The sequence below is a fragment of the Humulus lupulus genome, chromosome 8, assembly GCF_963169125.1.
Source record: "Humulus lupulus chromosome 8, drHumLupu1.1, whole genome shotgun sequence".
Classification (NCBI taxonomy): domain Eukaryota; kingdom Viridiplantae; phylum Streptophyta; class Magnoliopsida; order Rosales; family Cannabaceae; genus Humulus; species Humulus lupulus.
The window spans coordinates 12582278-12654366 of NC_084800.1; the positions used below are offsets into that span (position 1 = coordinate 12582278).

Here is a 72089-nt window from a genome sequence, read left to right on the forward strand (position 1 = left end):
CCTCAATATTGTCCAAGGTGAGGTTCCCTCAATATCGTCCAAGGTGAGGTTCCCTCAATGTTGTTCAAGGTGAGGTGCCAAGGAAGTTGCCTCGGACCACCTTGGTCCGAGGAGAAGCTAAGGAGATTGGTTCAAGGAGGGACATGGCATGCTGGAGGAGAGTACATGTTCGAGGAGAACCATGCACGTTCAGCCCACCCAAAGCATGTCCTACCACCATGCATATCCTACCACCATGCATGTTTAACCAGCACTTGCATGGGTAGTGAGTAGGAGGTGGACCAACTAGCTAGAGGAGACTAAGTCAGATACAACTTCAACAACATGCGCGGGAATCTCTCATTCTTCCCACAAATAGGGAGTTTGTTACATTTTGAATGTTGAATGTTTATTTGTAATATAAATATAATAAATATAGTAAAATATCCCTATTATAAGGGGATATCAGTTGAGGATCCCATCTCTATAAATAGAGAGCTGATGGGATGAGAAGAGGGTCCCTTCTGCTTATTCTTTCTAGAGAGATAAAATTGGGTCTGTCTATTCTAGAGAGAGAAAGTGCTGAAATTAGAGAGAATTCTTGTATTTTCACAATTTATACTGAAGAAACTCAGTTGGCATAGTCCATCTGATCTTGAGTATAGATTTATAAATCACAACTCTAAGTGGATTAGGCTATTACCGACAATCGGGGCTGAACCACTATAAAAATTCTGTGTTATTTACTTTTCTTGTTTATACCGTCTGTTGTCGTTTACATTCTCTTGAAGGTTCGTCGTATTTGACGTTCTCACGTCGTTGGCTAAAAACGCAGTCAACAGTTTGAAATATACAAAATTATTTACAAGTCTAAATTTACAATTAATTTTATCATGGATATTTTGTATGTATAAGATAGCATATATATACATATATTTAATATTAATACAATTATTACTGCGTGGATGCATATTTTCTAAATGTGGGAACCAGAAATATTATAACTTATTATAATGTGTGGAGTTTATGCCTATTTATAATTAGTCACAAGTTGTCACTAAAACTTTTGATAACTATATGCAAGTTATTATAATATAAAGTAACACTTTATGGTGGTTTTGCTGTATTTATATATTAATATTTTGAAGAAATAGAATACCACTAATCTAAACCTATATCTATTTGAGTTATTTTTTCCCAAAATGTTATATCTATATAGTTCAGTGACTTCTTTTTTTTTCTTCTAAATATTCAAAAAATCCAAATTGTATTAGAAAATTATAAAGATTTGATTTCAAAAGAGAATTTAAGATGATTAATAGAATTAAAAAACAAAATTAATTTGACATAAGTGAAATTCCCTTATTTGGATTAAATTAATTGGTTAATTCAAATAATTAATCCAAGGATGTATGTAAAAACACGTTTTAACAGATTGCGGAAATGCTTAAACAGATGTATGATATGTGTAAACAGAATTACTTAATCAGAAACGTAAAAATAAAGGACACACGAATTTTTACGTGGTATCAACAACCTTTGCAGGTTGTTACTAATCCACGGGGCCACGCCCAGAGAATGAAGTTTATTAGATAAGAATTATTCAAATTACAATCACCAATTGACCTATACAATCTTAAAGACTCCCTCTTTAAATTGTCGCAATCCCAGCAATTTGACACTTTCTAATAACACTTCCAAATGACTCAGAAACTTGAACTCCCTTCAACTTCTGGTCCGTGCACTAATCATCCCGAAGAGTGACTCACACTACAAGCTTCTCCCGAAGCTCTTAAACAAGGTGTCCTTGAGAGTTTTACCTGCAAAACAGTTAACAAAACATATGCAAGAAAAACAGAAAACAAAACACAAAGAGCTCTAGAACAAAAGCTCTTTGCTCATGAAAAACGGCACTTCAACAAAATATGAAATCAATCTCTGAAGTGATAACCTAATCGTCTAGGTCAGAAGCTTTTATAGAGAAACAAAAGCATAAATAAAGAATATTCACCATTGATTACTTGATGCACAAGATAATTCTAAATAAGGTAAATATCCACCTGTTTTGACAGAACCGGATTCTGCTGGAACAAAAGATACCCAGACTTTCCTAACCGAGACAAAAAGAATAAATGACAAGAATATTTCCAAGATAATTCCAGATTTATTCTATATACGGAAAGAGACATTTACAGCAGAGAATATTACACAATAAACAGGATTTAATCAATAAATACAATAATAATTTTGACTAAAACCAAAAATGCCAATAAACTAAAAATAGAAACAAATCCCTCAAAACCGGGATTTTACAATCTCCCCCTTTGGCACTTTGGAAGGCAAAATTAATATAACACTCCTGCAAGAAAAACAAGTTAGTGATTACCAAATAAAACTCCCCCTGCGAAAAAGCACAATTAAGCACAAGTAATCAAAAACAAGTAATCATAAAAAACTCCCCCTCAAAAAGTAGAGGGTCCAGAGTTTGATGTTCACAAAAAAACTTAATAAAAAACAAACCAGGAGTGCTTCTCCCCCTATTTTTCTGTCAAAGTACCAAAGAAAAATATAAAAGACCCCAAAAGACCAAAGTTGTATGGCAAAATAAAATAAAAACAGTGGTCAAGAATTTGAAGCACGGGTGGCAAGCATCAGTAGGTCTTGAATGAACTGTTGGATGATAGCAAACTTTTTGTGAAGATCAGCCATACTAGAATGAAGGAACGCCAATTCTGTAGCCACAGCAGGTGAAACTGTTGGGACAGAATCAGGGGGCAGGTCCTCAGATACGAAATTGAGGGACTGAGGCTTCACTTTCTTGGCGCTTGGTGCTTCGCCAGTCTCATTTGAAGGGCCACCTGATCGGAATGAAACGGCAATAGTGGCTAGGACCAAGTCTTCGGTCTCCAGTTTGATGTCATTATTCTGCATGCTAAGAATTTTATAAATGAGATGGGGAAAGGGCAAATTAAGAGACTTACGATTACCCCTGCGGAAACCAACAATTTGATCAAAAATGTGTTTCGCCAGATCAACTTCTATGCATGTGCCAACTTTATAGAGGAATGCGGCCAGGTCAAAAGAAATGGTGTTAGTGTGAGATGTAGGCTTCCAGTTTGAAGTGGCAAACTTGTGGAGCACAGCATACATATTTGTCAGGTTGATGACCAGCAGAACAGTGTTGGGAGACCACTGCATTCTTTGTCCCACGAGCTCGGACAATACTTCATCGCGATCAAGAGTTTCAGCAGCTTGGTCTTCAACAGTTGCAATCGGAATTTGGAGTGCGATTGCAATATCTTTAGGAGCGAAGGAGTACCATTGTCCGCGGACATAAACCTTTTCGAAGTGAGGGGACTTTGGATCAAGCACATCATTGGTAAGATTGGCATAAAACTCCTTCACAACACGCTCCACATAGCCAGAAAGCTTCACCAAGGACCCAACCCACTCACGGGTTTGAAGCAAGATGAGAACTCCGAAGGACCTATGGTCACTAAGAACAAAATTCCTCTCGGGAAGGAACTTACGATGGTCATACAACATCATATCTCGTTCATTATCATTATAACAGAAGGAATAAGAGTGAGGTTGAAATTTTACCACTGACTTAGTAAGAGGAGTACCAGACCGAGAGATGGGTTTCTTGCCTTTTCCCTTGGATGAGGGTTTTGTTACCACAGGATTGGGAACAGCGGCGACAGGGCTTGAGACTGTGTCCACATCTGGATCAGATGACGCAACATCTTCCTCTTCCCTTGGCTCAGAGTCGGTGGCTGATTCTTCAGGTTCCTGAGACAGCTCTTTGTCAGAGGCCACTTTCTCTGGGATATCTTCTGTGGATTCTTCAGCCACTGTTTCCTCTTCTTCATCTGCCTCAGAAGTGGACGGTGATGGTGGGTTGTCCTTGAGACGTTTCTTGACCGAGGATAAAGGAGAGACAGTCGAATCGGAGGGCGTTTTCCTCTTCAAAAAACCTTTGGCATTCGTCTTCGGTGGGAGAGACAACTTCTTTGGTGGAGAGGGTTCGACAGACCCTTTTTCGGATGCCCTAGTCTTTTTGGTTGGAGCGCTCTGAGAAGAAGGAATAACAGATGCCTTTTCGATCACCACCCCTTTAGGAGGTGGTGACGACACAGGGACAGCAGCATCAACATCGGGGAACACCAGAGGGGTCGCCGTGAGAACCGGAGTTGTCTGCTTACGCGGCTTCATATTGGGTTTTGTCCCCGCAGATGAACTAGGCGTCGAGACGGACTTGGGAAGAGCAGAGGCAGACGGCACGGCTGAGCTGACAGGTGTTTTAGACAGAGGATTTGAGAGATTGGTTGGAGTTTTCTTTGAGTGTGCTCCTCTGGTCCTCACCATGGTATCTGTAACTCAAAAAAAAAAAAACAACAAATAACAGCCAAGAAGATGAAGAAGAGTTAGAGAAATCGTGTGAGAGAGACAAGAGGAAGAAACCCTTATATAAAGGACCAAACCGAATGTGATCTTTCCATTACTCAAAATGGACGGTTAATTGCCCAAAAATCTGTCACATCTCTCTGAAATAACTGCTCAAATCTGACAAGGAAGAGATGTTTCCTTTTTCAAAAAAATTTCTTATTAAGACCAAATATCCTCATCATGGCACACGATCTCCTTGCTCCCTTCCTTTACAATTTTCTTTCCCTTTTTATTTCAAAATTACAACAATAGAGGAACACAAAAGGAAACCGAATTTAATGGTGAAGATCATGACACAATAAGAGAGATCAAACCCTAGCCATACGATTTCAAAAAAAAGGAAACCACATCAAAGACTTTAAGCAACACAATATTCTCAATTAATTCACGTGAGATGCCAAGAATAAAAAAAACTTGAATAACTTGGTATATTGAAAAGAAACTCATCAAAGCAATATTCACAAAACCAAGATTCGGTCAAGACAATTCCCCCATATTTCCTTTTCCCTTTTTTTTTTTTAATTTTTTTTTTTTTTTAAATTTAATAGAATAAATACTAAACAACAAATACAACTTGAATTATGGGCATGTGACAAACAATCTGAACAATCAATGAGAGAATCATGTGTGTATGAGAACCTTAAAATAAAAAACCTTGTGAAGATGAAGTCTTGAGCAATATCTGAACACAAATCAAGCACAATCCAGTTACTAAGCATATTTCAAAATGAATCAAACACTATGTGAACATTTATTATAAATTTTTCTTTTTCCCTTTTTTTTTAAAATTCGGTGAATCACAACTTCAAGCATATGTGTGTGAGAGTGTAGCAAGGGAACATTGCCCAATTTGACAGAAAGTCTCTTTCTAAATTTTGTACCCTATGAAGACGCTCTCACACTTACCCTAGTGGTAACCCTTTTCTATGGTAGAGTATCCTCTTTATAACTCCGAATTACAAAGTTCCAACTTACTCAAAGATGGCTTTCACACACTAGGAAGGTAGCTCTATTCATTCATAGGAGCCTGAAATTGTGAAACACTAAACACCACTGTCACATAAAACAATGCTTGATTCACAGAAATATACTACGAAGGGATTGCTATTTGATTTTACTCTAGGCATGCAAATCAGGAATTCATACAACACAGGATAATTTATTCTAAGTCATACACACAGATTCTCAAAATGTTTGAACATATTCTAAGCTCGTGCCAACAACCAAGAACCAATACTTTAAACAAGACAAACTCCCAAGGATTTTCTGAGGGAGTCAAACCTAACCGAATTCAAAGCCTTGGTGAAAATATCTGCAAGTTGTTTTTCAGTTTCAATATACTCAAGCACAAGAGTTTTATTCTCAACTAATTCTCTTATGAAATGGTGTCGAATATCAATGTGCTTAGTCCTAGAGTGTTGTACCGGATTTTTTGAAATGTTGATGGCACTTGTGTTATCACAAAAAACAGTTAAGGTGTCAAGATCAAACCCATAGTCTTTCAGCATTTGTTTCATCCATAAGAGTTGAGCACAACAACTTCCAGCAGCAATGTATTCTGCCTCAGCAGTGGAGAGGGAGATCGAGTTTTGTTTTTTGCTGTGCCATGACACCAAATTGTTCCCTAGATAGAAACATCCCCCACTAGTACTCTTTCGATCATCGGTGTTGCCAGCCCAATCTGCATCACTAAAACACACAAGAGTGGGATTAGTTTCTTTGGTGTACCAAAGCCCATAATCAGTTGTTCCATGAACATATCTAATTATTCTTTTCACAGCCTTCACATGAGATTCCATTGGATTTCCTTGGTACCTGGCACACACACCAACACTATAACACAAGTCAGGTCTACTAGCAGTGAGATAAAGCAAACTACCAATCATACTCCTATAGAGTGTAGGATCAACTTTGACACCATTCTCATCTTTTGTGAGTTTAGTTGTGGTGCTCATTGGTGTTTTTGCAAATTTTGAGCTTTCAAGACCAAATTTCTTGACCAAATTCTTTGCATATTTGCTTTGACTCACAAAAGTGCCTTCCTCCATTTGCTTTACCTGCAGACCTAGAAAAAACGTTAGTTCACCCACCATACTCATTTCAAACTCGTCTTTCATTTGTTCCACAAACTTTTTCACTTCTGACTCAGAGGTAGAGCCAAAAACAATGTCATCCACATAGATTTGAGCAATTATGATATGTGAATCAACAGTCTTGATGAACAATGTTTTGTCAACTCCTCCCCTTTTGTACCCATGTGACACCAAGAAATTTGTAAGTTTCTCATACCATGCCCTTGGTGCCTGCTTGAGCCCATAAAGAGCTTTGTCTAGCTTGTAGACATGGTCTGGTGCATGAGGGTCTTCAAACCCTTTAGGTTGTTCAACATAGACCTCCTCATTTAAAACACCATTCAAGAATGCGGATTTCACATCCATTTGAAACAACCTGAAACCAATCAAACAAGCAATAGAGAGTAACAAACGTATAGATTCCAGTCTTGCAACTGGGGCAAATGTTTCATCAAAATCCATCCCTTCCACTTGTGAGTATCCTTGTGCCACCAACCTTGCCTTATTTCTTATGATAGTACCAAATTCATCAGATTTATTTTTAAAGATCCATTTAGTACCAATAATATTTGTGTCAAGTGGACGGGGCACAAGATTCCACACTTTATTTTTGAAAAATTGCTCCAATTCTTCCTGCATAGCCTCAATCCAATTAGCATTAGTTAATGCCTCTTTCACATTTTTAGGCTCAAAATTGGATAAAAAACAAGCAAAACGAGAAACATTACTAAACCTCTTTCGTGTCACCATGCTGTCTTTAGGATCCCCCATAATTAAATCTGATGGATGGTTCAGTTTGACTCTGCTAGAAGGTTCTTTTCGAATCTCATCAGATATAATACCTGGAAACCTTTTTTCTGTCTGTTCAGTATCTGTGTCATCAGACTCAGGATCTGTGGATACAGATGTTCCGGAGGTTCCCACAGCATGGTCATGAACAGGTTCACGGTCAACTTGCTCATCGGATTCGTCCACAAACCTGTCAGTTTCTTCTTCTGTAGAAAATTCAGAGAAATCTCGAACATCATCAATAACAACATTAATTGACTCCATAACAGTTTGGGTTCTCATGTTATACACACGATAAGCCTTACTATTAGTGGAGTACCCAAGAAATACACCCTCATCACTTTTGTTATCAAATTTTCCCAGATGTTCTCTATCCCTCAAAATGTAACAAGCACATCCAAACACATGAAAATAAGCAACACTTGGTTTTTTACCTTTCCAAAATTCATATGAGGTTTTAGAGGTACCTGGACGAAGAAAGACACGATTTATGATATAGCAAGCAGTACTAATGGCTTCAGCCCATAGCCTCTTAGTTAGTTTCTTGCTATTCAACATTACCCTAGCCATTTCTTGCAGGGTACGATTCTTCCTTTCCACTACGCCATTCTGTTGAGGCGTTTTAGGAGCTGAGAACTCATGAGTTATACCTGCAGCCTTACAAAATTCATCATAGACCGAGTTCTCAAACTCCTTCCCATGATCGCTACGTATGCGCAAAATTTTTCCAATTGTGCAATATTTTTCAACCTGCAACTTAGTACACAAGGTTTTAAACTCATCAAACGTATCTGATTTTTCCCTTAAGAATTCAACCCATGTGTATCTAGAAAAATCATCCACACACACAAATATATACCTATTACCATTCAAGCTTTCAACTTGAATTGGACCCATTAGATCCATGTGAAGCAACTCTAGCACTTTCGAAGTATTAATGTCAGAGACACTTTTATGAGTGCTTTTTAGTTGCTTACCAAGTTGGCATTCTTTGCACTTGCCTTCAGTTTCCTTACCCAAACTAGGTAAGCCACGAACAATCCCTGTATGAGACAACTTTTTCAACAGTTTAAAGTTTATATGCCCAAGTTTGGCATGCCACACATTAGTATTGTTACCTAAGGCAGAATAACACATGAAAGAGGGTAACATGGTATAACAATTGTCTCTAGACCTGTACCCTTCAAGAATTTCCTCACCATCTTGATTTACCACAACACAATTTTCTTTATCAAAGTTGACCATGAAGCCTTGGTCACAAATTTGGCTAATGCTAAGGAGATTAGCCTTAAGTCCTTCAACAAGTAAAATTCCTTTAATTCTAGGTAACCCATCAAAATCAAGAGTACCTATTCCAAGAACATTACCTTCAATACCATTACCAAACGTGACTGATCCACAATGCATAGGTCTTATGTCAGTGAGAATTGTCTTGTTACCTGTCATATGTCTAGAACAACCACTGTCAAAATACCATAAGTAAGACGAAGGAAGTCTATCATCACAATTTCCAGCAAAACATTTTTTCTTTTCAATCCAAACATTTTTTGATTTAGATCTTTTCACTTTCATGTTTTCTTTGAAATAATTCGATTTTTCAAAGTATTTGTTTTTAGCAAAATTCATGAGAGTGAAACATCTTGGTCTAATATGTCTCTTTCTCCCACAGAAGTGACATGTGGGAATAAACACAGTATTCTTACCTTTGTTCTTACGACCAGTGAACCTTTTTTCTGTAACAACAGGTTTGTTTTCTGTTGAGTCAGACACTATACCTGTGGGAGCAGAACTTTCAGGTGCCAATAACCCTGCAGAAACAAACACAGTTTTTTGCACTTTTTGAGAACTTGAGGCTCCAAGTCCTATGTGCCCTTGTTGACCTGCATTCTGAATTTCCTCAAAAACAGTAGATCCAGGGTTAAGCATTCTAACATTCTTATTGAGATTCTCAAGATCTTTTGTCAATTTGCTTATTTCATTAATTTTCGAATTAATATCATTTTCAAGCAATTCATTTTGATCAACAAGTATTTTAATCTCAGCAGAAAGTTCTTTGTTCTTACTAACCAATGATCGATTCTCATAACACAATTTCTCCCATGATTCATACAATTTTTTGTATGCTTCTCCTAGAGACTCATCATTTAGATCGGATTCATCACTATCCGAGCTTTCACCTTTGGTACAATTGTTTAGGCACACCATTTTGGCCTCTCTCAATGTTGACTCAGAAACGCTGGTTGTGAACGCAACGTTCTCTTTTTCCTCTTCACTGTTATCCGAGTCTTCGTCACTCCATGTAACGATCATACCTTTCTTGTTCTTTTTGAGAGTGTTTGCACATTCAGCCTGGATGTGCCCAAAACCTTCACATTCCCTGCACTGAATACCCTTTTTGTTAGAGAAAGAGGGTTTAGAGTAAGAGAAATTACCTCTAGGAGCCTTTCCAACGGTTTGCCTATTCTCAATCTTTTTCATGTATTTTTGAAAATTTTTTGAGAGCAAAGCCATTTCATTATCACCGTCTCCCTCATCAGGAGTCTCCATCTCTGTGCTTTTGAAAGCAATCGTTTTTTCTTTTTCTTTTGATGGGTTAGGTTTGTCCTTTTGACGAATCTTTTGGTTAAGCTCAAAAGTTCGTAGTGATCCCATCAACTCTTCCACCTTCATGTTGCTGAAATCTTTTGCCTCTTCCATTGCTGTGAGCTTCACATTAAACCTGTCAGGTAGAACTTTAACAATTTTCCTAACAAGTACAGAATCATCAAGTTTCTCACCCAAGGCAAAATATTCATTAGCAATATCATAAATTCTTTCATAGAATTCAATTAAAGTCTCAGAATCAGACATTCTGAGATCATCAAACCTAGTTTGAAGCATAATGAATCGAGATCTCTTGACATCAGCTGTTCCTTCAAATTGAGTTTGAAGGATTGTCCAGGCTTCTTTAGCAGAGGTGCAAGTGGAAACAAGCTTTATAAAACTTTCTCCAACACCATTGAATATGGCGTGAAGAGCTTTATTATTATAGCTAGATAATTTTTCTTCTTCTGTGTCCCAAACAAGTTCAGATTTTACAATTGTGCTTCCATCTTCACCTTTTTCAGTAGGAGGTGACCACCCAGACAAAATTGCTCTCCATGCTTTCTCATCTTGAGCTTTTATGAAGGCTCTCATCCTAACTTTCCAATATGGATAGTTTGAGTCATTTAGCAATGGAGGTCGAGACACCGAACTACCTTCTGCAAAGAAAGACATTTCACACAAAACAAATCAAACGGAAAATAACCACAAGATCTCACTAAGAGTTTAGTGAACCGCTCTGATACCAATTGAAATTCCCTTATTTGGATTAAATTAATTGGTTAATTCAAATAATTAATCCAAGGATGTATGTAAAAACACGTTTTAACAGATTGCGGAAATGCTTAAACAGATGTATGATATGTGTAAACAGAATTACTTAATCAGAAACGTAAAAATAAAGGACACACGAATTTTTACGTGGTATCAACAACCTTTGCAGGTTGTTACTAATCCATGGGGCCACGCCCAGAGAATGAAGTTTATTAGATAAGAATTATTCAAATTACAATCACCAATTGACTTATACAATCTTAAAGACTCCCTCTTTAAATTGTCGCAATCCCAGCAATTTGACACTTTCTAATAACACTTCCAAATGACTCAGAAACTTGAACTCCCTTCAACTTCTGGTCCGTGCACTAATCATCCCGAAGAGTGACTCACACTACAAGCTTCTCCCGAAGCTCTTAAACAAGGTGTCCTTGAGAGTTTTACCTGCAAAACAGTTAACAAAACATATGCAAGAAAAACAGAAAACAAAACACAAAGAGCTCTAGAACAAAAGCTCTTTGCTCATGAAAAACGGCACTTCAACAAAATATGAAATCAATCTCTGAAGTGATAACCTAATCGTCTAGGTCAGAAGCTTTTATAGAGAAACAAAAGCATAAATAAAGAATATTCACCATTGATTACTTGATGCACAAGATAATTCTAAATAAGGTAAATATCCACCTGTTTCGACAGAACCGGATTCTGCTGGAACAAAAGATACCCAGACTTTCCTAACCGAGACAAAAAGAATAAATGACAAGAATATTTCCAAGATAATTCCAGATTTATTCTATATACGGAAAGAGACATTTACAGCAGAGAATATTACACAATAAACAGGATTTAATCAATAAATACAATAATAATTTTGACTAAAACCAAAAATGCCAATAAACTAAAAATAGAAACAAATCCCTCAAAATCGGGAATTTACAATAAGAAAATGTAGTGAAAATTTTATTTTTATATATTGTGCGAAATGGAGTAATGTAATTTTTTTTTCTTAGTACGTACTCTCATCTTTTTTTTCTTTCAACATATTAATCTATATTTTATACTTAAATTAGAAAAAGGCTCTCCTCGAGATAGAGCTAGTCTCCCAATGCAAATTGCAATTCTCATTCCACTTAATTACAACTATTACTTATGAGAATTGTTAAGAAAATTATATACAGGTGACGTATTATTATTGATGCAATTAAATATCAAATTTTACTTATTTAAATTTAAAAACAATTATACAATATCACTAATCAATAATGAAATCAGACCTCACTTGGTATTGGGCCAAATAGTAACCAATTCAATAGCTAACAAACAATTGCTAACTGAATTTGGTTACAAAATCACAACCCCTCAACGTCCCAGCCTCATCAGGTAATCTCTCATCCAGCAAGACACACGCGCTCTCTCTTGCTACGCGCCATTTCTTCTCCTCTTTTACTGCTAGTGTCGTTCTCTTCTGTTGGAATGTTGCAGGTGCCCTTTGGGCTTCTTCAGTAGGTCGACCCGAGTCCCACTCCAAGCTTCCCATATGCTCTTGTATTGCAATAGGGTCCAACTCGATCGGGCCAGCCTTTTGGGCCTCGCTAACAGCTTATGTATATGGCAGAAATTTATTAATTTTCAAATAAAGAATGAATATATATATATAGTATAATAACTAGTTCGTTTGACTTAGTTGGTTTGACCAGATTCCCTCTAGACATGTACTCAATATTTATGAAAATGAGTTCGTATTGATTGAGCTCCACAGGAATATTTTAACTTTTTCATGTCAACAAAACTTAGAACATAACATGAACATGATTGAATATGAGAAGGACAGATAGGTAAAAGTAACATTTCAAGGTCTTTAGCAATACATAAAGAATTTTTTTTACAGAATACATAAAAACACGACTAAACGACACATATTGAAAGTAATAGAAGGTCTTCATGCATTTTACTTGGATTTAAATAATGCTTTGAGATTGTAAGTCCCTGAGAAACCAGGCTTTCCACTCCATGCTTCTGTGGCAAATTGCCCGTTGACCTTTTCTGTAGGATGAGCGAAGTCAAAGAAGACATAGTCTGTGACATTTTCACATAGCTCATACTCTTTTTCTCCTCTCCTACCTCCACAGCTCGCATGTCCTCTGTACGGACCACTTCCACAACATGCCACCTTCCCTTCTTTAAAGCCTTAATTTAGTATTGCACAAGAGAACAACAAAGTTAGATATGTATATATAAGCATGGAAGAAATTAGCTATTTAAGAAAAAAAACTCAATGCATATATATACCATATTTTGAGGGGTGATTTATCCTTTCTTCTGCAAATGAGTAAAAGTCAACAAGTGAGTATTTGAACCCTTTGAGCTTTGTGTATAACTCTTTTAGTAGCATGGAGAGTTGTCTGTTGTGTAATTTCACAAAGGGTGTGAGTTTTTCAAAGCAGGCGCCACTATGCCCCCCTTCAAGCACTCTACCGGATGGTGAACACCCTAGACGACCCAAGCTTAGAAACCCAAATTTCCTTCCTCCAATTTTGTAAATTTCCTGACAAACTCACATAATTTCGAATATAATGAATGAAAAAGAAAATTATAATAATATTTGAAAGCACACATATATATATAAGAAGGTTTTGAAAGTACCTGAATAACTTTAGTTATGTTGCCTATAACCATTCCCACATACTGTTCGGTGGTGTAGGAGTCAAGGATGGTGGTGTTAGTATCGAAAGGGAATGAGTAATCGTTGCTCCCGACACTGAAGATGTAAACTGCTCTTGAAAGCAGAATCTTGGCATCTGCGTACCCCATTTGTTGCTTCAGCTGATTGCTAACGTTCTTGAAATAATCAAGTTGAGTTTTGAGATCTATTGCCTGAAACAAGCATTACAATACCCTTGTTGATTATCTGTAGCATTATCAAATTCTCCCTGTGATTATATAAAATATACTAATTAATAAGATGAAATTACTTACACACGTAGACCAATGATCTTAATCACTATAAGAAGTGTTAAGCTAATTAATTAAACATCTCTAAAAAAAAAATAATGTTTGCTATGTTATATTTGTCAAAACATATATATTATATTTTTACAAAAAAAAAAGTCTCATATACACGTACAATTCCTTGTCTAGTTCCAGTTAGAGCACCAGATCCCGCGGATGCAAAGTTCACCCCATATTTAAAGTTATGATTTCCTGGGTACAAATAAGGGGGAATGAACGGCAGCTTAGCATACTCAGCTGCATACAATACAAATATATGTTAACAATTATTAGTTAATTATAATTTGAAATTTATATAACTCAAAAATATATATTCATAAACTGAAATAAACTATACTTTTATCTTACCAATAAAATCGGGAATAATTCGGCCATCACAAAATCTACCAGATGGGTACTTAAAGAAGGTTTCACCGTATGGATAATAATTGGCCTGACCTGAAGTGTTGATATAGTTATTATTTCCAGCATCAAATAGTGAATCGCCGAAGACAAACAAGCTGGCAATTACATCTTTTGATGGTTGGGGATAATGACGGTAACATTTTGTTGGAATTACTAAGCTGCATATACAGTAAAACATAACTAGAACAGTAATGACAAAGCTTGATTTCTCATGAGGACTTCTTTCAACTAATTTAGATTTTATCTACGTTTTGGGAGCATTATATAGAGTTACTCATGTCCAAAAAAAAACTAATAAAATATATATTTTTATAAATAATAAAAAATTGTTTAATAAAAGACAATAAAATGATCGGATACGAAAACATTCAATGTTTCTAAAGCATATGAACTTTCACCGAAAGCTCATCATATGAACTTTCCAACTTTTGGAGGTTGACTTAAGATTAAAAAAACAAAAAGTATAGACTACACTGAGTGCCTAATAATCCAAGTTCACCAGTATGTATAAATTAATATAATCATATTAACATGATCACATACATAATTAAGCTCTGTTCATGTGATTCTTCATTTTCCTCTCAACATCTAGATAGCACGTCAAAAAATAATACACAAACATTGTCAACATTCACCAAAAGTCATCTCATATATATTCCCGATCAAAAATAATAATTAAAAAAATCACCATTCAATATTTCCCTATGAAAAATATTAAAACGGTCTATGGGTCAACATTAGTTAATAAATAAAAGAAATTGAAGCGTTAACGTGTACTCAAGAGAGCCACCTGCAGTACACAAAATAGACAAATAAAATGAGGGGTATTAGACACACTGTATATGATGAGCTTGACAACACGTGATCATTTAGTGTAAATCTGTTTTATAACAGAATTCTGTTTCATAGCTGTCTTAACAGCTTTTGTAACCATTTCTTTGTAACAAATTCTTTACACTATCAATATATATATCAAGAGTCTCACTGTGTTGACTTTGAGCTCTTCATTTTTCACAAGTCTCTTCTCTACGTTTTGGTTTCTTTTCTCTAGTTTTTCCAAACCTTTACATGGTATCAGAGTTCTTCTTGCCATGGCCGAAGAAGGTTCTCAATCCGTGCAGTCAACTTCTCCTAATCCTCGCAACAATGCACCACCGCCGCCTCCAGCACCACCTCCAGCACCGATCGTTGCTCCAGCTCCAGTAATCGATCCTGCTAATCTTCCTAACAACAATCTTCTTCCGCTGAATCTCCGGTTAGATCGCACAAATTATTCCTACTGGCGAGCTCTTGTGTTAGCAGCTGTCCGTGCTTATAGTCTCGATGGCTATGTTCTTGGCACCATTCCCTCTCCATCTCCATTTCTTGCAGGTAATGTTCCCAACCCTGCTTATCTTCAATGGCTTCGCTTCGACCAGTTTCTAATGCACTGGTTAATGAACTCTGTTTCTGAGGCAATGCTTGGACATATCATTCACTGTCGTTCATCTGCTGAGATCTGGAATCTTCTTGCTCAACTCTTTGCAACGAAGTCTAAGGCTCGGATTCTGCAAGTCAAAGGTCTTCTTCAAGCAACCAAGAAAGGATCCACCTCCATTGATGATTACATTTTAAAGATGAAGCACTATGTCGATGCCCTTACTGAAGCAGGGGAACCACTATCTGACGACAGCCTTTGTCTCTACATCTTGGGAGGTCTTGGCCCCGAATATGAAGCTACTATTGTTAACCTCACCAATCGATATGAGAATCTCACTCTCCAAGAACTTCGATTCAGCCTGCACAACCAAGAAATGTGAATTACTCAACAGACTAGCACTGCCTTTGAAAATGTTCAAGCAAATCTTGCCAGTATGAATTTTCATGGTGCCTATAGAAGTTCAGGACGTGGTGGCAGTCGTACACCAAACCGTGGTGGCAGATACAACTTTGGAGGTCGTGGAGGACGAGGCAACCGGCCTGTTTGCCAACTTTGTGGGCGTACTGGTCATACTGTTCACAAGTGCTATCATCGGTTTGATATCACCTTCAATGGTACTCAACCTACCTCTGATTCTTCCTCCACTCCCCATGGATCTGAATCCCCTCAGGCTTACATCACTGAATCGCCTCTTGCTGATGACTCTCCTGGATCATGGTTCTTGGACAGTGGAGCCACACATCACATGACCATTGATGCTCACAATCTCAACACCAAAGCAGATTACAAAGGCAAAGCTAAAGTCATTGTTGGTAATGGTAACTCTATGCCTATACTTCACATAGGGTCTAATTCAGTTAATACTAGCATTTCAAATCATTCTTTAGTCTTAAAAGATATACTTCATGTTCCTACCATTACCAAGAATTTACTTAGCATTTCTCAATTCACTAAAGATAATAATGTTGTACTTGAATTTGACTCGATTTGCTGTCTTATAAAGGACAAGAGCACGAGGCATGTACTTCTTCGGGGTTCCCTCAGTGATGGCCTGTACAAGCTTCAAATGCCCACCCCAAATTCCAGTTCTGTTTCCAGTTGTAACTCCAACCGTTTATCTTGTATTCCTACTGCTTTCAACTGTACAACCTCAAGTAATCCTGTACATAATAAGTCTAAGATAGCTTCTGTTTGGCACTGCCGCCTTGGTCACCCATCTAAGTCTGTCTTAGCCAAAGTTTTATCAGTTGTCTCTCCAAATGTAAGCACCAACAATGTTGGCTTCTGTAATGCTTGTCAAATGGGCAAGCTTCATGAATTCAGCTTTAAAAGCTCACGTAATAAACCTTTTGCACCATTTGAGTTGGTCTATTCTGATGTATGGGGTCCTTCTTTTTACCCATCTCCAGATGGTTACAAATACTATCTTAGTTTTGTTGATGATTTTACTCGGTTTGTTTGGATTTTTCCTATGCATACTAAGTCTGAAGTCCAACATATTTTTAGACAATTTCTTGCTTATGTTGACAGAAACTTTCAGTCAAAAATCAAGTCGATTCAAACAAATCTTGGTCTAGAGTATCAACCTTTATATAATCTGTTCAAAGATCTAGGAATTACCAGAAAAAACTCTTGCCCTCATACACATCAACAACAAGGTCGTGTCGAAAGAAAACACAGGCATGTTGTTGATCTTGGTTTAACACTCCTTGCTCAGGCAGAAATGCCTCTAAAATTTTGGTGGGAAGCTTATCTTTCTGCAGCTTACTTGATTAATAGACTTCCCACTCCTACTTTGAATTTTGTTTCTCCATTTGAAAAGTTATTCCACCTCAAACCTGACTATAACCTTCTCAAAGTTTTCGGGTGTTCCTGCTTTCCTCTTCTTAGACCTTACCAGCCTCATAAGGTTAGTTTCAGGTCATCCAAATGTCTCTTTCTAGGTTATAGTCTTACTCATCATGGATATAAATGCTTACACCCGAGTGGTAGGCTCTACATAGCTAGGAGTGTTACATCTAATGAAAGTGAGTTTCCCTATTCCACTCTCTTCCCTACCTCAAACCAGTGTTCTAACCCCACCCCTGCCTTTGTTGATGTGAACTCGTACAGAGTTCCCTCTCCTTTCATTCCCACTTCTTTTTCTCCAAGTCCAACTCCTTTAGCTCCTTCTCCCAGCCCATCTCTTCCTAGTCCTTCCAGTCAACCTACTTCTCACACCACTCCTATTCCGTCTACTGAGACTTCCCTATTACCTGATTTCAATTCCTGTGTTCCCATCTCAGATGTCCATACTGCCCTTCCTCCTCCTCCTCAACCCCGCAACACTCATCACATGGTTACCAGGTCTAAAAATAATGTGTTTAAACCAAAAGCTTTTCTTACTAATGCTAGTAATATTGATTTAGAACCATTAAATGTGAAGTCTGCTCTTGCTAATCCAGCTTGGAAACAAGCTATGCAAATTGAATTTCAGGCACTTCTTGACAATAATACTTGGACTTTGGTACCATTCTCACAAGATATGGCTATTGTCAGCAACAATGGGTGTTTCGCGTCAAATATCATCAAGATGGGAGTGTGGATAGGTACAAGGCCAGACTGGTTGCCAAAGGCTTTCAGCAAACCCCAGGTTTAGATTTTTTTGAGACATACAACCCAGTTATCAAGCCTTGTACCATACGGGTCATTTTTACACTTGCTGTTACTTATGGTTGGGACATTCAGCAAGTAGATGTCAACAATGCTTTCTTGCATGGTCATTTGGAAGAGACTGTGTTTATGCAACAACCTTCGGGTTTCATCAGTAAAGAGTTTCCTAATCATGTCTGCAAGCTTAACAAAGCTATATACGGTCTCAAACAGGCCCCTAGATCCTGGTTTGACAAACTCAGAAACTCTTTGCTTCAATGGGGTTTTACAAATTCTAAAGCTGATACTAGTTTGTTCTTTACCAGAAAACATACCAAGGTGTTGATTGTGCTAGTCTATGTTGATGATATACTCATCACTGGTGAAGATACAGCTCAGATTCATAAGCTCATTACTGATCTCCACTTACAGTTTGCACTTAAAGTCCTTGGTTCAGTGCAATACTTCTTAGGCTTTGAGGTTTATCGTGACTCATCTGGTTTTTATCTCAGTCAAAGAAAGTACATTAAAGATTTGCTGCATAAGGTCCATCTCTCAGATGCTAAGCCTCAACCTACTCCCATGTGCTCCTACTCAAAATTGACCCTCAACTCTGGCACTCCTCTAGCTGATCCTAAGATGTACCGCAGTATTATTGGGGCACTTCAGTACCTTACCATGACCAGACCTGATATAGCTTTTGCTATAAATCGTTTAAGTCAGTTTCTACGGGCTCCCACCACTGCTCACTGGGCTGCCTGCAAAAGGGTCCTTCATTATCTGGTTGGTACTCAAGAACTTGGTCTTTGCTTCAAATCTTCCTCTCATCTTGATCTCCAAGGCTTCACTGATGCTAACTGGGCAGGATGCCTTGATGATCGTCGATCTACTTCGGGCTACTATGTGTTTCTTGGTGGCAATTTAATCAGCTGGTCCTCAAAGAAACAACAAGTTGTCTCCAGATCAAGTACTGAAGCAGAGTACAGATCCTTGGCCTTGGCAACAACTGAGTTGATTTGGCTTCAATCCCTTCCTCTCTGAACTGGACGTGCGATTGTTTCAGTGTCCTATACTATGGTGTGGCAATCTAGGAGCTGGTTCATTGTCTTCAAATCCAGTCTTTCATGCTCGTACGAAACACATCGAAATCGACCTTCATTTTGTTCGTGATCGTGTATTAGCCAATCTCTTGGATGTTAGATACGTTGACTCATCTCATCAAATTGCAGACATCTTAACGAAGCCTTTGCCTATTCCTCAGTTCAGTTTTCTCAGTTCCAAGTTGACACTTAGTGCTTCACCGTGTCACTTGAGGGGGGATATTAGACACACTGTATATGATGAGCTTGACAACACGTGATCATTTAGTGTAAATCTGTTTTATAACAGAATTCTGTTTCACAGCTGTCTTAACAGCTTTTGTAACCATTTCTTTGTAACAAATTCTTTACACTATCAATATATATATCAAGAGTCTCACTGTGCTGAATTTGAGCTCTTCATTTTTCACAAGTCTCTTCTCTACGTTTTGGTTTCTTTTCTCTAGTTTTTCCAAACCTTTACAAAGGGACAGAGAAATTGATTAGATTAACAGAGGATCTCTCTTGATAAGCATACATAACTTGTGTCATATTCTTTAATCCGTGGAGACATATGACTTTTAGGCAATACTAACGTCCTTAGAATTGGCAATATGAAATTTTATCGGCATTGTAAAAGTAACTTCTACTGAATCATAATTTGATTCAAATTGTCCCTTGAGACTACAAGACCCTTTGAGTCTGAGCTTTCTGTTAAAGAGTTTGTTACATCATCTGATCGTTTGGTTAGTTAGTTCATCCTTGTAACTAAATATTGTTAGTATGTAGATCAGTTACTTAGTTTATAAGGGCACTTCCAATGAATGAGTTAAAATGTGTTATTCTTTATAATATAGATAAAAATTGGTTAAGTAGTATTGCAATGATGATGTAAATATATATTTTTTTACCTAAATGAATAGTACTTCTCTAAATGTAGTAAAATACTATTCATCAAGTTATAAATATTTGGTTATTTTTTTTATAAATTTTTGTATATATATAAGTGTAATACTATTATATTTAATTATTTTATTTCTTAAAATGAATAAAATATTTTAAAAAATATAATATATAAATAATGTTGAGAAAAAATAGAAAAACATATGTATAGTATAATATAAAAATTTGAGGTAAATTATAAAAATATATGTTTTGGTGATATATTTTGGTGAAAAAGTACAACTATGATATTGAAAACACAAAGCAACAAGAGATTTCCAATTATGATATGAGTAAGAGTAATTTGGTCAAAACTATCTCTATTATGTATTTTTCGTTTAAATAACTTGATTAGGAGCAAATATTTTTCCCAAAGATGGTAGTTGTTTTTGTTGAATATCTCCCGAGCAAATTTTGAGAAATTATTTGTTTTGGCTTCCATGACTTGTGTTTATGGATTTTGGGTAATGGAATTTGAGATTTTTTTTTCAATTATACATATAACATAAAATAATTACAAAAATTACATACAACTTTTTATTTACAAAAATTTCTTGTCATGTCATCAAAAAATACTAGATTCCAAAAATAATATGCATGAATTGGAAAACTTCACAAAATCTCATATTTTTTCTTTCTCAATGCTAATAAGATACCAATTTGTTACTTTTGTATAAAAAAATTCATTTTTAGAGGATAATATTTCATATATATTCAGGTTACTTCTTATTTGTGAATTTTTTTTTTATCTTAAAATACTAATTATTCATTTTTAAGTTATATTATAGCGTCTTATTATTTACAATACTTATACGTTACCTTGAAACTTATTTTAAAAACTAATGAGTTACAATATAACAAATTATTAATACAATATTTATACGTTATCTTGAAACTTATTTTAGAAACTAATGAGTTACAATATAACAAATTATTATATTCTTTATATCATCAAAATCAATTTTTAGTATGCTATGTAGTTACTTTTTTAATGAATAGTATTAATACAAGTCACTAATGTAATTTACATGTGAATAATAATAGTTTTTTTATTAATCAAACAAAAAATAAATTTAGAATTTAGTTTTGAATTATAATAAAATAAATATTTTGGTATTTTTATAATTATTTTTTGTTTAATCAACCAGTGTCACCTGAAATTGTAGACGCCATTAGGGTCAAAGAAGCCTCGAGTGGGATCAAACAAAAATACTGGCAACTGGTCATAGTTGAATCTAATTGTGAGAAAGTGGTTCAAGCAATCTGGAGCTCTGTGTGTATGGTGTCTCCTTATGGGCTTATTATCAACGATTATAAAGAGTTGTTTCAAGAGTTAAATAATGTATCTATTTTCTTTGCAAAATGATCTACTAACAAGGTTGCCCATCATATTGCAAGGACATTTTGTTCTCAACTAGATTGTAGTATTAGAGAGAGTATTGTTCCCTCTGTTTAATTATCCTTATGCTTAGAGGATAGTAACCATTAATGAAAGCTTTTCATTTTATTCAAAATAAATAAAAGCGACAACAAATTACAATTACTAAAGACACATTTTCGTTTATTTTTTATAAACAAAGTAGAAAAGAAACTTAAAAATTACTTTTCAAACACAACACAAAAACTAATTATAAAATAAACTAAAAAATTACTTTTAATTTCAGTCATCTTTACCGACGACAACAAAAATATATATTATTCCCACATATCAAAATAATTATATTGAAGAGTAAGTCGTGATGATAGCATCCTTGAGCCTAAATGATAAGTGGTGTGCCCTGAAAAGAATTTTAAAGTTGCCGAGAAGAGAGAAAAGAGAAAGAGAAAATTAGTTTCAAACATGTATTATGAGAGCAAATTGAACAATTGAGTCATAAAATGTCAATAATATCATACATTAAGTTCTAAGAGTGTTTTTATTCAGCACATTAAGGTGTCTAACACCACGAGAGATGTCACAATTTAATTGATTAGTTATTCCTTACAATAATTATTAAATTAAATTGTGTGAGACTAGATATTAAATTTCATATGTCATCTCTCTTTATGGTATTGGGCACAATAGTACCCATTAGATTCTCAAGTTTTAATTATGGTAAAAAAAAGTGAAATTTGTAATTAAAAAAAAAACATCTGTAAAATTGAAATTAAAAATGATAAAAATGATGCCACATGTAATTTTCTCTATTTTTCATTATTTGAATATTTTTTATTTGAATATGTACTTATAAACATAATTAATATTTGTTGCTTGTTACCGATGAAATTAGGAACAAGACGACCATTTGAAAATCTCCAGTTAAATACTCAAAGAAAGTTTGGCCATATGGGAAAAATTTTGCTGCCTCAAAACTTGTGTTGACATAGCTATTATTTCCAACATCAAAAGCTGATTTCCCAATTATTAACAAGGCTGCATTTCAATTTAGAGATATTGCAAGTAGTATAAGGTTGATTGTACAAATGATAAGGAGACAATGGCTGAACCTAATTAACTTCGCCATGATGCAAAGATACTAATTTTATTCGGAGCTATATATTGATTGAACGTTTATGTTAGTCAATATAGATAGTGGCGTCGGTCCTATGGTTTACTGCCTTATGGGGCATTCGTACTATGCAGGTGCATGTTACTTCGTGGGCAGCTTGGTTGAAGCATTTCAGTTCGAACCAGAATAGACCACCAAGTCTTTCCTTTGATGAGTTTCTCACTGGAGCTTCGGTTCTTATGGATGTAGTTTGGAAAGAACGAAACTCTGTGGTTTTTGGAGGGGAGAAATGTGACGTGTCCAGCCTCCGGACCACCATAAACCAGCGGTTCGATGAGCACAGGGAGATTTTGAATCCTCCTGATCATACCCCTGCCCAGGTGGGCTGGATTTCTCCTCCGGATGGGTGGCTGATGGTGAACTCTGATGTGGCTGTCTCGGACGATGGTTCTATGGTTGCTTTGGTGGTAAGGAACTCAAGAGCGGAAATTGTCTGTCTTTGGACAGATTGGATTGATCAAACAGATCCTCATATTGCTGAAGGCCTTAAGGTGGTAAAAGCAGTCGAGCTGGCTGTGAAAAATACGCGGCACTGGGTTATTTTTCAATCTGATCGACTCGGCTCATGTGGTCTCGTCGTTTGAGTTCAGAACTAAGACTCCTCTCCACTCACTTGCCTAACTAAGGTCTTGGTTTTACGTGGCTGCTGACAGGTTATTGGCCTAGGGAATTGAAAAGATCGATCGTCGATGGAACTATTTGCGGCTCATAACCTAGCAAAGTGGGCGTTGCGAATCAATCTTATGGGGCCGAAATTACCAAATTGATTTGGATCTTCTTAGAGATGATACTGAACTTAAACTTTAATTGTTTTCAGCCTTAACTTTGTTCCAATTGATACGATTTTAATCATTCATGTCATAGATGACATTAAGCAAAGTTTTTTATGTCTAGGTTTTGTTGCTCTAGGTCTGTTTTGTTTTTGGTGTTTGTTTCATTGCCGTTTTCGGTATGGTTTCTTAATGCAGTTTCTGGGTGCCCTGCTTTGGGGCTATCCTTTCATCAAAAACCCCAAAAAATAAAAAACAAAATTATGTGACATTGGTACAGCTATTTCTTTGGCTTCAAACCCGTTTTCTAAATAATAAAGTTCCTTTCTATGATATATTTGTTAACTAAAACCACCCAGCAATGTGTCATCCATAAAGAGTCAACCGGTTCAGTGTTTGATAGAATAAACAATAAACAACATCTATTTGGATCAGAAAAATCTGTAAAAATAATACACTGACAAATGGTAAGGCATTTCGCAATCAACAATAGCAAAAATAACTAAAACCTAATATATAATATTATAGTTCAATGGCTCTCAAATCGCTCTAAAGACACCCTTACCAATTATTAAAAAATTAAAATAAAATATATATCCTTTAAATTATGCACACCCGCATGTCAAAAAGAAAAACAATTAGGTACACCCCTTCTGTATTTTTTTCTTCTTCTCTTTTATAGTCTAAAATATAATAGAAACACAAGTAACAGTAAAATAATAAATATAAATTACATATGTACGTATTATTTTAAAAATATATATGAAGATGTGGGGATAAAAAATGAAATTAACAAAAAAATAAATTATATATACACTTATTATCTTATTTATTTTTTACCAATTAATTACCCCCGCCCTCTAACTCTTTCTTTCCACAATTATCCCATGCGTATAAAATTGCTACTGGGGTTGATCATCAATATCAAAATTTGAGATATGGAGTATTTATTTAATAAGTTATTCATTACTAATATTATATTTATTTTTCCTTTTCTTTATTTGGGACAAACGTAACTTTTGATATTATTGTAAACTAAAGTTTAGGATAATAATAACATTTAGTAGAAGACAGATTGTTCAGTGGGCCTGAAAGAGATCCTTCATAGTGTAAGGCCCAAGTGAAGTTTGAGGGCCTGTCCACATTTCATCAGCAAATTGTTTGTGAACCATTTCAGTGAGATGGAAAGAGTCCCAAAACACATGGTCACTGGGATTCTCACAGAGTTGATACTCCTTCACAATTCTTTTTCCTCCACAACTAAACACTCCTCTAAATTCCCCTGTTCCACAGCAAGCACTTTTCCCTTCCTTGAACCCTTCATTCAAAAATTAAATTAAAATAACATAATTTTGTTTTTACATTAATCCCTTACCTTTATTAGTATATAGGTAAAACTACATGTCACTAATCTATGGTATAATGAATTGGAGAGAAACAATAGAGCTAGGATGTTGAAAACACAAAGGCAACAAAGGATTTCCAATTAGGATTTGAGTAGTAATTCGGTCAAAAATATATTTTAATGATATTTTTTAAAAATAACTTGTTTAAGACTAGTTACAAAATTATGACTTTGAATTATCTATTTCGTGACTTTTTAGGACCGTTGCAAAAATTCTGAGTACGAGTCCTAGAAGGTTTTTAAAAATGTCACAACAAATCAGAATTTTTGTTGCTTGTACTAAATATCATTATGAAGAGTGGTCTTGAGACTATTTGCTCCAAAAAAATCATTCGTCTATTTTCAGATAACTACGGAGAAATGGATACGCGTGTGAGTACTGCGGGTCAAAATGATTTTTCTAGAACTATTACTCCATAATGACGTTTTTAAGAATCTCTTAACATTTATTATTGGTAGTAATGAATCACAAAACATTCACAAAAATTATGACTGCGATATTTTTAAAATAAAAATGCATCATATTGACCATAAGTTTGTGAAATTCCTAGAAAAAAAAAGAATTCAAAAAATATATATAATAATCGGACGAATAATTTTGAACAATTATACAATATTTTGTATTTTTATTTCAAAAACAGTGACTTTATCTTATACATATAATTAAAAAAAAACTTTTGGTATATTTGGACATTTCTAATTTTCTACCGCATCGTAGCCCAACCAATTTATTTATGGGAATATACGATTTTAATTCCCTTTGTTTTTGCAAAATACCATGTATGTTTCTCAATTTTTATAAATACCAATATAGTACTCTATGTTTTATTGTTCATACCAAAATGGTACCCTACACTTATTTTTGGTCATTTTAAAGACACTTTTACCTCACTTATATATTTATAATTATTTAATAAATTAAATAAACTTAAATAAAATATAAATAATAATAAAACTTAAATAAATATATATACTTACATAAATAATACTATAAGTTTTTTTAAGTTAAAAGTCAAATATTAAATAATAATAAGATGTAATACTTGATTTATTTATTTTAAGTATTTATTTCATTATCATTTTTTTCTTTTTATTTTATATGTTTTTTTAAAAAAAAGTTTAAGTATTATTATTAATTTATTAAAAGAAGTAAAAATAATTTTAATCTTAGAAAAAATATATAGGTGAGAGTATAAGGTTCTTTGAAAAAATAAATTTAACCACTATTTTGGTATGAACAACAAAACATAAGGTATTATTTTAGTATTTATAAAAAATGGGAGACATATTTGGTATTTTGTATAAACTCGTACGACTAAAATAATATATATTCCCTTTATTTATTTACTCCAACCAATTAAACACTTACTTAAGTGCAAAAAAAAACACTTAAAATATTTAAAAAAAAATTAACATGTTCTTTTTAACGATTTAAAACAGCAGATGTATTCTGAAATTTTTGCTTGACAAATCTAATAAAAATGAGTGAAAGAGTTACTAAATTAAAGTTACTGTTAGTGGTAGTGGTAGTGGTAGTGTGCATATATATAAAAAGTAGCGTACTTACCATAGTGGGAGGGAAGAATCATCCTTTTTCTTATATTGGTATTGAAGTCATAGAGTGAATATTTGAAGCCCTTCGACTGCTTCGATAGTTTATTGAGAAGCTTTGAAAGTGCTTCGTTATGTAAGTTTGTTATAGATGATGCTTCTTCAAAGCACTTACCCTTGGTTTCTTCTTTAACTATTCTTACGCCTGGTAAACAACCCAATTCTGGCAAGTTTATAAACCCAAATTTCCTACCTCCAATGTCATATATATCCTGCCAATTAGATACTCCATTTCATATATTTCACCACTATATAGAAGAGTTCATCATATAATCACATATACAATGAATTTGAGATGTCAAACATTTTTTAGATGCATTAATAATGTGACTAACATATATTTAAATTTTAAAACATAACTCAATAAAAAAATATTTTTAGTTTGTGTTAGACTTGTTCTCAATAAAAATATATTTTTAGTTTGTGTGTTAGACTTCTTCTCAGACTAAGTAACACTGTATATGTAGAACAACATTCAAATGACAATGACATCTTATACTTCTATGACTGATTAAACAAAAGGTCAATTCTAAAGATTATTAGACAGTTCCAGTGCATTATTAGTCTATTGATTAATTTATTTTTTTACCCTACTATTAATCTAACTACTACAACTATACGTTTTTTCTACGTTTTTTTTTAACTTTAAATAAAAAGCGCTAAGAAAATATTTGAAAGGGGAGGCGGAGACTTTTCTCTATGGTTATTTTGAAAAAATTGCTGAGAAAAACTTCACTACTTTTATCTGCTACTTTTCTCTGCAGTTTTTTCAAAATAACTGCGGAGAAAAATCTCGTTCCCCATATACTCGACCCCGATCCTTCACTCTCTTCATTTTCCTCACTTCAGTCGCGCGCGAGAACGGAAAATTCATCGACCTCAACCACAGTAATCACCATCTTCACCTTTTTTATGTGTTTTTATTTAATTCTTTTCCACATTAATGCTTTAAATCATGTATATATTTATAAAAATGATTTATTTTGAATTTTTAGGTCAAAAATGAAGAAATTTCGAGTAGGCTTAATGAGGTTTTAATGTATGTTTATATTATTTACATAATGAAATTTTTTAAGTTAATTTTTGTTAATTATTTTAGGAATCCAAATTTATTATTAATTTATCACTAATTTTGTAATTATGGTTTAGTAAATTTAATTTTAGTGGTTTAACTAATTTATTAGAAAATTACTAGTTAAAATTCGAGTTTACTTGTTTTAATTAAATAAATAATTTTGAATACTCTTAATCACACCAATTACCATATTTATTATTCATTGTTTAAACTTTTATTGTAGGAAATACTTGTTTGAATTTGAAGTGTATGCGTTGAAATTGTTAAAGATTAATTTTGAAGGTGAGTAATAATTACTACTTAATGTTTTATTTTTATTTTTGATATTATACAAACTATTGTGGGAGAAGTTTGAATATATTAGATATTCATCTTTAAAAAAGTAGGTTCTGCAAATTCTGTATGCTGCGGTGGTTTATGGACAAAATTATGCATGTTGATTCTTGTGTTTGTTTGAATTTAATTTATAGGTAGTAATAAATTGGGATATGTTATAGAAATAGAGGAAAATCTGCCCATTTTTTTAAAAGATTGATATAATTATTGAAATTATGCATGACACTTTTAAGAAAGAAGTCTTTAACTTAAAAGTTGTGTTGTTGTGGACTGTTAATGATTTCCCGAGATATGGTAATCTGTCTAGGTTAAGCACAAAAGGTTACCAGGGATGTCCAATATGTTGCACTAACACATGGGTTCGTCGTTTGTCGAATGGGCACAAAATGTGGTTTTTATGTATTAAGATACATTTATGATCTTGTAAATGCACCAAATCTAGAAGAAGTTATCAAGAAGAAAGTATGTTATATATATATTTTTTTTTTGCTTAAGAAAAACTATATATATATATAGTACTTAATCATCTAATCTATATTTATTTGTCAATTTTGTAGTGGTTTGACAAAAGCGTATTCAGTGTCAAGGACAACCTACTCCCACTACAAACTCACTGGTTAGCAAGATTGATGTCATTTATTTATGAAGTCTAATTTTTCTTATGTATGTATATTGAACTACTTATGTATATATATATATATAAGTGACATCTTTTAATTAGTAATGATATGTGAATGTTTTTCTTAATTTTAATTTATACATTATGTTTATTTATATAATAATTTATAAAATTAGGTATATAAGAATATGTTATATTATTATATAAATTTACTTATATAAAATATGGTATTTTATATTAAAAATTTTAAATATAATTTTGTATTGAATATAGTATCATTAATATAATTTTATTGGTATTAAAAAAATTAATCCGAAATCAAATAATATATGAAAAGAAAACGAAAATAATTATATATTAAAGTAGCACTTTTTTCTAAGGTTTTTCGTGAATTTTTTTCTGCGGTCAAATACACTGCGGTTCTGATTACTCTAAAAAGCAGTAGAGTATTAAGGAGAAAAACTGTGGAGAAAACTCTATTTTGTAGTAGTGTCTATACGTGTAATAATTATATTTTGGTATTGTTTGTAATATCTAGATATATATATATATTAGGTAGAAGCAACGAGTAATACACGTTTGCTTAGTTTTAAAGTTGTAAACATTATCTATAATTTTAAAAAAACCGGTTCACTGTTTTTTTTTAATATATATAATAAATTATACTTCCTATAGTATATATAATAATTTCTACATATATGACATCTAAACACAATGTTGACATAGATATATATTTACATGGCTACATGACATATATAAAAAAAAATTAATAATAGAAATAAAATAAAAATAGATTAAGTCATAGTGAAGACAGTAATATACATACATAAACTATTTTTAGTTTCTAATGTATCTCACAATGTCCTTTGATGAATTTGATGAAGAAAAAAAGCTCTAATTACTTGATAAAAAACAAACTATCACACAAATTTATAAGATAAAAAAATGATATTTATGCATTTATTATTTTTAAATAAATTTGATTTAATTATTTAAATTATCATAAAATATCTTTAAAATATTCTATTTTAATTAATTAATTTATTTATTTTTGTTTAATGTTCTAATTTTTGAATTTGGCAGTGACAACAAAATATTATATATTATATGTTTAATATAATATTAAGTTTAAGTTTAATTAAATTTTATTTAACTTATTAAATATATGGTTTTATTTTTTTTGAATAATTATCATTTGTAAAATATCTCAAAAATATTATATTTTAATTTTTTTAATTATTTATTTAATTAAGTTTAAGTCATGTTTACAATCTATCGTTAAATATAAGAATATTTCGTTAAAATTAACCAAAAATAAATAAAACCCATTAAAACCAAGAATTTTTTTTATCTACACATTTTTTTACTTTTTACTAGATACAAACAACGTGCAATATGCACGTTCGCTTAGTTTTATTTATAAAATTTATTAATTATTTTTATTAAATTTATATTAATGTCATATAAATTTTGAAATAAATATCTTATTTTAATTAAATAATTTATTTATTTTTGTTTAAGTTTATGTTTGTTCTAATTTTTGAATTTGGGAGTGACAATAATAAATTATATATTATATGTTTAATGTAATATTAAATATTATACTTAGATTTTAAATTTAAGTTTCTTGCTAGTTTTTTTTTTAAATAATTTGTTGCTAATTCACAGTAGATTATATTATATGTTTAATATGATATTATTCTAATAGGTGAGTTTAAGTTTAATTAAATTTTATTTTTAAGTTATAAAACGTATAATTTTATTATTTTTAAATAATTATCATGGTAAAATATCTCAAAAAAATCATATTTTAATTTGTTTAATTATTTATTTTTTTAAAATAATTATCCTTGTAAAATATATCAAAAATATCATATATTTAATTTGTTTAATTATTTATTATTTTTAAATAATTATTATTGTAAAATATCTAAAAAATATCATATTTAATTTTTTTAATTATTTATTTTATTTTATTTAAGTTTAAGTGTTTACAAACTACAATTAAATATTATAATATTATGTTAAATATATGAATATTTCATTAAAGTTAATATTAAAAAAAAATACTGTTAAAATAAAAAATTTCTGTTACGTAAATAAAACAAGAGAAATCATGAGAAGGTAAAAATGCTTACTTTGATGACAGCTGTCAAGTTACCAATGACCATCCCAACGTATTGTGATTGGGAGGAGTATGTGTATAGGATTGTGGAATTGTTTAAGGCAAGGCTCAAATAATCATTGGTGCCGATGCTAACCAAGTAGACAGCTTTAGACAATGCCAATTCAGCTCCAACACTGCCTAACTTCTTTCTCAACCAAGCCTCTACCTCCTTATAGTTCCTTAGTTGAGTTTTCAGATCGATCACCTTTACAAAATTATATATAAAATTAAATTATATACAAAGTACTCAAACTCAAATGCATGTGTTCTCTAATCTCTACTTCGATCACTTTCTCTTTGGTAAAAGCCTGATCGCAATATTAATTGCTTTCGAGCCTACCATTTCCGGCCTTTTTGACTTCAAAATAATCCTATACATATATATATATATATAAATATTTCATATTATACCACGTGTCCACTTTATCAACTTGTGGACATGCATAAAACATTAGATACATGTCCATACTTCCAAAAGAGATTCCCTTTTTCTTCATGGAAAAGAGGAAACCGAACCATTAATGATGATTTTAGAGAAATATTAACTATAGTTGAGAAAGTGAAAATTGAGATGAGAATTTTGGAGAGAATGAATTCTTTTACTGAAGAGAAGAGTATATATATATACTCTGTTACAGAGGTAGATATTACAGTCGGTGCACTTAGAACTAATTACCAAGATTTTGTTTAACAGAATAATTAATTACAACTCAGCAATAACCGAAATTCAACTAAGCAATAACAGAAAGCTAACTAATTACAACTCAGCTATAACAGAACTAACAGTAGCACCTAACATCCCCCCTCAAGCTATAGTTGGAGTAGTCCAAGTTTAGCTTGTTACAAAGGAACTCAAAGCGAGGTGAGGAGATTGGTTTGGTGAAGATATCAGGAGGTTGTTCTTCTGAAGATATGTACCGAACCTCCAGTTGTTTGTTAGCTAGGAGACACCGAATGTAATGAACATCCACTTCAATATGTTTGGTTTTGGCATGAAACACAGGATTGAGAGCTAAAGCTTGTGCTCCTTGATTGTCACACCAAAGGACTGGCAGCTGAGAAGATAGTTTGATGCCTACTTCAGTAAGAAGCGAATGCAGCCACACTAATTCTATTGCAGCAGAGGCTAGAGCGCGATACTCAGATTCTGTAGAAGAGCGAGCAACAGCTTGTTGTTTTCGTGAGGCCCAACTAATGAGATTTGCACCAAGAAAGAGGCAGTAACCACTGGTAGACTTTCGATCATCCAAATTAGAGGCCCAGTCGGCATCTGAATAGGCTGCTAAGTTAAGAATAGGAGATGACTGAAAGTGTAGGCCAAGATGGAGTGTGCCTCTTATATAGCGGAGGATGCGTTTGCAAGCATTCCAATGGTTTATGGAAGGAGCTTTGAGAAATTGACTCAGTTTATTAACTGAGTATGAAAGATCTGGTCGTGTAAGTGTAAGATATTGTAAAGCACCAATGACACTCCTATACACTTCAGGTTTGTCAAATAAAGCACTATCACCAAGAGACAACTTGTTGGCAAGAACCATTGGAGTGGGAACTGGTTTAGAGTCATAAAAGCTTGTCTTGACAAGTAACTCAGATGCATATTTGGACTGTGTTAGATATAACCCAGTGGCTGTCCTTGTCGCCTCAAAGCCCAAAAAATAACTAACAGATCCAAGAGACTTTAACGCAAACTTGGTGTGCAATTGCTGAATAAGATGAGCGATAGACTCTGAATTTGCACTAGTAACCAGAATATCATCAACATAAACAAGGATGAACAAGGGAGACCCTTGCGTTGTTTTGTAGAAAAAGGAGTGATCGGAAGTAGAACTCTTGAAACCCAGCTTTGTAAGGTGGTTTTGAGCTGATCAAACCATGCTCTAGGAGCTTGTTTAAGGCCATAGAGTGCCTTATGTAGAAGACAAACATGATTTGGATGTTGAGAATCAATAAAACCAGGGGGTTGTTTCATGTAGACCCTTTCTTGTAAAACTCCATTTAAGAAGGCATTGTTGACATCTATTTGTTGAATATCCCAGCCATAAGTAACAGCAAGAGCAAAGACCACTCTTATTGTAGAAGCTTTGATAACTGGACTGAAAGTGTCAGTGAAATCAGGGCCCAGCGTTTGTTGAAATCCCTTGGCCACCAACCGAGCTTTATACTTATCTAAAGAGCCATCAGCTTTGAACTTGGTACGATATATCCATTTGCAATTTACAACGTTCATGTTGGCAGTGGGTGGTACTAAACTCCATGTGTTGTTCTTCATTAAGGCTGCATATTCAACCTCCATAGCATTTTTCCAAGCTGAGATACTTAAGGCATCTTTGACAGAAGTAGGAGCACCCAAGATCTCGTGTGAAGCAGCAGCAACATAAATTTTTGGTTTGTATATGCCAGACTTGGATCTTGTTTGCATGGGATGCCCACTTGGTAAGACCGGCGGTACAGGAGGAAGAACATCAGCAGAGTTTAGTGGTACCTCTAATAATAATGAATCAGTAGAAGAAGCACTTACCTCAGTTGTGTTAAGAACATCGTTGGAAGGAGGTACTACTTGAGAGGATGATGATGAAGGATCAACTTGATTCAGTGAGATATGTTGCCCAGAAATGGAAGGAGTGGACTCAAGGGAAGAAGGAGTTGGAAAGCTCGAAGGAGTTGGTGTTATAGGCGAAGGAGAGGGTATGATAAAGGCAGGGGCTGTAGTGTTTTGCCGAGATAAGAAGGGGATATTGGACTGTGAGAACAAGTGAGTATATGGAAATTCAAGTTCATTGAAATTTACACTTCTAGCAATATATATACGGCCAGTGGGATGTAGACAGCGATATCCTTTGTGAAATGGACTGTAACCAAGGAATACACACTTTGTGGTTTTGAACTCAAATTTGTGATGACGATAAGGACGTAGATATGGAAAACAAGCGCAACCAAAGACTTTTAGAAAGGTATAGTCAGGTGCAATATTATACAAGCATTCAAAAGGAGATTTGTATTGAAGAGTGAGTGTGGGTAGTCTGTTTATGAGGAAGACAGCAGAAACACAAGCATCCCACCAGAAATTTAAGGGTAGATTGGCTTTGGCTAGGAGTGTAAGAGAAACTTCTGTGATGTGTCTATGTTTTCGTTCTACTCGACCTTGTTGTTGATGGGTGTGAGGGCAAGGGTGGCGAAACAAGATACCAAGCTTTTGAAGATGAGTTTGAAATGGGCGAAACTCTCCCCCCCAATCTGTTTGTAAGCATTTTATGGGTAGATCAAGTTGTTTTTCTGCCATTGTTTTAAACAGTAAAAAAATACTAAATGCTTCAGATTTGAGACGCATAGGATAGATCCAAGAATACTTGGTGAAATTATCAACAAACAGAATGTAATATTTGTACCCTTCAGGTGATAGATTTGGTGAGGGTCCCCATAAATCAGAGTGCACTAATTGCAAAGGTTTAGTTGTTTTTAGTGTAGAACTTGGAAAATGCATTAGATGATTTTTACCATATTGACAGGCATCACAGAAATTAGAAAGAGATTTTGAACAAGAAACTTGAATTTTATTAAGAACTTTGTTTAGAACAACATGAGAGGGATGTCCAAGTCGATTGTGCCATAGAGCAACAACTCGAGAGGACTGAGTACAATGAGGAATTTGTGAAACAGTAGAAGATTTATTGCTACTGGAATTATTGAAAGCAGAAGAAAAATCGCTAACATAGGCAGTAGGTTTGGGATTGAAGGGAGCTGAAGTCTTGGTAGAGGTTGGAAGCATGATCTGATATAGTCCTTCATGTAAATGCCCCTGAAGTAGTATCTGGTTCGTAACAATGTCCTTGACAAAACACAAGTTAGGTGTAAATTCTAAAGAAACATTATTATCTAAGGTAAACTTAGATATGCCGATAGGATTTTTCTTGATGGCAGGGACATGTAATACATTTTTAAGATGTAGAGGTCTACTAGAATGTATGTAAGCATCACCAATATGATGAATATGAAGTTGGGAGCCATTACCTACAACCAGTTTTTCCTTGCCTTTGTAGCTGGTGGGAGAGGTGAGAGAATCAGTGTGAGCCGAGACATGATGAGAAGCTCCACTGTCCATATACCAGGAATTGTCAGCAATAGTTGTAGGAGTGGCAAGAAGTGCTTGAGGAGTAGGATCCTGAGACAAGCCATTAGAAGGAGTAGTGTTGTTGTTGATTGTTGATGCATCACCTTGGTAGTTTAGATCAAATCGATGATAACATTTCAGAGCTATATGTCTCATTTTGCCACAAATTTGACAAACCGGTCTGTTGGAGGTGTTGTTGTTGCCACGCGGTGAATAACCACGGCCACCACGTCCTCTTGGAGGATAGCCACGACCACGGGATCCCGGAGTATAGTTGTATGAGTTTCCACTTTTCTTTGTGGAAGTAGTGTAGTTGGCTGATGGATTTTGAAGATCCACAGTAGCTACAACTTGTTGATTCTCAAGTCTCATCTCATGATTTTGGAGATTGAATTGTAGGTCAGATAAGGTGACTGTCTCTCGAGCAGTAAGATTAACCACAACGGATTCATATTCCGGACCTAGTCCGCCTAGAATGTACAAAACAAGTTCATCATCTGTGATTGCTTGTCCTGCAGCCATTAAAGCATCAGCCAAGCATCGCATCTTAAGAATATACTCATCAATAGGTGCCGATCCTTTTTTGGCCAGTTGAAGATGAGTACGGAGTTGAAGAATACGAGCCTTAGAGGTATTGGAGAATAGTTGAGCAAGTTCATACCAGATTTGAGCAGAGGAGACACATCGAGCTACATGACCGAACATGTTTTCAGAGATGGAGTTGAAAAGCCAGCTCATTAGAAACTGATCAAGCCGCAACCAGGAAGAAACTTCAGGATTTGAAATGTGATGATCGTGGTCCAGCGGATCTAAGATGGTTGCCGGCAGGCGAGATCGGTCACCGGTGAGAAAACCTTCAAGATCGTAAGCTCGAACGGTCGAAAGAACTTGAGATCTCCAGTACATGTAGTTGGTGCGAGTTAATCGGAGATTCAGAGGAGCCATGTGTACTGGAAGTGGAGGACCAGTCATCGGAAGAGAATTGGCCTGTGATGCAGCAGCTTGTGTGGTAGGACGTTCTTGAGGAAGATTGCTCGATGAAGACGCCATTGACAGAGGAATGAAGAACACTCGAGAGAAGAAGAAGAGAAAAAAAAAAAGACCTAGGCACTGATACTAGTTGAGAAAGTGAAAATTGAGATGAGAATTTTGGAGAGAATGAATTCTTTTACTGAAGAGAAGAGTATATATATATATACTCTGTTACAGAGGTAGATATTACAGTCGGTGCACTTAGAACTAATTACCAAGATTCTGTTTAACAGAATTACTAATTACAACTCAGCAATAACAGAAATCTAACTAAGAAATAACAGAAAGCTAACTAATTACAACTCAGCTATAACAGAACTAACAGTAGTGCCTAACAACTATAATGTATGTTTGAATTGAATTGATAGTCTCACTCAATATTAGAGTCTAAATAGTTTAGCACAAATAACATACCGATCCTTGAAACGTTTCCACCAGAGCACCAGCTCCTGAAGAAGCAAAGTTCACCCCATCATAATAATGGCGAAACCCCGGTTGTAGAAAAGGTGGAATGAGTGGTAGGTTAGCATATTCAGCTGCAAAATACATATATACATATATGACACATACAAAATAAAGAACAAATAATAAACTCAAAGGGTTATTAAATATTATTATGGGAGTGGCTGATAGCAGACATGCAAGGCATATGTTAAGTTAGATCAAAGTTGATTTAGACAACAATGGTAGCTCGACTCGAGATGTACACGTATAAATTAATATAAATATGTTGTATATAAGCAAATCTCACCAAGAAAATCGGATATCAACCGGCCATCGGAGAATCTTCCGGTGGGGAACTTGAAGTAAGTCTCTCCATAAGGCCAGAAGTTTGCTTGGGCAAGAGTTGTGGTGTTGAGGTAGTTGTTGTTACCGGCATCCAAGTAAGAATCTCCAAACATGAAGAAAGCAACTCCATGTTTCTCTGAAGTTGGACTAAAAACAGTATTACTCTCACAAACAGGTGATGTGATGAGTAGCAGTATGACCACATAAATATCAAGAAAAATTGCAAGCAACGCACAACGTGATCTGCCCATGACTCACTTCTTCTCAGAACAAGAGAACGTACAAGTTTACAATGTTAACGTTGTGTTCATCCAATAATGTGGTTTGTTTTATTATAATTGTTGTACATATATATCTGTATTTATATATACAGAGCAAGCAACTTTGGTTCTGTCTGACTTTGAATTAGTAAACCTCTTATTAGCCAGCCTTTTGGGTTTCCTATATATATTCTCGATTTGAGTTTTATAATGAGATATATAGTTAGACAAGGCAGAACAAGATTAATTTGATTATATAATTAATTAGCGGTTTAAAACCAAATATATGGCTAAAAAACAAAAACGTATCCCTGCAACCTGTATTATTTAAGTTGCGCAGAAGTCAGACCTCAGTGGAGCTGATCTTAGCAATAGCAATCCTATTTGTCAAAATCTTGTCTTAGAAATCAAGTAACTCAAAACCGTTGAACTTTGGACAGTGTTTATATATATTTATGGTCATTCTTGACACAAACATAATAAAACCAAAAAAAATTGCTCGAAGTTCAACGTTTTGCATAGGTTTGAGATCTCAGGAAAAGAACAATAAAAAGTTGAGAAATAAAATATGAAGTTAGAAAAAAGTTGAGATGGGGCCATGGATTGAAACATGCCAGGCTCATGGAGTAAGAAACTGATGGAAGGGGTTCCATGGCCCATAATATATAATACATTTAGACCAGGGACCTGGCCTGTTTATGCATGTGGTGCCACGCTCACCCTGACCGAACTTGTATAGCTTCTTAAAATGGTTTCGTATGGATTGTCTTCATTTAAAATCAAATAAAGAAGGCTAAAAAATTTATTATGTAATTGATTTTTAATGGAAAACTATATAACGTACAAATCTTCGTATTTTAGTAAAACAAATCTAAATAAAATCATTTTAATACTTGTCTTATTACTATAATAAAACGTGGATTTTTAAGAATTTTATTTAACAATACCTTGTAAAGGCTTCTACATGGATCACTTAAGGGATTGGTCGGTTTTTCGTAAAGTTGATGCTAATGAAAGTTTTAATATACGTTTGGGAGTTTTTTTTAATTTATTATTATTATTATTATTATTATCTTTTGAAGGGTTATGGAACTTGATCATTTTGTTGCAAAATTATTGGTGGTGGTATGGGAGTCTTTTTTAAACCTTTTGAATTTTGTCAAAGCTATTTATTTGTGTGGTGTATCAAAATATATTTATATATATTTAGATAGATAGATGGATATTAATCACTTAAAGTAATAAAAAAGGGACACCACTAATATGCGCCTAGCTATTGAGTAAGAAAAAACAATGACCTCTTTTCTTTTTCTCAAAAATATATCCCAAAATCCAAATGGTTTTAGAAAATTAAAAATAGATGATTTTAAAAGTGGCCATAGACATACTCTTGTGGTACTGCATCTCTCCTCACAAGGAAGAAGTCTCAAGTTATTTAAGATATTTCATTCATGAATAGAGGATTAAAAACGGTAATTATTTTGATTTAAGAAAATGTAGTTGAAATATTATTTTTATAAATTGTGTGAAAGAGAGTAATAATTTTTTTATTTTTTCACATTTTGATTTATATATTGTGATTATATATAGCACAAATTTATTAATTTTCAAATAAAGTATGAAAATATATACATGAACAAGTTCGTTTGACTTTATATAGAGATAACTTGTTTTGATGAGTGTTACGACCCGAGCCCTAGGCCGTGGTAGATTTGTAATATCCATAATTTGGGTGGTCAAAAGTCAAACTTTGACCCTCGTTGAAAAATAGTCTTTATAAATGATCATTTAATTTATATTAAATCGTACTATAATTATAAGTTAAAATAATGAAATAACTCCTATAATTATATATAAAAATATTAGTAATAAAAGTATGATCACTTATCATTATACATAAAACAATAATATTCTCACAGTTATGTAATCACCAAATAGTTAAAGTTAATAAGTCATAAACACCCAAAATAATACCTAGCATCCACCATTCCTCTTCCCTAACTGTTTCATAGCTCATTCAGATATATCGATCATTAGATTCGAAGTCGAATACATACATAATGCTCAAAAGATAAGACAAAGACAGGAAATATAAATAGGCTAAACACATTGGCTCCATCGATAATTCATCTTTTCCACGCGAACCTAGGCTCCTGGAATGGGAGAGATAGGGGTAAGCTTATAAAGCCTAGTAGGACAGCAACTACTAACATAGGACCCAAAAGTTTAATACAACCCGTGCATGGTTAGCTTTGAAAACAAAACATACATCATCATGTATAAACCAAAGAAACAGCAGAGCCTCGCTCGATCATGGATAACTACTTATCTACCACTGGCTATATTGTCTATTTGGGACGAAATCCTCTCTCTTGGAGTTCAAAGAAACAGCAGAGCCTCGCTCGATCTTCGACAGAAGCTGAATTTAGAGCTGTGGCAACCACTAGTGCTGAGGTTATATGGCTTCAGTCTCTTCTCCAAGAGCTAGATATTCATCTCCAACAACCTCCTAGTATTTTCTGTGATAATCTTGGAGCAACTCATTATGCGGCCAATCCAGTTTTTCATTCACGCATGAAGCATCTTGCACTGGCCTTCCACTTTGTACGAGATCAAGTTCAGAAAGGCACACTTCGTGTGCAACATATCTCAGGTCATGATCAATTGGCTGATTGTCTCACAAAGCCACTACCTAAGTCTCGTCTTCATCTCTTATTTACTAAGATTGGACTTGCTCAACCACCGTCCATCTTGCGGGGGAATATAGAAGATATAAACAATGCAAAGTCTGTTCCACATTAAAGTCTAATCTGTTATATGCTTTGTATATATATTTATTCTAATTAATATTTTCTTACCTAGTCTTACTGCTATTTTCTAGCATTACTTTACGTGAATTAGTTCTCCAAGATATATTGTAAATATCATGTATTTGCCTATTTAAAGGCTGATAATATTAATAAGAAAATAATCTCTTCTCTAAACATTTATATATGACATGCGTATTTGCTATTGAGGCATGTTGATTGATAATGTGGACATGGATTGCATATTAAATGATAGTGAATGTTGATTACTTGTATATGGCACTGACTAGTCAGGGACACTAACCTAAGAGTCAGAAACGGCATAAGCGTCATGAACGCAGGGCTGAATGAAGATTAGATCTAATCGATATCAGTGTTGAATTGCTCTAAGGCATTAACACTAGACCGACCCTAAGGTCGTTGAACTTATAAGCGCTTGGCTAGTCTAAGACTAGTTACTGGGAGCCAGGGCATAAGACCCAGGTGACTGTTTGTCACATGGCTAGGGAACGATGTTCCAGGGTTATGACTCTATGGTCATGAGGAAGGTTATGTTGGTGACCAGTCACCATGCACCTATCCTGGTTAAGCTAATGAAAGGTTCACTTACCTGTTAAGCCCCGGTGACCCTATCGTCACAAGGCTAAAGGGAACTGTCCCCATCTTAGTGACTTTTGTGATTGTCACCTATCTGCTTTGGACTAATAGTCCTGAATGATTATTATGATCATTGTTGATATTATATCATGCTATATTATGTTTTCTTGCTGGGCCTTGGCTCATGGGTGCTATGTGGTGCAGGTAAAGGGAAAGAAAAGCTCACCCAGCCTTGAGTGGAGAGCTTAGGTGGTGATGTGTACATATGCGGCCACTTGACCACCATGGCCAAGGAGTACTCAGAGGAACTAGGGGGTTTACCCTATTTTTGTCGCTTAGGCCGGTGGGGTTGTAAATTTGAAACAGTAGAGGCCATTTTGAGTTGTAAATAACTTGTAAATGTTTTGAATAGCTCATGAGCATTTTATATACTTAATAAAATATATCCCTTTCTTTTTATTGTTTTTCACCTTAACCTGTTAATAACACTCAGAACACGTTTTAAACCAAAGGACTCGGGTAGCGGGTCAAATTTCCGGTTCACCGATCACCGTAACTGTTCTGGGGTAACCAGAGCATTACATTCGAAGTTTTGAGTTCTGAGATGAAGTTCTTGAGTGTTCTTAGCATAAAATGGCGAGTAAAAGGTTAAAAGGTGAATGAGAGGGTTACTTATAGAAGCCGAAGTGTGACAAAAAGTAATAATCATTAATTCCCTTTTTTGAAGCATGGGGGAGTGTAACAGCCGTCCAAGTGGTTTCTTGAAAACTGAAAAGGCTTGATTAGACGTGATTAGGTCACGGTTTTCAAAAACGCACAAGGGCTCTGACAGATTTCGTGGGGCATATGAAATGTTGTTTTCCTAAGTTTACTTATTGCTGGTCGCAATAAATAAACTTAGGGGGCAAATGTTATCCAAAGAATAGGCGTGGATGACGTGGCAGACATTTTTTAACACGTGGCTGACACCCGGCAAAGGTGTTGTTTGAATATCGACCAGGGAGATTCCCTTGGCATAACATCTGGGATTTATATACGACCAGCTTGGTCGTATACTTCGTATTTTTTTAGAAGATCTTGTACATTTATAATCATATCCGAGATTATCTCCCATAATTCCTGAGTATCCGATTATTTAGGAAAGAATATCTGTAACAAATTTATGTAATCCTCCTTGAGCCTATAAATAGAGAAGAAATAGCTCAAGGAAGGGAGAGAGATTTTTTGGCTGAGTTAAGTTTGTGCTTTACAAGAGAATTAAATCTATTATCTTCTGATTGTATTATTGATCCTTCTAAGGCTTGTGAAACTCAGAGAACCCTAGTTCTTTGATCACTCCTTTGAGAACTAATATTAATAATAGCTTAAGTGGACGTAGGTCATTACCAATTCGTGGGGTCGAACCACTATAATTTGTTGTGTCGTTTACTGTTTTTTCCATTAGATCTATTTCAACACTTTTCATCACATCAAGCATTTGACTCCGTGTCAGTTGACCAAAACGAGGGTCAACAAAATAAAACTAAAAAATTATTTTTAGAAAACATTAACCAAACATCTGTTGTTTTTTTTAAAACTACAAAAACTGTTTTTTGTTCTCATTTATGAAAACATAATTTTGAAAACAAAAAACAGAAAACAATGCCAAACATGCTTATTTCTTTAACGATTAGGATTAAGAATAATTATTACCTTGACACATGCAAGAAAATGTTGCCCAAAATTCCTTTTTCTTGTGTGTAATAAAAATAATTCCCTTTCAATTAGACTTTTCTCTTTTTAAAATATATTTATACAACTTTGATTTAAATTTTATGCTTATTTACCTTATAATTAATAAGAAATTTTATATTTTTCAAGAAAAAAAATCACAAAACAACCCAAATATAATTAAGTTTGACAAACACATTTAAATTAAATTATTCCAATTGAGAAGTAAATTTTTGGTTTTTGCTCAAATATTATATTGGGAATAAGTTAGAACGATTCAATTATTTCAATATAAGAGCATGCATTACTCTATTTATGATCAATTAATTTTTTGATGAAACCTCATATTTTTATGTATCGTTGAATGTCACCACACATTTTCATTTGAAATATTCTATCACTTTTACTCATAGTGACTCTAATTTCTTGCGAGTGTTCTATCATTTCTTGTCAATGGTCTGTTCAAACCTCCAAAAGCAAAACCTAAGAGCACCATCAATATTGCGTTGCCTTATATTTATGTAGGTCCCAAAGTCAACATAATACCAAATATTCAATTCTATTTTTTGACAACATTGCACGCTATTGGCAATGTTGCTTTTTTTTTTTGAGTTAAGTTTGTACTAATTAAGTAAAATATAATCTTTGACATTTCTCCTAATATTAACAGTGTTACCAACAATGTAGATGCTCTAATGAAATAAAAGCCATGAGGAAAAAAAGTGCTATGAATTCAATCAAAACTAGGCATCAGTCTTGAGAGTCAAATACAATCACGATAACAAGGCATAACCAGCATGAGATAAAGCATAACCAGCTAAAGTATGGGTAACCTCATTTACAGTTCTAGGACAATACTGGAACCTGACCTCAAAAAAGTCAACTACGTTTCCGGCCTTAATGACTACTTCTAAAAATAGCTATTTTATTCAAAAAAAAAAAAAATTATATAACTATGTTATTTAAAATAATTATGATAATTTTGATTGAGGGGGCGATTCTTTTCCAAGAGGTGGAAGATCTAGTAACATGAAAAATGGGATACATAATTTCAATACTTTTGATAGAGAGTAGATACTATTGATATAGTTGATACGTTAAAACAAACAACTTATTGGTAAATAAGATGGGAACAAAATGACAACCAGTGATGAATTGAAGGGTCTACACTCCACGATTACTCGGACTCAAATAGTCCTTTGAGATTATAAGACCCTAAGCCACTAGGCTTTCCATTCCATGCTTCTAAGGCAAATTGCTCGTTGAACTTCTCTGTTGAATGAGCAAAGTCAAAGAAAACATGGTCATTGACATTCTCACACAGTTCATACTCTTTCTCTCCTCTCCTACCTCCACAGCTAGGATGTCCTCTGTATGGACCACTTCCACAACATGCCACCTTCTCTTCTTTAAAGCCATATTTTGAAGGGTGATTTAATCTTTCTTCCGTGAATGTGTACTGGTCAGCAAGTGAGTATTTGAATCCTTTAAGCTCTGTCTGCAACTCTTTTAGCAGTATGGAGAGTTGTGTGTTGTGTAAGTTTATGAAGGGTATGAATTTATCGAAGCAGGCGCCATTGTTTCCCCCTTCAAGCACTCTACCGTATGGATAGCACCCAAAATGATCCAAGCTCAAAAACCCCATTTTCCTTCCTCCAATATTGTAGATTTCCTGACTCACACTTATAACAATTTAGAATATAATGAAAGAAAATATATCTATTATATTCATTTGTCCAGTACCTAATGAGAAAACAAACTTTGAAAAACAGAGAACAATGGTTACAAGGATGATTATATATGTATATATTTATGTGTGTGTGTGTGTAGTACCTTAATCACTTCAGTTAAGTTGCCTATGACCATCCCCACAAACTGTTGGGTGTTAGGGATGGTGATGTTTCTGACGAATGGGAATGAGTAATCGTTGCTCCCAACACTAATGATATAAACAGCTCTTGAAAGCAAAGCTTTTGCCTCTGCATCCCCTATTTGCTGCCTCAGTTGATTGCTAACATTCTTGAAATATCCAAGTTGAGTATGAAGATCTATCACCTGAAAATGCCACCATCATACTGTTGTTGATAATTATCTTTGTGATCAGATTTTTTTATCAAGGTTTACATGAATTATTTTACATGTTAATAAGGTGAACTGAACATGGGAATAAAGAATGTAAGAGAGAGTCGTATATCTAACTATCTATCTTTAACATTACAAGTAGATTTCATCTCCTAATCAATACCAAGTGCTAATAAGCTAATATAAGCACCGGCAATGCTCTCTTAATTAAGACTATCGATCTCTAATTGAAATGATCTTTAATTTCACATGCTATACTGTCGAAAGAGAGAAAGTAAATATAAATATAGATTACAAAAATGGTTATATGTTATATACAAATCCTCTTGCAGTCTCAAACAAAGCACCAGATCCTGCGGAGGCAAAGTTCACCCCATATTTGAAGTCATGATTTCCAGGGTACAAATACGGTGGAATGAAAGGTAACTTAGCATACTCAGCTGCATACAATTTAATATTTACTAGTTAATTCTAAGTGAAGATTTACAACATAATACACTAAAATAAACTTAAGTATATGCAAGAATTGACTTTATCTTACCAATAAAATCTGAGATGAGTCGACCATCACAAAATCTACCACTTGGATACTTAAAGAAGGTTTCGCCATATGGATAAAAATTGGCCAGACATAAAGTTTTGATGTAGTTATTATTTCCAGGATCAAATAGGGAATCACCAAAAATAAATAAACTGGCTGTTACATCAAGCTGAGGATAGTGACGGTAGGATTTACTTTGAATTACAAGGCTGCTTGTAAAAGAAAATATGAAGAGAAAAGTGATAACAAAGCTTGATTTTGCCATGAGACCTCTTCAACTAATTTAGATTTTAGCTACGGTTTTGTGAGCATTTATATAGAGATAATACTCGATGCTCAAAAGATATTAAATTAGAGAACATTATTTTATAAATAATAATATATACATATATGTTAAGTAATAAAAGACGATAATCGGGATACGAAACAATTAAAATTGTAATTTAAATTTGAACTTCCAACCTTGAAGGTTGAATGAAAATTTTAATATAATAAATAAAAGCAGGTACTAGACCGAGTCCCTAACAATCTAATTAGCTCACCGATAGCGCATAAATTAATATTATCATATTAGCATGATCACACTATTACATGCGCTTGATGCTCTTCTCTACTTTTACTACGTACGTCAGAAATAATAATAATAATAATAATAATAATAATAATACACAAATAATGTAAACATTCACCAAAGCTCATCTCATCATATAATATTAAGATCAATTTGTATATTCTGTATTTATTTAATTTTCCTTAGCTATTTCTTTCTCTCATTTGTTTATAACATTTTGGTTTATATTAATATATATAGCACAAATTTATAATTTTTTAAATAAAGACTGAAAAAATAATATCACCAAGTTTGTATGACATCGTTGGTTTGATCAGAATCCCAGTCAAAATATACATCTTGACTTTTTCAAGTCAAGAAAACTTAGAACATAAAATAAAAGGATAAACATAATTATATATAAGTACAAAAAGGAAAAAAAATAAAAAAATTGAGAGAATACAATAGAATACCTAATACCGACTAAAAGACACACATTGAAAGTAATGGATCTCCTTGAAGTTTATTTGGATTCAAATAAAGCTTTGAGATTGTAAGTCCCTGACATATACTAGGCTTTTTCCACTACTCCATGCTTCTATGGCAAATTGCTCGTTGACTTTTTCTGCGTTATGACCAAAGTCAAAGAAGACATAGTCTTTGATGTTGTCACATAGTTCATACTCTCACTCCTCTCCTACCTCCACAGCTCGAATGTCCTCTGTACGGACCACTTCCACAACATGCCACCTTCCCTTCTTTAAAGCCTTAATTTAGCATACCACAAGAGAACAACAAAGTTATGTCAAGTATAAAAGAAATTAGCTTAAGAAAAAACTAAATCCCTATATACTACTAGTGCATAGTGCATACCATATTTTGAGGGGTGGTTTATTCTTTCTTCCGTAAATGAGTAAAGGTCAATAAGTGTGTTGTAATTTTATAAAGGGTGTGAATTTTTCGAAGCAGACACCACTATTTCCCCCTTTAAGCACTCTAACGAATGGTGAACATCCCAAGGGACCCAAACTTACAAACCCAATTTTTCTTCCTCCAATGTTGTAAATTTCCTTAATCACATATAATGAATGAAAAAAAATATTGAAAGCCATACAGAAGAATGTTTTCAAAGATGGAGTTAATATATTTAAGGAGTATATATTGCTTATGACCATTCCCACAAATTGCTTGGTGGTGTAGGAATTAATGACAGTGGAGTTAATGACGAAAGGGAATGAGTAATCGTTGCTCTCAACATTGAAGAGGTAAATAGCTGTTGAAAGCAGAGTTTTGGCATCTGCTTCTGCCATTTGTTGTCTCAGCTGATAACTAACGTTCTTGAAATAGCCAAGTTGAGTTTTGAGATCTATTACCTGAAATAAGCATCAGATCAATTCGGAACACCCTTGTTGATTATCTGTAGTATTAAGTATCATATTCTCCTTCTAACATAAATTATTTTCAAGGTTATATTTGTTAAAAGTCATTACCGTATCTAGAATGCTCTAGAATATACTAGGAAGAACATAGGATATTCTATAAAGTTCTTAAATAAACTTATAACTAATTAGACAATATAGAGAGTTCTAGAAACATTCAGAAAAATGTAGAAAGTAGTTAAATAAATTATAAGGTTAGAAAATTCTAGAAAGATGTGGATGTTTCATTTGTAGCCTATAAATACAAATGAAATGTAATGAGTGTCCCAAAAGTGAGAAAAAGAGAGTGAGTACACAAAGTGCATCTAAAAGTGTTCCAAAAAATGTAAGCTAGAGTGTTTAGTGTGCGTGGTCAAGAATTGTAATCAAGTCTTGGTGTAATTACTTTTGTATCAATAAAGTAGTTACGTTTTCACGTGTTGTGGCGTCCAACAATATTTATCAACAAAGACAAAAGTAAATATGTTCCGTACAAATTCTCCTCCAATTTCAGTTAACCAGATCCGGCTGATGCAAACTTCACCCCAATTTTCAAGTCGTAATTTCCAGGGTATAAATACGGTGGAATGAATGGTAAATTAGCATATTCAGCTGCATACAAATACATATACACACATTTTAATAATTATTAATTAGTTATAGGTGGATATATATATATATAACACAGTAACAAACTTAAATAAACAACACTGGTATCTTACCAATAAAATCGGGGGCAATTCGGCCATCAGAAAATCTACCAGATGGGTACCTAAAGAAGGTTTCTCCATATGGATAGTAATTGGCTTGACCTATAGTGTTGATATATAATTATTATTTCCAGCATCAATTAGTGAATTACCGAAAACAAACAAGATGGCGGTTACATCTTTTAAGGGCTGGGGATAATGTCGGTAACATTTTGTTGGAATTACAAGGCAAAATATTAAGAGAACAGTAGTAACAAAGCTTGATTTCGCCATGAGGACTTCTTTCAATTAATTTAGATTTTATAGACGTTTGGTGAGCATTTATATAGAGTTTCTAAAACCTATAGTCTAAGTTAATTATTATTTAAAAGCTTATGAACTTTCTCCGAATTCCGAAAGATCATCATAGGAACTTTCAACTTTTAAAGGTTGAATTGATATAATCATATTTACATGATCACATAATTAGGCTCTGTTTAGGGTATGCTTCATCTAATTCTTCTCTACATCTACTATATCAATAATAATATATAAAAACAATATCAACCATATGTTAAATATAAATTATATTATGAGCATAAATTCATAAATCAGATTCAAATCAACATAGCATGTTCATACAATAATCCAGGAACACTTTTTATTTAGAGCATTGAATTGAATATATAGAAATGAAACATACCTGACATTGAGTCTCCAATGTTCATCCTTGAATCTCTCACGATCTACACAAGACAATATTAGAAAACAATACAAGAGAGATTTTAGGGAGAGCAACCCTTACCAAACCATATGTCACAGTGTTTTTCCCAACAACATATATGTTCAATATATATGTCTCATATGCCTTCTTACCCTAAGGGGTATATTGGGCCTATTGGGCTTATATTATCAGATATGGTGGACTATGATTTAATGGGCCAACCTATAGTCTTTAGGGTGCTACCATGTGCCTCAATTGCAATTAGATTAATATTAACCATCCCATTATGGTCTTTAACTATTCGTAGGCACTCTAGAAAATGATTGTGATAATGGAATTATGTTTGTAATTATATTAGTCCATATAAAATTCTAACATTCTCTCACTTGGACAATATAATCAAACCACCATAATGTTGTCCATCACAAAAGACAGTCTAATAAATCATATATAATATCATATCGATAGGATACATATATTATTTATGATTCGGTCTTGAGGACATTCAAAAACAATAACAATCATTAAACCAAACATGCATGTGGTACATTAATTTGAGACTATGCGCATTCATCTCCTTTTGTACCCGTCACTTCGGTGAACAATAGTATATACTTATATAAACATATATACGTAACAGCAACAATAAGAAGTGACTTCAATTATCATTATGCATGTTCATAACAAAACGCAAGCTATAAGCAATCCATACAAAATACTAGCATGTTTGATACATAATAACAAAACTCCCACTGAGCTCAACAAGCTAGGCTCCTAACAATCCCATCCGAGCAACATGCTCCAGAAATACACATATGGGTAAGCCTTTCGTTAGTGGGTCTGCCAACATGCTAGTGGTAGGCGTGTACTCAATAGAAATGAGGGACTCAGCGACTTTCTCTTTAACAAAATAGTACTTTATATCAATATGCTTTGAGCGAGAAGTACTCCTAGTGTTCTTAGAGAAAGCTACTGCTGCGGAGTTGTCGCAATACAATTTCAGCGGCCTCGAAATAGAGTCTACAACATTCAAAGCTGAAATGAAATTCCGCAGCCATATTGCTTGACAAGTAGCCTCATAACATGCCATATATTCTGCCTCCATTGTAGAAGAAGCTGTGAGTGTCTGCTTGACACTTTTCCATGAAACAGCTCCTCCTGCCATCATATAAATGTAGCCTGAAGTGGACTTTTTATCATCCACGCATCCTGCATAATCGGCGTCACTGAACCCAACTATATCAAGAGTGTCAGCTCGCCGATAAGTCAACATATGATCCTTTGTACCCTGAAGATACCTCATGACTTTCTTAGCCGCTTTCCAATGGCTAAGACCAGGATCACTCAAGTATCTACCCAACACGCTGACAACAAAAGCAATATCAGGGCGTGTGCATACTTGAGCATACATCAAGCTACCAACCAATGACGCATAAGGAATGACTTTCATTTCATCTCTCTCTTTATCATTTTGTGGACATTGGGCCTTTGAGAACTTATCACCCTTCACTATCGGTGCCTTCCCAGGAGAACATGTATGCATATTGAATCTTTTCAAGATCCGATCAATGTAAGTCTTCTGAGACAAACGAAGAATACCATTAGCCCTATCTCGAAGAATCTGAATCCCAAGCACATAGGAAGCCTCGCCAAGATCCTTCATATCAAAATGGCTAGACAAAAGTTGTTTTGTCTCAGACAACAGATCAGAATTATTAGATGCAAGCAGGATGTCATCAACATACAATACTAGAAAAATATAGCTGCTCCCACTGACCTTCATGTATATACATTGATCTACTACATTCTCCTTGAAGCCATTTGCAGAGACAATCATATCGAACTTGAGATACCACTGCCTTGATGCTTGTTTAAGCCCATAGATAGACTTTTTGAGCTTGCAAACCATGTGTTCTTTGCCAGACTTCTCAAAACCAATAGGTTGAGTCATGTAAACATCTTCAAATAAATCTCCATTCAAGAAGGCAGTCCTCACATCCATTTGATTGAGTTCTAGATCAAAATAAGCAACTATAGCCATAATGATTCGCAACGAATCTTTGGTGGAAACAGGTGAAAAGGTTTCTTTGAAATCAATACCTTCTCTCTGGCTATAGCCCTTAGCCACAAGTCTAGCCTTATACCTTTCCACTTGCCCATTGGAGTCACGTTTGATCTTATACACCCATTTGCATCCAATGGGTCTGCAACCTTTGGGTAATTCAACCAACTCCCAAACTTCATTTTGTGACATAGAATTCAACTCATCTTTCATTGCATCCATCCACAACACAGATTGAGGACTATTCATAGCTTCTTGATAGGTGACTGGCTCAAAAGTGTCTCCGACATCAAACTCATGTTCCTGTAAATAGACAAGGTAGTCATTAGGAATAGCAGACCTGCGGGTTCTCTGTGATCTTCTCATCATAGCTTCATCATCCCCAATATCAAGATTTTCACATTGTTCTTGATTTTGAGGTTCATCATGAGTTTCTGCCGAAATCTGTTCAATCACAGGGTCATCAATAGGAGCGGAAGCGACAGGTACAGGGACAAAAATACGTTCTTCCCTGAAAACAATTTCTCTTGACCCTTGACTTGAACCAAATTCATCCTCAAAATAGACAGCCCTATCTAATTCTATAACCCTGGTGGTGTGAGATGGGCAATAAAATCTGGAACCCCTTGATCCAATGGTGTAGCCCACAAAATATCCACTAATGGTCTTCGGATCAAGTTTCTTAGATTGTGGATTATAGAGCCTCACTTCTGCTTTGCAACCCCAAACATGAAAATGACGCAAGCTTGGTTTCTTACTTGACCATAGCTCATAAGGCGTCTTTGGGACAGACTTGCTAGGCACTTGATTCAAGATATAAGCTGCAATTTTTAATGCCTCACCCCATAAAAAATCTGGCAAGCTAGAATGAATCAACATACATCGCACCATGTCAAGAAGAGTGCGATTTCTCCTTTCAGCAATTCCATTCTGTTGGGGTGTCCCTGGCATTGTATATCTTGTATTAATACCACATTCCTACAAGTATTTGGCAAAAGGCCCGGGGTTCCTTCCAGTTTCATCATAACGTCCATAATACTCTCCACCTCTATCAGAGTTGACAATTTTAATCTTCTTTCCCTTTTGAAGCTCAACATTCGTCTTGAAAATCTTAAAAGCATCCAAAGATTCAGATTTTTCACGAATGAGCTCAACATGACCATACCGGGAAAAATCATCAATGAAGGTGATAAAGTATCTATAACCACCCATAGCAGGTGGAACAAAAGGCCCACAAATATCAGTATGAATAGTGTCCAATACATCTGTGCACCTGTCTGACTTGCTCTTTCTAACCTTGGCAGTCAACTTTCCTTTTATACAATCAACACAGGCAGTGAAATCAGAGAAATCAAGATCCTGAAGTACACCATCCTTCACCAATCTCTCCATTCTATCTCTAGAAATATGGCCTAAACGTTTATGCCAAAGCATAGAAGATTTCAAATCTGATCTTGCACGTTTTGACCCAACAATAGCATTAAGAGAAGAAGAACAAGAAGAAGTAGAAGTAACGGGAACAACATCATGTAAATCAAGCTTATATAAGTTTCCACATAAAGTTCCATTTCCAACCAACATAGAGTCACAATACAAAGTCAGTTTTCCAGATCCAAAATGAAGACTATAACCTAGTCTATCCAAAATAGATACAGAAATCAAATTCCTCCTAATAGAGGGTAAATAAGCAACATCATGCAACTCCAAAAAATGCCCAGTATTTAGCTGCAGTCTGACAGTCCCAAAAAATTCAACTCTGACTTTAGTATCGTCTCCCATGTATACATGCTCCTCCAACCTACTCGGTCTTCTTCGGTTTGTCACTGCCTGCAAGGAATTAGTAACATGAATTGTAGCTCCAGTATCTAACCACCAAGTGTTTGAGGGCACATCAATAATATTGGACTCTAAACAAACCATCACAAGACAATTACCTTTCTTCTCTAAGTGAGCTTTGAGCTTTCGACAATCAACTTTCTTATGCCCAAAGCATTGACAAAAGTTGCACTTCCCTTTGAAAAACTCATTCTTATGACCAGTTGAAGATGAGCTAGCTTGCCCATTTCCCTTAGGATGGTTGGCTTTCTTCTTAGGATGCTTTTGGTCACTAGAGTTGTTGGAAGTGAACTTTCTCTTGTGAGGATTGTTTGGGTTCATCACCATGGAGATACTTCTTGCCCTACCTTTTCTCATGTCCTCCTCTTCCTTGGCAAGAATAGCAGACATCTCCCCAACAGTCCATTGCTCCTTCTGAGCATTGTAGCTTGATCTGATTGAATCAAACTGAGATGGAATATTCTCCATCACTAACCACACCATGTAATCCTCACCAAGGTCCATATCCATGGCCTTAAGTTTATGATAGTGGCCCATGAGCTTGTCAATGTGAGCCCTGATGTCACCTGAACCATCGTAAACAGTGTGATGCAGCATGTTCAAGTGTTCATTCTTCTCATTCTTTGAGAATTTCTTATACTTTTCCTTAATGGCAGCAAGAAAATCCTTTGCATTCTCAGACTTGGGAATACTATCACGAATGATGTGATATCTCATAAGCATCAAGCAACAACGATTGGAGTGTTCCCAGTCCTCGTAAGATTTCTTATCCTTCTCAGTAGCATCATCAGCAGGCTTAGATGGTGCATCAATTCTCAAGGCCAAGTCCACTTTCATGAAGGTCAAGTTCATCGTGATATTTTCAATCCACTGCTTGTGGTTGGTTGCATTCAGCGTCAAGACGGCAGGAGATCTAGGAATGCTTACAGCTGAATGAGAAACAAGAGCAATAACTATTAAATACATGTTATGATAAACCATGTCATTTGTGCTCTTTTCTCATCAATATATGATCGCAAAATAACAAATGATCATTATGTATGCTAGAGTTCTTAGACAAACACACAAAATAGAACTCATACACAGGTAAGAACAATCTATTAAACATTATAATCAAATACATTAATTTACTATCGAAAGGATAGATAAATTGTGATTCATAATATTTAATAAATTTTCTTCACCATATTAAGCATCCTTAGCAAGCAATTATTATCGATAGGATAAGTAATTACTTGTATGGATCTTAATGCAAATTTGGAGGATGATACAAAATTTAAATAAATTAATATTTAAATGTTCCTCATTACCAAACAATTCACATGCTTATTCTTACGACAGGCAAGAAAATAAACAATAATTGTTGACAATATATAATAAGATTTATGCCACAAAAGATTAAATACAAATACAATTATGAATAGCATTCATAGGTTAATCTTGTGCATAAACATATATAAAATAGGGTGTAAGAATAGGAGTGAAATGGTAAAAATTTGGCCAAAAAAGGACACCTCACGCGCCCCCACGCGCCCCAAAATTTTTATTTATTTATTTATTTATTTTTAAAAAAAAAAATTCAAAAAACGACATGTAGTTTACCAAAAACGACATGTAGTTTACCAAAAAAACGACATGTCGTTTAACAAAAACGACATGTAGTTTACCAAAAACGACTTGTCGTTTGTCACTATAAAAATCGACCTTCACACCTCAAAACGACGGGTCATTTCAAAAAACGACGTGTCGTTTTTTAATAAAATTCAACCCCCTCAGACGTCAAACGACGTGTCGTTTCCGTACGAACGACATGTCGTTTTTTCCTGACAGAGGCAAAACGACATGTCGTTTTTATCGTCCCTGTCACCCAGTTTTGACCCGTGGGTCTGCATCTCGGGTCTACGTGACCCGGTCGTATAGACCATCTCCGGCCACCAAATCCGACTCTTTTTTAGGGGTTTTGCTCCACATCTCATCCTCTATCAATTTCCGGCCTCCATTTGGGTTAAAAAACTCTCAAAATCAACAATTATATATACTTTTATCTATGAAAATTTTTGGAAAAAATTGGTATCCATGGCCGAAAACACTCAATAAATTTCCCAAAAATTTTGTAAAAAAATGGTCTGAACCCATTGATGATTAATATACTAATTTTCTTCATAGCCCAATTCAAAATTTCATTGTAAAAAAAAATGACAAAAAATTGGGGTATTTGACAATAAGCTCTAAAATCAAAAGACCTGGCTCTTGATACCAATTGTTAAATATAAATTATATTATGAGCATAAATTCATAAATTAGATTCAAATCAACATAGCATGCTCATACAATAATCCAGGAACACTTTTTATTTAGAGCATTGAATTGAATATATAGAGATGAAACATACCTGACATTGAGTCTCCAATGTTCATCCTTGAATCTCTCACGATCTACACAAGACAATATTAGAAAACAATACAAGAGAGATCTTATGGAGAGCAACCCTTACCAAACCATATGCCACAGTGTTTTTCCCAACAACATATATGTTCAATATATATGTCTCATATGCCTTTTTACCCTAAGGGGTATATTGGGCCTATTGGGCTTATATTATCAGATATGGTGGACTATGATTTAATGGGCCAACCTATAGTCTTTAGGGTGCTACCATGTGCCTCAATTGCAATTAGATTAATATTAACCATCCCATTATGGTCTTTAACTATTCGTAGGCACTCTAGAAAATGATTGTGATAATGGAATTATGTTTGTAATTATATTAGTCCATATAAAATTCTAACACCATATTCATCAATACTCACCTCATACTTCCATAAAAATAATGATAAAAGCTCACCATTCAACTCCATTAAAAAATATTAGAACGGTCTATAGATCAAAACAAGTTAATAAATTAAAGAAATAGAAGCGTTAAGGTGTATTCTAGGAAATTTTGTTAGAAGTCGGGAGATGAACACGAAGAAAGAAACACAAAAAAGTGAGTTGATAGAGAAATTAAATAGAAGAATGTGAAGGTGATATACTACCTAAGAATCTAAAATATTGAAGAAGTAAAACAAGATTTAAAGAAATAACAAAGAGCAAGTAAAAGAATCACACCAAACAATTTTTACAAGGTTCACCATTATACAAAGTAATGGCTAATCCTTGGGACCTAGTCCAGAAAAAGAATTCCACTAAGATATAATATGCAAGTTCTACACAGTATCTCTGATTTTACAACCAAAACAGTAAATCATCTATACTTGTCTCTCTTGCAAAATTCCTTAGCTTGATTTATTTGAATCTTTACACTTGAACTCTTGCAGATCTAACTTTCTTCCAATACTTAGCCTGAAGAACAGTCACAGCTAGCCATGGATGAACACCCTCTGAATATCAAGTCCTTCAACCTGTAAAAGAAAGACAACAAAAACAAACCATACGAAAAACCCCCAAAAACTCACACAGCTAAGAAAAACCAATTAACCCATTTATAGATCTGAGTTCTAACCAACTCAAATACCCAGCCACACTCAAAACAGAAAATCGTTAGGAAAACTAATTAACTCAGCACACACTAACAACTCGAAACCTAACAACACAGTCACATTAAACAAAGCCACGTAAGCAAACAGACAATTATAAAATATCAAACTTCCAGATGCAACTGGCAAAATAGCAGATGAACTGAAATACTGTCAAAATACAAAATACAGATGCAACTGAAAAACTAACCGATAAATCATGAAATTGCCAAAATACAAAATACACAAAGTAAGACACTTACATAATCACAGAGTAAGGATTGTCCCCTTGCATAGCCACTGACTTCCTTAAAGTTGGAACTAAACTCTGTGCAAATATGTATATTTATTGACACTGTGAAAGTATTTACTTCTAATCAATCATCATAATTTGATTTAATATAGTTTCTGAAGACTCACCACAGGAAAATAGCTTTTCGGTGGCGCGTTTCACGGAAATAGTACCTTTGTCGACTATTAAGGCTAAGGAAGTGAGACTAAAAGTGTATATTATACATTGAAGAATTACAGAGCTAATGGTATATATACAGAGCTAAAACAATTGAGCTCAACCAGCTAACAAACTAACAAAAAAGTTAACAACTTTAACCAAGAACCTAACAACAAAAACGGCTACACTAATATGCTTTAACAGTCCCCTCAAACTCATAGTTGTTAGTGATTCAACTTTGAGTTTGTCAAGTAAAATGGAAAATCTTGAGCTAGAAATGGCTTTGGTGAAGCAATCTGCAATTTGGTCATATGCTGAGACATCTTCCAGAGCCTTGCTGATGACCTTTTCTCTAACAAAATAAAGGCCTAGTTCTATGTGTTTTGTACGGGCATGCAGAACCGGGTTGGCAATGAGTATGACAGTGCTTAAGTTATCACACCAAACTATTGGGACATGGGGAAGTTGGACATGAAGCTCACTGAGTAGAGATTGGACCCATGTTAGCTCAGTTGTGAGGTTAGCAAGGCTACAGAACTAGCTTATGTTGAGGATCGTGAAGTGGTTTGTTGTTTCTTAGACTGCCACGCAATGAGATTGTTGCCAAAGAAAATACAATAACCACTTGTAGAACGCCTATCATCTGGGTTAGCAGCCCAATCAGCGTCACAGAAACCTACCAAATCAAAAGATGAAGATCTCTAAATGGGCAAACCATAGTCAACACTCCTTGAAGGATATCTGAAAATTGTCTTCACAACACACTAGTGAGATTGGAGAAGATTTTGCATGAATTGACTGTAGGAAAACTCTTATGTTTTCTGTGATCAAGATTCTTAGAATTTAATCAGCAATGACATAAAACAATTACAATAACTAATATATCAGATTAAAAATAATGAAAGGCTAGTAATCAAAAGTTAAATGCAGAAAAATAAAGGAAGAACACCCAAAAATTTTATACAGGTTCGAATCAGATCAAACTGGCCTACATCCTGTTTGATCCACTATCATCATCATCAATCGATGCAATCTCTTAATACAATTACAGTTGAGAACAAGCACTTCAGGACTCCCAAGAACCTTTCTCTCTCTAAGGTTCTAATCTCAAACACTTTCTAACAGTTGTGTTTTTCTCTCAGTCCTCACAACACACACGCTCAAATTCTCTTTCTTTGTATTCCCTCTTTCTCTCAATACAACTTATCTCCTCTATCTTTTTCACACTCACTTTTTCACCCCTCTAAAATGAAAGACAACAACATATATATAGGCTGCCAAGATTAGTTGACAGCTAATACAGTTAGGTTAGTTAGGATTTTTAGGAAAGGTCTCCACATTGACAAACTTTGTTAACACTGTAGGCATCTCTGGTCTTGTCACAGTCAAGTACTGCAGAGCTGTAATACTAATGACTTTCGATCGGATCACTCCCATAGGCAAATAGCCTTAAACCAGCATTCATTGCAAACTGAAGTTTTGTTCGTGCAAGAAGATCCTTTAGATACTTAGCTTGACTCAAGTGAATTCCATCTATAGAGTGAGTTACTTCTATGCCCAAAAAAAGTTTATCTCACCTAAATCTTTGAGTGCAAAGGTATTATGTAGAGTTGGTTTAAGGGAACTAATGTATGTAGGACATCTCCCTGTAATGAGAATGCCATCAACATAAATCAGAATTATTGTTGTGTGATTACCATGATACCTTAGAAACATGGAATGGTTAGCTCTTGATGCTCTGAACCCAAAGGATAAGAGAGCAGATGTGAGTTTGTCAAACCATGCGTGAGGCGCTTGTTTAATATTATAAACCGCTTTGTGGAGCTTGCAAAGAGCATGAGGATAAGTGGAATTTTCGAAACTAGGAGGTTGCTGAACATATACTTCCTCCGTTAAGTCCTCATTCAAAAGGTTAACAACTTTTGTACGTTGGAAACTCTAGCTGTCCTTTATACGTTGACAGTGATTGGCGCGCGTGAGCCGTCATGGGGATTCGGAGGACAGGTTGTGTCACAGTAATGGTACTGCCAATCCCTAAGAATACTGTACCTTTTGTGCACACCACTTTTGCAGGTTGGTTGAGGAGACCAAGCGCCAAACTTCTCAGGGATGGCATCAGCATGATGACGTGTCTGTCTTGCGCTTCTCGGACGGAGCGTTCGGATTCATTTCCAAAGGTAGATAGTCTTTCGTGATGGTGAGTCCAGAATATATCCTAGTGTAACAAACTGGGAAGCACAGATGGAGTTAGAGATACCATCCGGTTCTCAAATGGGGGAATTTTTCATTGAGTTGGGCTATACACCGTAACGGCCTTTATCCAGGTTGATATGGGCCATTCGTGGTCACGGTGTTGGTCCGTGCCTTCACTTCAAGTCCAGGTTCTCACCATACTTCGGGCAATCATTATTTATTGGACCTAAGTTGGGCCTGGGCCTACCCTTAGGGTTAACAAAGCCTATTAGGCAGTGCCACGTGTCCTTGGTAGAAAATACGAACAACACTTACTTTTTAATCTATTGAATTCCACTACTTATTTTTGCAAACCATCTTCTTACGTTTTATTGATTAATTTATATGACCATTATATTATATGAATGCTTTTAAATAATAAATGTAGCAAAATTTCTAATGAAGTATGGAAGGATCAAGAGATGACAGTGACAGTATCAAAAAGGGTCATGGGTCTTATTATGACGGCGTTATAGAAAAAGAGTTTGCCAAGCAGAAAGTAACTCATCTTCCTGTAGAGTTTGATCTACAAGCAGAAGGTAACGATGTCATCAAGCTTGATGGACAATGAGTGTTTGAAATTGATTGTGGCTTTCAAGGTGGAAGCTTGAACAATCCTGTTGATGAGAAGAAGAAAGTGGGCGAAGGAGAAAGAGGATTGTGACTAAGAAGAAGAAAAAGGATCGCCTTAGAAGCTTAGAATCTCTGATACCATATTAAGGCTAAGGAAGTGAGGCCAAAAGTGTATATTATTTATTGAAGAATTACAGAGCTAAAACAACTGAGCTCAACCAGCTAACAACTAACAGAAAAGTTAACCAAAAGGTTAACAACTTTAACCAAGAACCTAACAACAAAAACAACTAAACTAATCTGCTTTAACACCGACGATTTAAGCTTGAATCACTGACAAAAAACTGTCTAGCAAAAAAGTTCTTAAAACAACCTCGTTTTGCATTAGAATTTAGTTGATAATTGCATAATATGCATGGCTCAACCACTTCACTTTCTTCCTCTTATTTATAATTATATATATAGTAAAATATCTCTATAGTAATGTTGGGACTAACACATTTTATTATTATGAGGAAATTATAACTTAATAAAATTATATCTATAAAATGTTGGAAATATATACACATTTAAATCTAAATTAAATAATAATTGATAAATTATGTTAAATTCAATATATAAACATATATTGATAAACGAAAATAACATAAATGTATAGCTACAATGCATATATCTATATAATGTTTGAAATATACAAAATTATTTACAAGTCTAAATTTACAATTAATTTTATCATGGATATTTTGTATGTATAAGATAGCATATATATACATATATTTAATATTAATACAATTATTACTGCGTGGATGCATATTTTCTAAATGTGGGAACCAGAAATATTATAACTTATTATAATGTGTGGAGTTTATGCCTATTTATAATTAGTCACAAGTTGTCACTAAAACTTTTGATAACTATATGCAAGTTATTATAATATAAAGTAACACTTTATGGTGGTTTTGCTGTATTTATATATTAATATTTTGAAGAAATAGAATACCACTAATCTAAACCTATATCTATTTGAGTTATTTTTTCCCAAAATGTTATATCTATATAGTTCAGTGACTTCTTTTTTTTTCTTCTAAATATTCAAAAAATCCAAATTGTATTAGAAAATTATAAAGATTTGATTTCAAAAGAGAATTTAAGATGATTAATAGAATTAAAAAACAAAATTAATTTGACATAAGTGAAATTCCCTTATTTGGATTAAATTAATTGGTTAATTCAAATAATTAATCCAAGGATGTATGTAAAAACACGTTTTAACAGATTGCGGAAATGCTTAAACAGATGTATGATATGTGTAAACAGAATTACTTAATCAGAAACGTAAAAATAAAGGACACACGAATTTTTACGTGGTATCAACAACCTTTGCAGGTTGTTACTAATCCACGGGGCCACGCCCAGAGAATGAAGTTTATTAGATAAGAATTATTCAAATTACAATCACCAATTGACCTATACAATCTTAAAGACTCCCTCTTTAAATTGTCGCAATCCCAGCAATTTGACACTTTCTAATAACACTTCCAAATGACTCAGAAACTTGAACTCCCTTCAACTTCTGGTCCGTGCACTAATCATCCCGAAGAGTGACTCACACTACAAGCTTCTCCCGAAGCTCTTAAACAAGGTGTCCTTGAGAGTTTTACCTGCAAAACAGTTAACAAAACATATGCAAGAAAAACAGAAAACAAAACACAAAGAGCTCTAGAACAAAAGCTCTTTGCTCATGAAAAACGGCACTTCAACAAAATATGAAATCAATCTCTGAAGTGATAACCTAATCGTCTAGGTCAGAAGCTTTTATAGAGAAACAAAAGCATAAATAAAGAATATTCACCATTGATTACTTGATGCACAAGATAATTCTAAATAAGGTAAATATCCACCTGTTTTGACAGAACCGGATTCTGCTGGAACAAAAGATACCCAGACTTTCCTAACCGAGACAAAAAGAATAAATGACAAGAATATTTCCAAGATAATTCCAGATTTATTCTATATACGGAAAGAGACATTTACAGCAGAGAATATTACACAATAAACAGGATTTAATCAATAAATACAATAATAATTTTGACTAAAACCAAAAATGCCAATAAACTAAAAATAGAAACAAATCCCTCAAAACCGGGATTTTACAATCTCCCCCTTTGGCACTTTGGAAGGCAAAATTAATATAACACTCCTGCAAGAAAAACAAGTTAGTGATTACCAAATAAAACTCCCCCTGCGAAAAAGCACAATTAAGCACAAGTAATCAAAAACAAGTAATCATAAAAAACTCCCCCTCAAAAATTAGAGGGTCCAGAGTTTGATGTTCACAAAAAAACTTAATAAAAAACAAACCAGGAGTGCTTCTCCCCCTATTTTTCTGTCAAAGTACCAAAGAAAAATATAAAAGACCCCAAAAGACCAAAGTTGTATGGCAAAATAAAATAAAAACAGTGGTCAAGAATTTGAAGCACGGGTGGCAAGCATCAGTAGGTCTTGAATGGACTGTTGGATGATAGCAAACTTTTTGTGAAGATCAGCCATACTAGAATGAAGGAACGCCAATTCTGTAGCCACAGCAGGTGAAACTGTTGGGACAGAATCAGGGGGCAGGTCCTCAGATACGAAATTGAGGGACTGAGGCTTCACTTTCTTGGCGCTTGGTGCTTCGCCAGTCTCATTTGAAGGGCCACCTGATCGGAATGAAACGGCAATAGTGGCTAGGACCAAGTCTTCGGTCTCCAGTTTGATGTCATTATTCTGCATGCTAAGAATTTTATAAATGAGATGGGGAAAGGGCAAATTAAGAGACTTACGATTACCCCTGCGGAAACCAACAATTTGATCAAAAATGTGTTTCGCCAGATCAACTTCTATGCATGTGCCAACTTTATAGAGGAATGCGGCCAGGTCAAAAGAAATGGTGTTAGTGTGAGATGTAGGCTTCCAGTTTGAAGTGGCAAACTTGTGGAGCACAGCATACATATTTGTCAGGTTGGTGACCAGCAGAACAGTGTTGGGAGACCACTGCATTCTTTGTCCCACGAGCTCGGACAATACTTCATCGCGATCAAGAGTTTCAGCAGCTTGGTCTTCAACAGTTGCAATCGGAATTTGGAGTGCGATTGCAATATCTTTAGGAGCGAAGGAGTACCATTGTCCGCGGACATAAACCTTTTCGAAGTGAGGGGACTTTGGATCAAGCACATCATTGGTAAGATTGGCATAAAACTCCTTCACAACACGCTCCACATAGCCAGAAAGCTTCACCAAGGACCCAACCCACTCACGGGTTTGAAGCAAGATGAGAACTCCGAAGGACCTATGGTCACTAAGAACAAAATTCCTCTCGGGAAGGAACTTACGATGGTCATACAACATCATATCTCGTTCATTATCATTATAACAGAAGGAATAAGAGTGAGGTTGAAATTTTACCACTGACTTAGTAAGAGGAGTACCAGACCGAGAGATGGGTTTCTTGCCTTTTCCCTTGGATGAGGGTTTTGTTACCACAGGATTGGGAACAGCGGCGACAGGGCTTGAGACTGTGTCCACATCTGGATCAGATGACGCAACATCTTCCTCTTCCCTTGGCTCAGAGTCGGTGGCTGATTCTTCAGGTTCCTGAGACAGCTCTTTGTCAGAGGCCACTTTCTCTGGGATATCTTCTGTGGATTCTTCAGCCACTGTTTCCTCTTCTTCATCTGCCTCAGAAGTGGACGGTGATGGTGGGTTGTCCTTGAGACGTTTCTTGACCGAGGATAAAGGAGAGACAGTCGAATCGGAGGGCGTTTTCCTCTTCAAAAAACCTTTGGCATTCGTCTTCGGTGGGAGAGACAACTTCTTTGGTGGAGAGGGTTCGACAGACCCTTTTTCGGATGCCCTAGTCTTTTTGGTTGGAGCGCTCTGAGAAGAAGGAATAACAGATGCCTTTTCGATCACCACCCCTTTAGGAGGTGGTGACGACACAGGGACAGCAGCATCAACATCGGGGAACACCAGAGGGGTCGCCGTGAGAACCGGAGTTGTCTGCTTACGCGGCTTCATATTGGGTTTTGTCCCCGCAGATGAACTAGGCGTCGAGACGGACTTGGGAAGAGCAGAGGCAGACGGCACGGCTGAGCTGACAGGTGTTTTAGACAGAGGATTTGAGAGATTGGTTGGAGTTTTCTTTGAGTGTGCTCCTCTGGTCCTCACCATGGTATCTGTAACTCAAAAAAAAAAAAACAACAAATAACAGCCAAGAAGATGAAGAAGAGTTAGAGAAATCGTGTGAGAGAGACAAGAGGAAGAAACCCTTATATAAAGGACCAAACCGAATGTGATCTTTCCATTACTCAAAATGGACGGTTAATTGCCCAAAAATCTGTCACATCTTTCTGAAATAACTGCTCAAATCTGACAAGGAAGAGATGTTTCCTTTTTCAAAAAAATTTCTTATTAAGACCAAATATCCTCATCATGGCACACGATCTCCTTGCTCCCTTCCTTTACAATTTTCTTTCCCTTTTTATTTCAAAATTACAACAATAGAGGAACACAAAAGGAAACCGAATTTAATGGTGAAGATCATGACACAATAAGAGAGATCAAACCCTAGCCATACGATTTCAAAAAAAAGGAAACCACATCAAAGACTTTAAGCAACACAATATTCTCAATTAATTCACGTGAGATGCCAAGAATAAAAAAAACTTGAATAACTTGGTATATTGAAAAGAAACTCATCAAAGCAATATTCACAAAACCAAGATTCGGTCAAGACAATTCCCCCATATTTCCTTTTCCCTTTTTTTTTTTTTTTTAAATTTAATAGAATAAATACTAAACAACAAATACAACTTGAATTATGGGCATGTGACAAACAATCTGAACAATCAATGAGAGAATCATGTGTGTATGAGAACCTTAAAATAAAAAACCTTGTGAAGATGAAGTCTTGAGCAATATCTGAACACAAATCAAGCACAATCCAGTTACTAAGCATATTTCAAAATGAATCAAACACTATGTGAACATTTATTATAAATTTTTCTTTTTCCCTTTTTTTTTAAAATTCGGTGAATCACAACTTCAAGCATATGTGTGTGAGAGTGTAGCAAGGGAACATTGCCTAATTTGACAGAAAGTCTCTTTCTAAATTTTGTACCCTATGAAGACGCTCTCACACTTACCCTAGTGGTAGCCCTTTTCTATGGTAGAGTATCCTCTTTATAACTCCGAATTACAAAGTTCCAACTTACTCAAAGATGGCTTTCACACACTAGGAAGGTAGCTCTATTCATTCATAGGAGCCTGAAATTGTGAAACACTAAACACCACTGTCACATAAAACAATGCTTGATTCACAAAAATATACTACGAAGGGATTGCTATTTGATTTTACTCTAGGCATGCAAATCAGGAATTCATACAACACAGGATAATTTATTCTAAGTCATACACACAGATTCTCAAAATGTTTGAACAGATTCTAAGCTCGTGCCAACAACCAAGAACCAATACTTTAAACAAGACAAACTCCCAAGGATTTTCTGAGGGAGTCAAACCTAACCGAATTCAAAGCCTTGGTGAAAATATCTGCAAGTTGTTTTTCAGTTTCAATATACTCAAGCACAAGAGTTTTATTCTCAACTAATTCTCTTATGAAATGGTGTCGAATATCAATGTGCTTAGTCCTAGAGTGTTGTACCGGATTTTTTGAAATGTTGATGGCACTTGTGTTATCACAAAAAACAGTTAAGGTGTCAAGATCAAACCCATAGTCTTTCAGCATTTGTTTCATCCATAAGAGTTGAGCACAACAACTTCCAGCAGCAATGTATTCTGCCTCAGCAGTGGAGAGGGAGATCGAGTTTTGTTTTTTGCTGTGCCATGACACCAAATTGTTCCCTAGATAGAAACATCCCCCACTAGTACTCTTTCGATCATCGGTGTTGCCAGCCCAATCTGCATCACTAAAACACACAAGAGTGGGATTAGTTTCTTTGGTGTACCAAAGCCCATAATCAGTTGTTCCATGAACATATCTAATTATTCTTTTCACAGCCTTCACATGAGATTCCATTGGATTTCCTTGGTACCTGGCACACACACCAACACTATAACACAAGTCAGGTCTACTAGCAGTGAGATAAAGCAAACTACCAATCATACTCCTATAGAGTGTAGGATCAACTTTGACACCATTCTCATCTTTTGTGAGTTTAGTTGTGGTGCTCATTGGTGTTTTTGCAAATTTTGAGCTTTCAAGACCAAATTTCTTGACCAAATTCTTTGCATATTTGCTTTGACTCACAAAAGTGCCTTCCTCCATTTGCTTTACCTGCAGACCTAGAAAAAACGTTAGTTCACCCACCATACTCATTTCAAACTCGTCTTTCATTTGTTCCACAAACTTTTTCACTTCTGACTCAGAGGTAGAGCCAAAAACAATGTCATCCACATAGATTTGAGCAATTATGATATGTGAATCAACAGTCTTGATGAACAATGTTTTGTCAACTCCTCCCCTTTTGTACCCATGTGACACCAAGAAATTTGTAAGTTTCTCATACCATGCCCTTGGTGCCTGCTTGAGCCCATAAAGAGCTTTGCCTAGCTTGTAGACATGGTCTGGTGCATGAGGGTCTTCAAACCCTTTAGGTTGTTCAACATAGACCTCCTCATTTAAAACACCATTCAAGAATGCGGATTTCACATCCATTTGAAACAACCTGAAACCAATCAAACAAGCAATAGAGAGTAACAAACGTATAGATTCCAGTCTTGCAACTGGGGCAAATGTTTCATCAAAATCCATCCCTTCCACTTGTGAGTATCCTTGTGCCACCAACCTTGCCTTATTTCTTATGATAGTACCAAATTCATCAGATTTATTTTTAAAGATCCATTTAGTACCAATAATATTTGTGTCAAGTGGACGGGGCACAAGATTCCACACTTTATTTTTGAAAAATTGCTCCAATTCTTCCTGCATAGCCTCAATCCAATTAGCATTAGTTAATGCCTCTTTCACATTTTTAGGCTCAAAATTGGATAAAAAACAAGCAAAACGAGAAACATTACTAAACCTCTTTCGTGTCACCATGCTGTCTTTAGGATCCCCCAGAATTAAATCTGATGGATGGTTCAGTTTGACTCTGCTAGAAGGTTCTTTTCGAATCTCATCAGATATAATACCTGGAAACCTTTTTTCTGTCTGTTCAGTATCTGTGTCATCAGACTCAGGATCTGTGGATACAGATGTTCCGGAGGTTCCCACAGCATGGTCATGAACAGGTTCACGGTCAACTTGCTCATCGGATTCGTCCACAAACCTGTCAGTTTCTTCTTCTGTAGAAAATTCAGAGAAATCTCGAACATCATCAATAACAACATTAATTGACTCCATAACAGTTTGGGTTCTCATGTTATACACACGATAAGCCTTACTATTAGTGGAGTACCCAAGAAATACACCCTCATCACTTTTGTTATCAAATTTTCCCAGATGTTCTCTATCCCTCAAAATGTAACAAGCACATCCAAACACATGAAAATAAGCAACACTTGGTTTTTTACCTTTCCAAAATTCATATGAGGTTTTAGAGGTACCTGGACGAAGAAAGACACGATTTATGATATAGCAAGCAGTACTAATGGCTTCAGCCCATAGCCTCTTAGTTAGTTTCTTGCTATTCAACATTACCCTAGCCATTTCTTGCAGGGTACGATTCTTCCTTTCCACTACGCCATTCTGTTGAGGCGTTTTAGGAGCTGAGAACTCATGAGTTATACCTGCAGCCTTACAAAATTCATCATAGACCGAGTTCTCAAACTCCTTCCCATGATCGCTACGTATGCGCAAAATTTTTCCAATTGTGCAATATTTTTCAACCTGCAACTTAGTACACAAGGTTTTAAACGCATCAAACGTATCTGATTTTTCCCTTAAGAATTCAACCCATGTGTATCTAGAAAAATCATCCACACACACAAATATATACCTATTACCATTCAAGCTTTCAACTTGAATTGGACCCATTAGATCCATGTGAAGCAACTCTAGCACTTTCGAAGTATTAATGTCAGAGACACTTTTATGAGTGCTTTTTAGTTGCTTACCAAGTTGGCATTCTTTGCACTTGCCTTCAGTTTCCTTACCCAAACTAGGTAAGCCACGAACAATCCCTGCATGAGACAACTTTTTCAACAGTTTAAAGTTTATATGCCCAAGTTTGGCATGCCACACATTAGTATTGTTACCTAAGGCAGAATAACACATGAAAGAGGGTAACATGGTATAACAATTGTCTCTAGACCTGTACCCTTCAAGAATTTCCTCACCATCTTGATTTACCACAACACAATTTTCTTTATCAAAGTTGACCATGAAGCCTTGGTCACAAATTTGGCTAATGCTAAGGAGATTAGCCTTAAGTCCTTCAACAAGTAAAATTCCTTTAATTCTAGGTAACCCATCAAAATCAAGAGTACCTATTCCAAGAACATTACCTTCAATACCATTACCAAACGTGACTGATCCACAATGCATAGGTCTTATGTCAGTGAGAATTGTCTTGTTACCTGTCATATGTCTAGAACAACCACTGTCAAAATACCATAAGTAAGACGAAGGAAGTCTATCATCACAATTTCCAGCAAAACATTTTTTCTTTTCAATCCAAACATTTTTTGATTTAGATCTTTTCACTTTCATGTTTTCTTTGAAATAATTCGATTTTTCAAAGTATTTGTTTTTAGCAAAATTCATGAGAGTGAAACATCTTGGTCTAATATGTCTCTTTCTCCCACAGAAGTGACATGTGGGAATAAACACAGTATTCTTACCTTTGTTCTTACGACCAGTGAACCTTTTTTCTGTAACAACAGGTTTGTTTTCTGTTGAGTCAGACACTATACCTGTGGGAGCAGAACTTTCAGGTGCCAATAACCCTGCAGAAACAAACACAGTTTTTTGCACTTTTTGAGAACTTGAGGCTCCAAGTCCTATGTGCCCTTGTTGACCTGCATTCTGAATTTCCTCAAAAACAGTAGATCCAGGGTTAAGCATTCTAACATTCTTATTGAGATTCTCAAGATCTTTTGTCAATTTGCTTATTTCATTAATTTTCGAATTAATATCATTTTCAAGCAATTCATTTTGATCAACAAGTATTTTAATCTCAGCAGAAAGTTCTTTGTTCTTACTAACCAATGATCGATTCTCATAACACAATTTCTCCCATGATTCATACAATTTTTTGTATGCTTCTCCTAGAGACTCATCATTTAGATCGGATTCATCACTATCCGAGCTTTCACCTTTGGTACAATTGTTTAGGCACACCATTTTGGCCTCTCTCAATGTTGACTCAGAAACGCTGGTTGTGAACGCAACGTTCTCTTTTTCCTCTTCACTGTTATCCGAGTCTTCGTCACTCCATGTAACGATCATACCTTTCTTGTTCTTTTTGAGAGTGTTTGCACATTCAGCCTGGATGTGCCCAAAACCTTCACATTCCCTGCACTGAATACCCTTTTTGTTAGAGAAAGAGGGTTTAGAGTAAGAGAAATTACCTCTAGGAGCCTTTCCAACGGTTTGCCTATTCTCAATCTTTTTCATGTATTTTTGAAAAATTTTTGAGAGCAAAGCCATTTCATTATCACCGTCTCCCTCATCAGGAGTCTCCATCTCTGTGCTTTTGAAAGCAATCGTTTTTTCTTTTTCTTTTGATGGGTTAGGTTTGTCCTTTTGACGAATCTTTTGGTTAAGCTCAAAAGTTCGTAGTGATCCCATCAACTCTTCCACCTTCATGTTGCTGAAATCTTTTGCCTCTTCCATTGCTGTGAGCTTCACATTAAACCTGTCAGGTAGAACTTTAACAATTTTCCTAACAAGTACAGAATCATCAAGTTTCTCACCCAAGGCAAAATATTCATTAGCAATATCATAAATTCTTTCATAGAATTCAATTAAAGTCTCAGAATCAGACATTCTGAGATCATCAAACCTAGTTTGAAGCATAATGAATCGAGATCTCTTGACATCAGCTGTTCCTTCAAATTGAGTTTGAAGGATTGTCCAGGCTTCTTTAGCAGAGGTGCAAGTGGAAACAAGCTTTATAAAACTTTCTCCAACACCATTGAATATGGCGTGAAGAGCTTTATTATTATAGCTAGATAATTTTTCTTCTTCTGTGTCCCAAACAAGTTCAGATTTTACAATTGTGCTTCCATCTTCACCTTTTTCAGTAGGAGGTGACCACCCAGACAAAATTGCTCTCCATGCTTTCTCATCTTGAGCTTTTATGAAGGCTCTCATCCTAACTTTCCAATATGGATAGTTTGAGTCATTTAGCAATGGAGGTCGAGACACCGAACTACCTTCTGCAAAGAAAGACATTTCACACAAAACAAATCAAACGGAAAATAACCACAAGATCTCACTAAGAGTTTAGTGAACCGCTCTGATACCAATTGAAATTCCCTTATTTGGATTAAATTAATTGGTTAATTCAAATAATTAATCCAAGGATGTATGTAAAAACACGTTTTAACAGATTGCGGAAATGCTTAAACAGATGTATGATATGTGTAAACAGAATTACTTAATCAGAAACGTAAAAATAAAGGACACACGAATTTTTACGTGGTATCAACAACCTTTGCAGGTTGTTACTAATCCACGGGGCCACGCCCAGAGAATGAAGTTTATTAGATAAGAATTATTCAAATTACAATCACCAATTGACCTATACAATCTTAAAGACTCCCTCTTTAAATTGTCGCAATCCCAGCAATTTGACACTTTCTAATAACACTTCCAAATGACTCAGAAACTTGAACTCCCTTCAACTTCTGGTCCGTGCACTAATCATCCCGAAGAGTGACTCACACTACAAGCTTCTCCCGAAGCTCTTAAACAAGGTGTCCTTGAGAGTTTTACCTGCAAAACAGTTAACAAAACATATGCAAGAAAAACAGAAAACAAAACACAAAGAGCTCTAGAACAAAAGCTCTTTGCTCATGAAAAACGGCACTTCAACAAAATATGAAATCAATCTCTGAAGTGATAACCTAATCGTCTAGGTCAGAAGCTTTTATAGAGAAACAAAAGCATAAATAAAGAATATTCACCATTGATTACTTGATGCACAAGATAATTCTAAATAAGGTAAATATCCACCTGTTTCGACAGAACCGGATTCTGCTGGAACAAAAGATACCCAGACTTTCCTAACCGAGACAAAAAGAATAAATGACAAGAATATTTCCAAGATAATTCCAGATTTATTCTATATACGGAAAGAGACATTTACAGCAGAGAATATTACACAATAAACAGGATTTAATCAATAAATACAATAATAATTTTGACTAAAACCAAAAATGCCAATAAACTAAAAATAGAAACAAATCCCTCAAAACCGGGAATTTACAATAAGAAAATGTAGTGAAAATTTTATTTTTATATATTGTGCGAAATGGAGTAATGTAATTTTTTTTTTCTTAGTACGTACTCTCATCTTTTTTTTCTTTCAACATATTAATCTATATTTTATACTTAAATTAGAAAAAGGCTCTCCTCGAGATAGAGCTAGTCTCCCAATGCAAATTGCAATTCTCATTCCACTTAATTACAACTATTACTTATGAGAATTGTTAAGAAAATTATATACAGGTGACGTATTATTATTGATGCAATTAAATATCAAATTTTACTTATTTAAATTTAAAAACAATTATACAATATCACTAATCAATAATGAAATCAGACCTCACTTGGTATTGGGCCAAATAGTAACCAATTCAATAGCTAACAAACAATTGCTAACTGAATTTGGTTACAAAATCACAACCCCTCAACGTCCCAGCCTCATCAGGTAATCTCTCATCCAGCAAGACACACGCGCTCTCTCTTGCTACGCGCCATTTCTTCTCCTCTTTTACTGCTAGTGTCGTTCTCTTCTGTTGGAATGTTGCAGGTGCCCTTTGGGCTTCTTCAGTAGGTCGACCCGAGTCCCACTCCAAGCTTCCCATATGCTCTTGTATTGCAATAGGGTCCAACTCAATCGGGCCAGCCTTTTGGGCCTCGCTAGCAGCTTATGTATATGGCAGAAATTTATTAATTTTCAAATAAAGAATGAATATATATATATAGTATAATAACTAGTTCGTTTGACTTAGTTGGTTTGACCAGATTCCCTCTAGACATGTACTCAATATTTATGAAAATGAGTTCGTATTGATTGAGCTCCACAGGAATATTTTAACTGTTTCATGTCACCAAAACTTAGAACATAACATGAACATGATTGAATATGAGAAGGACGGATAGGTAAAAGTAACATTTCAAGGTCTTTAGCAATACATAAAGAATTTTTTTTACAGAATACATAAAAACACGACTAAACGACACATATTGAAAGTAATAGAAGGTCTTCATGCATTTTACTTGGATTTAAATAATGCTTTGAGATTGTAAGTCCCTGAGAAACCAGGCTTTCCACTCCATGCTTCTGTGGCAAATTGCCCGTTGACCTTTTCTGTAGGATGAGCGAAGTCAAAGAAGACATAGTCTGTGACATTTTCACATAGCTCATACTCTTTTTCTCCTCTCCTACCTCCACAGCTCGCATGTCCTCTGTACGGACCACTTCCACAACATGCCACCTTCCCTTCTTTAAAGCCTTAATTTAGTATTGCACAAGAGAACAACAAAGTTAGATATGTATATATAAGCATGGAAGAAATTAGCTATTTAAGAAAAAAAAAACTCAATGCATATATATACCATATTTTGAGGGGTGATTTATCCTTTCTTCTGCAAATGAGTAAAAGTCAACAAGTGAGTATTTGAACCCTTTGAGCTTTGTGTATAACTCTTTTAGTAGCATGGAGAGTTGTCTGTTGTGTAATTTCACAAAGGGTGTGAGTTTTTCAAAGCAGGCGCCACTATGCCCCCCTTCAAGCACTCTACCGGATGGTGAACACCCTAGACGACCCAAGCTTAGAAACCCAAATTTCCTTCCTCCAATTTTGTAAATTTCCTGACAAACTCACATAATTTCGAATATAATGAATGAAAAAGAAAATTATAATAATATTTGAAAGCACACATATACATATAAGAAGGTTTTGAAAGTACCTGAATAACTTTAGTTATGTTGCCTATAACCATTCCCACATACTGTTCGGTGGTGTAGGAGTCAAGGATGGTGGTGTTAGTATCGAAAGGGAATGAGTAATCGTTGCTCCCGACACTGAAGATGTAAACTGCTCTTGAAAGCAGAATCTTGGCATCTGCGTACCCCATTTGTTGCTTCAGCTGATTGCTAACGTTCTTGAAATAATCAAGTTGAGTTTTGAGATCTATTGCCTGAAACAAGCATTACAATACCCTTGTTGATTATCTGTAGCATTATCAAATTCTCCCTGTGATTATATAAAATATAC

At 35.0% G+C, this 72089-nt stretch overlaps 4 protein-coding genes and 1 pseudogene across 4 annotated transcripts in view; all 5 read right to left on the bottom strand.

Annotated features, from left to right (window-relative positions):
* Window positions 1–12361: 12361 nt before the first annotated feature.
* On the bottom strand, window positions 12362–14265 carry LOC133794608 (GDSL esterase/lipase 1-like). Its single transcript, XM_062231936.1, has 5 exons — window positions 14004–14265; window positions 13771–13892; window positions 13290–13520; window positions 12936–13191; window positions 12362–12833 (listed from the first exon to the last, which is right to left on the bottom strand). Exons 1-5 carry the CDS (start codon window positions 14236–14238, stop codon window positions 12595–12597), a joined length of 1083 nt encoding a protein of 360 aa, XP_062087920.1. The 5' UTR covers window positions 14239–14265; the 3' UTR covers window positions 12362–12594.
* A 10265-nt stretch (window positions 14266–24530) lies between these two features.
* On the bottom strand, window positions 24531–36844 carry LOC133795027 (GDSL esterase/lipase 5-like). Its single transcript, XM_062232482.1, has 5 exons — window positions 36556–36844; window positions 36219–36340; window positions 30636–30869; window positions 26424–26679; window positions 24531–24769 (listed from the first exon to the last, which is right to left on the bottom strand). The coding sequence occupies exons 1-5, from the start codon at window positions 36842–36844 to the stop codon at window positions 24531–24533; spliced, it is 1140 nt and encodes a 379-aa protein (XP_062088466.1).
* A 6262-nt stretch (window positions 36845–43106) lies between these two features.
* Window positions 43107–44855, bottom strand: LOC133795028 (GDSL esterase/lipase 1-like). Its single transcript, XM_062232483.1, has 4 exons — window positions 44591–44855; window positions 44368–44489; window positions 43801–44022; window positions 43107–43639 (listed from the first exon to the last, which is right to left on the bottom strand). The coding sequence occupies exons 1-4, from the start codon at window positions 44853–44855 to the stop codon at window positions 43145–43147; spliced, it is 1104 nt and encodes a 367-aa protein (XP_062088467.1). The 3' UTR covers window positions 43107–43144.
* An 809-nt stretch (window positions 44856–45664) lies between these two features.
* LOC133795029 (GDSL esterase/lipase 1-like) lies at window positions 45665–47541 on the bottom strand (annotated as a pseudogene).
* A 23318-nt stretch (window positions 47542–70859) lies between these two features.
* The window catches only part of LOC133793495 (GDSL esterase/lipase 1-like), a 1904-nt gene continuing 674 nt past the window's right edge, over window positions 70860–72089 (bottom strand). Inside the window, exons 3-5 of the mRNA XM_062230832.1 lie at window positions 71782–72012; window positions 71428–71683; window positions 70860–71323 (exon numbers count right to left, since the gene is read on the bottom strand). Of these exons, the coding sequence (XP_062086816.1) occupies window positions 71085–71323; window positions 71428–71683; window positions 71782–72012 (726 nt within the window). The 3' untranslated portion in view covers window positions 70860–71084. The remainder of the gene's footprint in view (window positions 71324–71427; window positions 71684–71781; window positions 72013–72089) is intronic.

Coding starts and splice junctions, on each gene's coding strand:
- LOC133794608 (XM_062231936.1), bottom strand. CDS start 14,238: ATGTTTTACTGTATATGCAGCTTAGTAATTCCAACAAAATGTTACCGT. Junction 13,521..13,770: donor CTGGAACTAGACAAGGAATT/GTACGTGTATAT, acceptor TGCTTGTTTCAG/GCAATAGATCTCAAAACTCA. Junction 13,192..13,289: donor ACATAACTAAAGTTATTCAG/GTACTTTCAAAA, acceptor TGAGTTTGTCAG/GAAATTTACAAAATTGGAGG.
- LOC133795028 (XM_062232483.1), bottom strand. CDS start 44,855: ATGGCAAAATCAAGCTTTGTTATCACTTTTCTCTTCATATTTTCTTTT. Junction 44,023..44,367: donor TTGAGACTGCAAGAGGATTT/GTATATAACATA, acceptor TGGCATTTTCAG/GTGATAGATCTTCATACTCA. Junction 43,640..43,800: donor ACTTAACTGAAGTGATTAAG/GTACTACACACA, acceptor AGTGTGAGTCAG/GAAATCTACAATATTGGAGG.
- LOC133795027 (XM_062232482.1), bottom strand. CDS start 36,844: ATGGGCAGATCACGTTGTGCGTTGCTTGCAATTTTTCTTGATATTTAT. Junction 26,680..30,635: donor ACTTGACAGCTGTCATCAAA/GTAAGCATTTTT, acceptor TCTAATTGGCAG/GATATATATGACATTGGAGG. Junction 24,770..26,423: donor GATTCTTCCCTCCCACTATG/GTAAGTACGCTA, acceptor TTTTGAATGAAG/GGTTCAAGGAAGGGAAAAGT.